This window comes from Trachypithecus francoisi, unplaced genomic scaffold (genome assembly GCF_009764315.1).
Source record: "Trachypithecus francoisi isolate TF-2019V2 unplaced genomic scaffold, Tfra_2.0 Lachesis_group11, whole genome shotgun sequence".
Taxonomy (NCBI): domain Eukaryota; kingdom Metazoa; phylum Chordata; class Mammalia; order Primates; family Cercopithecidae; genus Trachypithecus; species Trachypithecus francoisi.
Window position 1 is genome coordinate 80,430,031 of NW_022681456.1, and position 72,089 is coordinate 80,502,119.

The window sequence follows — 72,089 nt, forward strand, 5'->3', positions numbered from 1 at the left end:
GGCAAAATTATGCAGCACATACTGGAAATGGACAGACTGAAGCTGGATTTAGCTCTATTCTCCTTAACTACCATTTTGAGTACTCACTGTAAGCCAGGCACAGTGCTAGGAGGTGTTCTATATACCTTCTTTTCTTTTAATCCTCACAAACTGTGTGATAGGTATTGTTAGCACCATTTCAGACATAAGATTAAGTAATTTTTTTAAGTAAACAGGAGAATGCGTTGAAACTGTCCTGGGTTAAAACCCAAACCTATATGACTTGAAGTAAGTGTCCATAACACCCACCCCATATTGACTCCTTCTTTAGAAGAATTTTCTACCTTGAAAGAAGTTATGAACTGTTTTTGCTTGAGAAGAGTTTGTACAACTTACAGGCGGTGTTGTGAAAGCAAAGGAATGAATAATATGGATTGCTATCCTTCAGTTTCCTGACTGGGCCCTCTGGTTCTAGGCTGAGGAAAATAATACAAACCACAAGCTCAAAAGATGCTAATGTTGCATAAGCTCCCAGGGGCCTTGGGCTGAAACACACTTGGAGAGATCATTCTGCTGCGTCCACATGTAAGCCTTTTTTATTTTTTATTTTTTTGAGATGGAGTCTCGCTCTGTCGCCCAGGCTGGAGTGCAATGGCATAATCTTGGCTCACTGCAACCTCCACCTCCCAGGTTCAAGCCGTTCTCCTGCCTTAGCCTCCCAAGTAATTGGGACTACAGGCGCACACCACCAGGCCAGGCTAATTTTTGTATTTTTAGTAGAGACGGGGTTTCACTATGTTGGCCAGGTTGGTCTCGAACTCCTGACCTCCTGATCCGCCCGCCTCAGCCTCCCAAAGTGCTAGGATTACAGGCATGAACCACCGTGCCTGGCCACATATAAGACTCTTTAGACTCCACAGGATTCACGTTAGGAAGGTGAGTGAACTACATTTTCACACAGAGTAAGCTCCCCTGACACAGATCATATAATACATTTTGGGAAACTCCAGATTGATTAGTTCCCTCCCAATTTAGCTTTTACTATTTTACTGGACTCTAAAATTAATAGAAAAGGGTATTCTGGGGAACTTTGGCATTGACTTTCTGGCATGGCAACTTTTCCATATGTCTAGTTTCAATCCTTGCTGCTGCAAAATATACATTAGAGCTTTACACCCAACATACACTCTGTGGAATATAAAAGTATATAAAATGGTCATATCCCTCCAAGAACTTATGCCCTCATATACAGGTAATTACAACAAAGGCAAGATTCAGTATGCGAAGAGTGTGAAAAGAGCTTAAAGTCCTTAGTACCAAGATCCTCTTCAGTCAATCATATTTACCCAGATGCTCATGAAGCCACAATCTTTTTGAGAATGTCTTAAGCAAGAAGGTGGGACATTTGGGTCTTAGGCTCAATGTGTACTTCTAACCCACCCTCTCCTGGCATTCATGGAACACTTATTGGGCACTTATGATGTGCCAGGCACTGGGAATGCAGAGATGACTATGATGTAACTCTGCCAACAAGGAGCTCACATACATGCCTTTATCAGAGCTGGAAGCCATGTCCCACCTAACACATCCAACCAACTTCAGCAAGGTGTTTAACTTGAGAGTATGGGGGAGAGTGCAGGGACTAACGCTAATAGTGCTGAGTCAACAATTTATCCACCCACCCCCTCCCCAACACTTCCTCAGAAAGTGAGAGAGTTGCAGGAAACCACATGAGTTTCACTAATCCCTCACCAATGGCACCCACTGCATTACTGGCCTCATTATTTCTTAATGGGACTTTGTTGATTACAGACTGCTTAATTACAATGACAGAATCCCTCTCAGTTGGGGGGCCCTGGGGCAAGAAAATGAGGGTAAGAAGATTGGTGGGGGGGGGACTATGACTATAGGCACTCCCCTACCTCCCACCCACTGCCCTGCTACCCAGGGCAGGAGCTAGTGTGAGAAAGGGATCTCTGACCAGCCATATTATTCCTCCTTTCCTGCCCGCCTCGCACTAATAAAAGCCTTCAGAGACAAGAAAAAAAATCAGCTTCATCTTATAACTGTTTTCCTAATATGGCTTTCTTCATTCAGCTTTGAAAATATCTGTTAATCAGAAAGAAACAGCAATACCATGTCACTATTAAAACACAGGAATAGTATAATTCTTAGCACATAGTAGGCATATAACAGATATTTGTTGAATAGATGAATGATTACAGAGAGACAGAATAATAGGAGCAAATGTATGCAGAGAGAATAAGCTGATAGTATGTCTATGCTGGGCTACCTGATCAAGTGGCCCTTTCATGGAAGCACTGCCTCACCCAACTCTCCACTAAAATGACCAATTGCATGACCGAGTTGACAACATCAGAAGGCACCTTCAGTACCATACATATGCATCTAGTGACCAAAAGAGAGGAAAAAAGGAAGGGAAGGAGGAAAGGAGGTTTTTTGTTTGTTTGTTTTTCCTGTGTGTGTACATATAGCAGTCCTGAAAAGGTACAGGTGGGAAAACCAGAGAATAGAAAAGGTGAAGTAAAAAAGATTGAACCATGAGGTATAGGGCAGAATGGGCATTTCAGGCAGCAAATAGAGTAGGTATAGAGATGATCCAGACAGCCACATCCACTTCAAGTAACACAATTAGTTCTTGCAATGTCTTGCATTGACCTCACCTTGCCACCTCTATCATACCTATCCCAGGCACTCAATAGTCTTGGTTTAAACCCAGGCAACCATTGGTCCTGGCCAATAAAATTAAAGTGGACAATAAAAAAAAACAGAGATCATCAGACTAGTTTTCAAATTTGTTTTTTGCTCAAGGAGTTGCCTTAGCAATTATGATTTACATAAGCATTCATTGGAAAGGGTTTGCAGTGTCAACTTGGGAATGACTAGGATAGGGAAGCCAAGGTGTATGCTGAAGGGCAGAAAATGGTCAAATCAGGATTTAAAATGTCCTGGAAGTAATATACATGCCCCAACATTTGGAGGTTGACTATCTGTACCTTCATTCTGAACTATACAATTTTTAAGGAAAAATTTCTAATGTCCCCATCTTTCATTTGTCATATTCATCATCAGAGGTAGATATATCTCAGGGTTCTTTCTCTCTTCTTTTGTATAAACTGGCTTATTCCTTATGTTGGGAGAGTATTAAACTGTCTATAAAATTCTCTAAATTAATCACTGGATAGTTTAAACATAATCAGCATGTTAACTGTCTCAGTTAATTGGCCCAAGAAATTGTGTTCATCCACAGAATCATATTTTTTTCCTCTCTTACACTTTCCCTGTCATCCTGAGCTAATGCCATAAGCACGAAAAATTGTTCTTGACTAAAGCTGAATTCACATCCAAAATAGACAAAGGCCTTAAATAGGAATTTAAGAAATACCTCCAAAATAGGTAGAAGAGAGGGGTTTGGATGTTTTCACCACAAAGACATGATAAATGTTTGAGGTGAAAGATCTGCTAATTACCCTGATTTGGTTATTACATGATGTATCCATGTATGGAAACATCATACTGTACCCCATGAATATGTACAATTATTACGTGACAATTAAAAACAAAATAAAACTTGTAAAAAAAAAATCCACTGACCTGGAGGATCATCACATCTTGTGTAAGTCAGTCACTTCTGAGATGGCCACTGTGTTTTCAGGGAACAGAGGGAAAATTCAAAAGAAGGAGGAGATATAGTCTCTTCCCACTGGGAGAGTTCAGTACCATGGGGGAGATTGAAAAGCACTTGTGAAGCAGAGACCATGGCAAAGACAGACAAGGACAGAACCAGGAGGCAGTTTGCTGAGCTCCAGAGGTAAGGCTAGAAAGATGTTTAGAAACTAAATAGAGAAAAACCAAGTCAGGGAGTAAAGGACCAAAGTGATGGGCCATGGACAAGATTCCATGTGTGTGCCTCTGTGTGTGTACTTTACAAGGAGTGGCAGGAAAGAGTGGGGAAAAGCGGTAAACTTCGATCTGTGGAGAGAAGCAAGGAAAGTCTGGGGGAGAAGGTGAGGGTGTGAAAGGCATGGAGGCATGCTATAAAAAAGGATGCTGAAAACTGGGTCCCAAGCCTTCTGTCCTCCATGACTGTTTATACAAATCCACACTCAACATTGGTGGGCAGGTCAGTATATTTTTGTCAGGTTATCTGGCTTGTGTGAAACATGTGTTTGGGTCCAGATAATGAAAAAGAAGGCTGTTTTTTACATTATGGCTTTGAGCCTCTACTGAGGAATACTTAATTATTAAGTCCACTCTAACATTAAGTGATGGGAACTGGGAGATGCCTGTTTTCAACAGTATAACAGGCTTCAAATCTCTGAAGAGTTATTCAGAGGACAACTGGCAGCTGTGCTTCATTCTTTCTGAGGAAGTAAAAGCCACAAAGAAATAGAATGAAGCTACAGAGGCTGGGACTCAGCTGGAGGAAAAAAAATCCTGATGGAAAAGACTCTCCTCTTTGGTACTCCTTAGGACAGCCCTTACAATACCCATCTGGGATGACTTAAATGCCAATTTGCTGAACTTGTGAGAAAATAGGGGTCTGTGCAATGTTTCTTGATATAGTTCAAAAGCTACCTCATCTGTAAGATGGGTAAAATGATATTTCATAGAGATGATATGTGCAAAAATGCACAGCCCTGTGAGCAGGCCCAGGTTGTGTGTGTGTGTATATGTGTGTGTGTGTATGTGTGTGTTCACGCATGCGTGCTGTAGTCATTTCCTCAGTAAATACGGATCTTTCTCTTTCTCTCTCTTTGTTTTTGCTCATCCTCAGTTTCCTTAAATAGAAAATGGGTATAGACTGCCTTAGAGAATTTGGTAGGAAGATTAAAGGAGTTCAATGGATGGGAAAACATTTAGAAATTGCAAATCACCACACACAAAGAAATAAAAGTTATCATTAGGCCCTCTGCGAAAGTGTTTTACTAACTGCCACTATATGCGCACGTGTGAGTGTGTGTAGTCATGTTTGTTCTATGTGCATCTACATGCACATGCATTAGAAAATGCATCCAGGCCAGGTGTTGTGACTCACACCTGTAATTCCAGTACTTTGGGAGGTTCAGGCAGGAGGATGGCCTGAGGCCAGGAGTTAGAGGCCAGCCTGGGCAAAATGGCCAGATCCTGTCTCTATGAAAATTAAAAAATTAGCCAGGTGTGGTGGCACAAAACCTGTGGTCCCAGCTACTCAGGAGGCTGCTGAAGTGGGAGGATCACTTGAGCCCAGGAGGTGAGGCTGCAGTGAGCCATGTTTGTGCCACTGCACGGTAGCCTGGGCAACAGAGTGAGATGAAAGAAAGAAGACAGAAAGAGAGAAAGAGAGAGAGAGAGAGAAAGAAGGAAGGAAGGAAGGAAGGAAGGAAGGAAGGAAGGAAGGAAGGAAGGAAGGAAGGAAATGCATCAGAATGGATGTGTATTAGTGGAGGGGAAGGTGGCGTACCTTATACCTTGGGAGGTTTGATATTTGGGTGAATGGATGATCAGTGAGTGTATACATTGTATAGCTGTTGAATGTAGTGTATATATGTATATATGTGTCTATCTATAACATGGCATAGGTGCTAGGGACAAGTGTGGCCATGGTATATGTTGTTTTTTTTTTTTTTTTCTGGAAATATGATAACAGAAAGACACATGCAGATAGGACTCAATTACCAAACTCAAGCGGAAAAATGAAGATTTATATAGCTTTGAACTGAATTGATCAGACAATGTAGGCAAAAAGCTTTGTTTTCCATTTTTAATCTGTCCATCAGCTCACTCTCCAAACTAAACCATTAAAATATAAGCATCAGGAGGATGGGGACTTTGACTATCTTATTAACTGGTATATCAACAGCATGTAAAACAAACTGCACCTGGCACAGGATAGACATGAAATAAATATTGAGACAAATACTGGAATAGATATCTTATAAATGAACAAATGGTTTATTTAAAGCACCTCGGGGCCCCATTCGGCCTCTGTCAATTAATGGAAGAGTTTGGATGACAGCAGGGACAGACTGGGACCAGCAGGACACTGATTCTTGAGGCAGAGAAGGCGTATGAAGAATGAAGCTGGAAGAATTCATCCTGGCAGGCTCCTTGGAGGGATGGGAATATAGAACAGAGAATTATCAACATTCCACACAAGAACTTATCCCCTGAATATTTATTCTCCAACATTTTATGAGTGTCTATTGTGTGACAGCTGCAGTATTTGGTGATGTGGTTATAAAAATGAACAAGCTGCGGTCTTGAAGTATGCATTTTGGTGAAGACCAATGTGAAAACAAAATAAACAAAAAAACCTTTATAAAATGGGCATGGGCCTCAGAAAATGTTTGTAAAAAGTATTCTGGGAGCAGATGAGATGAGTGAATATTTGCCTGGGAGAGGAGCTAGGTTCTCAACCCTCTGAGCTAGGGTTTGAAGCATGAGTTTCTTGCTCACTTCCCAAGTGCAGAAGGGGAAAGGGGTTTCCAAGCAGAGTAGGGCAAAGTCCATGCTGTTGTGTGGGAACAGGAAGGGGCTCAGCTTGTTGTGCGTCATGGACAATGACACAAAGTGTGCACAAGGAATCCAGGCTTTTAAATGCAGAGTTGCTCGAGTTGTTGTCTTAAAGGAGATCATTGTAAAGCAGAAACCTAATAGCGTGTGTACTATATCTTGAATGCACATGCAGCATCGCTTTCATACTTTTACTCAACAGCAGAAGGAGGGCAAAGTATAGATAAAAGTATTAAGAAGTTACATGGAGGTCTTTATGAGACAACATCAAATGAACAGAGCTGTAAAATGCAAATGAGAGGAAAAGTGGGAAATGACTATTGAAGAGACTACATCAAAGAACATAAATCCACTTCAGAAAACATGGCACACATATAGAAAAAGGGCTTAAAAACATTTACAAAGCAGCATATGAATAAGTGCAAATATGTGACACAGACAGTCCCCTGGTGCTATGTGAGCAGAGAATAAACAAGAAACTAACACTGGGTGAGGGTTACTTGGGAATGAATTGACCAAAGTTTAAAAAATAGACAAGGATGAGGAAATTGTCAGACACCAACCAAAATTTACTCCCGACTTACTCCCAGCCTGGGCTGATTTTCTACCTGTTACAATGAACACGTTACTCATTTGCCACTTTGAACAGTCTTTTCATTTCCTACTCTGCAGACACCCCCTCAGACACTCTATCTAGTTTCTCACAGGCATTTATGACTCTCAGATTTCCTATGGCTCCAGGAGTATGGGGGGTCAGGTTGCCCTAGACCACAAGGAGGCAATTATCCAGATAATTTGGGTATCAAATCATTTGTTTGAATAATCAAGCCCATGTGTCCAATTCTCTGCTTCCCAAAGTTCTGGCTGCTGACTTTCCCAAGATTAGCATATGCAGTACCAAGTCATAGGAAGACTTAAGATTGTCCAGTAAAATGTGTTTGTGTTGACATCGTGGAGGGTCCTTTGGGTCCTCAACCAGCTTTTATCTTATTTTATTTTATTTTAAGTTCTGGGATGTATGTGCAGAACATGCAGGCTTGTTGCATAGGTATACATGTGACATGGTGGTTTGCTGCACCTATCAACCCATCATCTAGGTTTTAAGCCCCACATGCATTAGGTATTTGTCCTAATGTTCTCCCTCCCCTTGTCCCCACCCCCCAATAGGTCCCAGTGTATCAACCACTTTTTCTATCCTCCATTTGGTTTGACATGCACAGCAATCTTTAGAAGCCCATGTCAATTTCCCATAGATGGAAGGGTGCAGACAAGTTCCTGATTTTGTTAGGTTTGAAAGTCATTGTATTTCATTCACTTAGAAAAGAAATGTGAGTCTAAAAGATTCCTCCCTATAGATATCTAAGCTGGAATAATGTTGGCCAACACCGCTGTTTACCCAGGCTGCCTCTCCTAGAGGCAGATTTGAAAAATATTTGGGTTAAAGCCGATAGTATTTGGTCATTTAAATAATGATAGGGAGGGGAAGGGAGAAGAAGGAGTCAGGAATGATAACCAGGTTTCTGGCACAAGCAACTGGATACCTCCAACTGAAATAGGAACTACAAAAGGAAGAGCAGGTGAGTTCTACTTCTGAGCATGTTAGATTTGAGCTACTTTGGGTGGAGAGTAGCTGTATATTTCAGTCTGTACTGGACTTGATAGATCTGTGTAAGTATCCTGATTTGGTTTATTCTCATGAGACCTATACCTCCTACCACATTTCATGTTCTGTGAGAATATGTCTGATGCCTAGGGTTTCTTTAGTATCAACCTGCAGAGAACCTCATATGGGGGTTCATTCACAATGGGGGATAATATTTATTGACTGGTAGGCTTGGAAATAAAGGTTTTCAAATGTTTTCCCAGAGAAACCTTCTCCTTCACACTCCAATCCTTGCTTTTGTTTTTGTATCTGCTTTAGAAGGGAGGGGCTCTTTGGTCTCATTACAGTCAATTTAGACAAATGACTTTGCTACTTCAGTCTGCTCTTTTTTTTCTCTCTCTCTCTCTAAAAAAAAAAAAATGGTAGTGCTATGTTTAGGTTTTTCTGTTGTTAAACTATATATTAAAATAAAGATTGGGAAAATGATTTCATAAGTCTGTCATCCTAACTGGATTCCTTTTTATTAAACCTTATGCCATAAAATAGTTAAGGGTCAAACTCAGATTGTCCCAACCTCATATTAAATGTTGACCTATCAAAGAGCGATAAAGGGATACAGGGCGAGGACTCTGACCCTGGAGATCCAGAGACTTTTAAATCACATATTTGGGATATAGACAAGTTCCTCTGATACCATAAGGAGCACTAGGGCTGATTCTTAACTTCCCCCTTTCCTCACCACTATGAAAATTACCTTCACTCCACGTTCATCCCTAGGTCCCCAGGCCCACAAACTTGGAGCTAATCTTTAAACTTCCCCCAATCTTTGCCATACACAGTTACACCATTACCAAGTCCTCATTCCTCCATCATAGTATTTCGTAGAGTTTATTCTTTCTTGGCCCAGTTTCTCTAAAAATTAGAGCCAGAAGTAAAAATGTATGTGATAATACTTTATTGAGGAATGCAGTCCCAGGGAATCTGTGAAAGCTGCTTTCACGGGATCCCCTTGTTATGCGGTAGCTACTGTTGTTCATCATATCAAATTAAAGCTCTTCCACTTGGCCTTACTTCATCCTTTGTACAGCTCCCCCTCCTCACCACTCCCACCCACCACCACACCTCCATCTAACGGCTTTCTAAATGGAATCTCTTCTCTGGTTTAAGTACTCTAGTTCCTCTCTTTCATACATGACATCCTCATGCAAAACCTCAGGCCTTCATGCAAAAAATGTTCACCTCCTCTGCAGTAACTCGATTTCTCTCCTTATAAAAATAATAATAGCTGAGATTTCCTGAATACTTATTACGTGCCGTGCATTGTGCTAAGAGTTTTGCATGTGTCATCGCAGTTAACTTAAAAAATCTCTTTGAGGCAGATACTATTTTACGACAGAGTTAACTGGTTTTTGGAAAGACCAGTCATTTTGCTGAAGATTATATAGTTAATAAATTGCCCAGCAAGGACTTAAACTATCGTTTGTCTAAACTCCACGTGAAACTTCCTCTTTGCAGGGCGACTTCCCTTAACCCAACAGTGACAATGCTACTGCTCTGTGACTCCACAGCAGTTAGAAATATAGTTTCGTTTTGCTACTTTACCACTTTTTACATATTATTAAGTGTTCTTAAGTCTTTTATTGTTGTTGGTGATGGTGGTGGTTGTGTGTGCGTGTGTGTGTCAGAGAGAGAGAGAGAACTTTCCTAAACTAGACTCTAGAATGGGAGATTCCAGAAGGCAAGGAATGACTTTCATTGATTTATTTTATTTATTTATTTTTATTATACTTTAAGTTCTAGGGTACATGTGTATAACATGCAGGTTTGTTACATATGTATACTTGTGCCATGTTGGTGTGCTGCACCCATCAACTCGTCAGCACCCATCAACTCATCACTTACATCAGGTATAACTCCCAGTGCAATCCCTCCCCCCTCCCACCTCCCCATAATAGGCCCTGGTGTGTGATGTTCCCCTTCCCGAGACCAAGTGATCTCATTGTTCAGTTCCCACCTATGAGTGAGAACATGCGGTGTTTGGTTTTCTGTTCTTGCGATAGTTTGCTGAGAATGATGGTTTCCAGCTGTATCCATGTCCCTACAAAGGACTCAAACTCATCCTTTTTTATGGCTGCATAGTATTCCATGGTGTATATGTGCCACATTTTCTTAATCCAGTCTGTCACTGATGGACATTTGGGTTGATTCCAAGTCTTTGCTATTGTGAATAGTGCCGCAATGAACATACGTGTGCATGTGTCTTTATAACAGCATGATTTATAATCCTTTGGGTATATCCCCAGTAATGGGATGGCTGGGTCATATGGTACTTCTAATTCTAGATCCTTCAGGAATCGTTATACTGTTTTCCATAATGGTTGAACTAGTTTACAATCCCACCAAGAGTGTAAAAGTGTTCCTATTTCTCCACATCCTCTCCAGCACCTGTTGTTTCTTGACTTTTTAATGATTGCCATTCTAACTGGTGTGAGATGGTATCTCATTGTGGTTTTGATTTGCATTTCTCTGATGGTCAGTGATGACGAGCATTTTTTCATGTGTCTGTTGGCTGTATGCATGTCTTCTTTTGAGAAATGTCTGTTCATATCCTTTGCCCACTTTTTGATGGGGTTGTTTGTTTTTTTCTTGTAAATTTGTTTGAGTTCTTTGTAGGTTCTGGATATTAGCCCTTTGTCAGATGAGTAGATTGCAAAAATTTTCTCCCATTCTGTAGGTTGCCTGTTCACTCTGATGGTAGTCTCTTTTGCTGTGCAGAAGCACTTTAGTTTAATTAGATCCCATTTGTCAATTTTGGCTTTTGTTGCCATTGCTTTGGGTGTTTTGGACATGAAGTCCTTGCCCATGCCTATGTCCTGAATGGTATTACCTAGGTTTTCTTCTAGGGTTTTTATGGTATTAGGTCTAACATTTAAGTCTCTAATCCATCTTGAATTAATTTTCATATAAGGAGTAAGGAAAGGATCCAGTTTCAGCTTTCTACTTATGGCTACCCAATTTTCCCAGTACCATTTATTAAATAGGGAATCCTTTCCCCATTTCTTGTTTTTCTCAGGTTTGTCAAAGATCAGATGGCTGTAAATGTGTGGTATTATTTCTGAAGACTCTGCTCTGTTACATTGGTCTATATCTCTGTTTTGGTACCAGTACCATGCTGTTTTGGTTACTGTAGCCTTGTAGTATAGTTTGAAATCAGGTAGTGTGATGCCTCCAGCTTTGTTCTTTTGACTTAGGATTGTCTTGGCAATGCGGGCTCTTTTTTGGTTCCATATGATCTTTAAAGTAGTTTTTTCCAATTCTGTGAAGAAAGTCATTGGTAGCTTAATGGGGATGGCATTGAATCTATAAATTACCTTGGGCAGTATGGCCATTTTCAAGATATTGATTCTTCCTATCCTTGAGCATGGTATGTTCTTCCATTTGTTTGTGTCCTCTTTTATTTCACTGAGCAGTGGTTTGTAGTTCTCCTTGAAGAGGTCCTTTACTTCCCTTGTAAGTTGGATTCCTAGGTATTTTATTCTCTTTGAAGCGATTGTGAATGGAAGTTCATTCATGATTTGGCTCTCTGTTTGTCTGTTACTGGTGTATAAGAATGCTTGTGATTTTTGCACACTGATTTTGTATCCTGAGACCTTGCTGAAGTTGCTTATCAGCTTAAGGAGATTTTGGGCTGAGATGATGGGGTTTTTTAAATATACAATCATGTCATCTGTGAACAGGGACAATTTGACTTCTTCTTTTCCTAACTGAATACCCTTGATTTCTTTCTCTTGCCTGATTGCCCTAGCCAGAACTTCTAACACTATGTTGAATAGGAGTGGTGAGAGTGGGCATCCCTGTCTTGTGCCAGTTTTCAAAGGGAATGCTTCCAGTTTTTGCCCATTCAGTATGATATTGGCTGTGGGTTTGTCATAAATAGCTCTTATTATTTTGAGATACGTTCTATCAATATCGAATTTATTGAGAGTTTTTAGCATGAAGGGCTGTTGAATTTTGTCAAAGGCCTTTTCTGCATCTATTGAGATAATCATGTGGTTTTTGTCTTTGGTTCTGTTTATATGCTGGATTACGTTTATTGATTTGTGTATGTTGAACTGGCTTTGCATCCCAGGGATGAAGCCCACTTGATCATGGTGGATAAGCTTTTTGATGTGCTGCTGGATTCGGTTTGCCAGTATTTTATTGAGGATTTTTGCATCGATGTTCATCAGGGATATTGGTCTAAAATTCTCTTTTCTTGTTGTGTCTCTGCCAGGCTTTGGTATCAGGATGATGTTGGCCTCATAAAATGAGTTAGGGAGGATTCCCTCTTTTTCTATTGATTGGAATAGTTTCAGAAGGAATGGTACCAGCTCCTCCTTGTACCTCTGGTAGAATTCGGCTGTGAATCTGTCTGGTCCTGGACTTTTTTTGGTTGGTAGGCTATTAATTATTGCCTCCATTTCTGAGCCTGCTATTGGTCTATTCAGGGATTCAACTTCTTCCAGGTTTAGTCTTGGGAGAGTGTTAAGTGTCCAGGAAATTATCCATTTCTTCTAGATTTTCTAGTTTATTTGCGTAGAAGTGTTTATAGTATTCTCTGATGGTAGTTTGTATTTCTGTGGGGTCAGTGGTGATATCCCCTTTATCATTTTTTATTGCATCTATTTGATTCTTCTCTCTTTTCTTCTTTATTAGTCTTGCTAGCGGTCTATCAATTTTGTTGATCTTTTCAAAAAACCAACTCCTGGATTCACTGATTTTTTGGAGGGATTTTTGTGTCTCCATCTCCTTCAGTTCTGCTCTGATCTTAGTTATTTCTTGCCTTCTGCTAGCTTTTGAATGTGTTTGCTCTTGCTTCTCTAGTTCTTTTAATTGTGCTGTTAGAGTGTCAATTTTAGATCTTTCCAGCTTTCTCTTGTGGGCATTTAGTGCTATCAATTTCCCTCTACACAGTACTTTATTTGTGTCCCAGAGATTCTGGTATGTTGTTGTCAGATTTACCAAAGTTGAAATGAAGGAAAAACTGTTAAGGGCAGCCAGAGAGAAAGGTAGGGTTACCCACAAAGGGAAGCCCATCAGACTAACAGCGGATCTCTCAGCACAAACTCTACAAGCCAGAAGAGAGTAGGGGCCAATATTCAACATTCTTAAAGAAAAGAATTTTCAACCCAGAATTTCATATCCAGCTAGACTAAGTTTCATAAGTGAAGGAGAAATAAAATCCTTTACAGATAAGCAAATGCTTAGAGATTTTGTCACCACCAGGCCTGCCTTACAAGAGACCCTGAAGGAAGCACTAAACATGGAAAGGAACAACCGGCACCAGCCACTGCAAAAACATGCCAAAATGTAAAGACCATCGATGCTAGGAAGAAACTGCATCAGCTAACAAGCAAAATAACCAGTTAATATCATAATGAGAGGATCAAGTTCACACATAATAATATTGTCATTGATTTATTTTTTAAAGATCACTGTCATCTGTCATTGGAGGGCACAGCCCTGCTCTGTGGCATTGGCAGCACAGGAATACTAGAATGCTCACAAACCAATATTCAGGGGTGACTTTGTACAAAAGAATGGTGTGGCCACACATAGGATAATGAAGTCACTTTTAGATTCTTCTCTAAGACACATAATAAAGTTAGAGATGGTCCATGGAAGAGGATGAGAGGCTGGCTTATGACAATAGTGATCTTTATGTAAAAAGATAAAATTTGGAGGGTAGGACATAGTGAAAATATTTAAATTCAAGATGGCTATCCTTGGGTAAATATAATATTTGCCAATCCTGAAATAATGGAACAAGAGAAGCACATTTTGAAACAAATGAATAAAACTGTTTTATGTTCAGTTGGCAGACTAATAGAACTTACTTCCCTGAAAGAATTGCTACAAGCTGAAAATACAAGAATGTCTAAGATGGCTTAGACTTCCTGTTCAAAGACGGCAATGTGAAGATGACAGTATAAAAATGACATATTCCTTTTCTCCTCTTGCAAATCGCCAAAAATTAAAAAAATGACAAGGGTAATGAGAAATCTTCAATGAAGCTACAAGAAAGATGAACCAAGAAATAGATAGAAAGGCATCAAAAGGAGTAGCCATGAACAGGACTGGTGAGAAGAGAGGATGCACCTAGCTGCAGATGTAAAGAATCAGTATGTACACTGCTTCTAGGAGCACACCTTCAACACAACCAAAATCTCTCACAGCAGGGTGTACAGGCTGGCAGCAAGAGCTTTCCGAGACCTACTTTGCTTCAGAGAAACAAAAGAAGTGGGGCTGAAGGAATTACACAAACAAGCCTATTTTCAGAAAGCAGTGTGATGGAGGGAGAAGATAAACCTTGCCTCCCGACTAGTCCTACAGCAACCTATATCCATTGGGTGGGGAAATATAAAGGAAAAAATTCATACATAAACCTGAGATATAAGAAAAATATATCTTAGCCTGGAACTCTGAGCTCTCAATCACTCAGTCTTCCTATAAATAGTGATACAGGGAAAACTTACCTCATTCAAAGATGAGTAGTTATAAAGAACAGGCTTCCACAGTAGGTAGCAGGAAAGAATAGAGAGTTTTTTTTTTTCTTTAATTTAAAGAAAATCTAAAGACTATAAAGGTTAGAAATAGCAGGTCCAACAATCTAACAATAGAAGCCCCAGAAGGAGAGAAAAGTGGAGGAGAAAATATTTAAAGAAACAAAGATGAAAGATGAAAGACCTTAGATTGGAAAATTGAAGACCAAAATTGAAGATGAAAGACCTTAGATTGGAAGGGCTCATACAAGGTCAAATAAAACAGGCATTGTAAGTCTTTTTATTTTGAGCCATTCTAGTGGTGTGTAGTGGTATCTTAGTGTGACTTTAATTTGCATTTCCTTGATGACTAAAGATAGTGAGCAACTTTTTATGCATTTATTGAGCATTTACGTATCTTTTTTGTGAAGCCTGTTCACAGTCTCTGTCCATCTTTAAATTAGTTTGCCTTGTTATTGTTGACTTGTAAGAAGATTTCTTTGTCTGTACAAAGGACTACACATGACCCTTGTCAGAGACATATGTATATATAGCTGGGTGTGGCAGGTGCCTGTAATTCCAGCTACTTGGGAGGCTGAGCAGGAGAATCGCATATATATACATATCGTGCATATACATATATGTGTATATATATAAACATCACCCTTTGTATAATCAACACAAGACCATGAGAAAAGATCCATATATATTTTCATTTGCTTAAAAGTCTCTTTCAAGGGGCAGAAGTTCGTAATTTCAAAATCAAATTCATACTTAAAAAATTTTATGGATCTTGCTTTTTGTGTCCTATCTGAGAAATTTTTAACCTATCCCAATGTTGTGAAGATTCCTTCTTATGTTTTATTCTCGAAAAGACTTTGCTCCATCTCAAACTAATTTCTGACTATGATGTGAGGTAAGGGTCAAAGTTGTTGTGATGGATATCCAGTTGTTCTAGCATAATTTGTTATAATACTATCCTTTCCTTCATTGAAATACCTTGGCACCTTTATCCAAAACTGACCAACAAAATAATAGAAACAGAGAGTAGAATGGTAGTTTCTAGGGACTGGAGAAGAAAAATGGGAAGTTATTGTTTAATGGATATAGAGTTTCAGTTTTACAAGATGAAAGCAGTTACGGAGATGGATGATGGAGATGGTGGTAAAACAAACATTATGAATGTATCTAAAACCAATGAATTGTACATTTAAATAGTTATGATGGTAAATTCTATGTTATATGTATTTTACACAATAAAAAATTGGAAAATAATTTTGACTAAATGTATGGCTCTATTTTTGGGCTCTCTATTCTATCCCATTAGCTATCTTTATGTCAGTATCACAGTGTTTTGATTACCACAGCTTTATAGTAAATCTTGAATTCAGGTAAGTCCTCCAACCATTCTTTTTCAAAATTGTTTTGGTTATTCTAGGTCATTTACATTTCCATATGAATTTTAGAACCAGTTTGTAGATATCTACAAAAAAATATCTGCTGGGCCGGGCGCGGTGGCTCAAGCCTGTAATCCCAGCACTTTGGGAGGCCGAGACGGGCGGATCACGAGGTCAGGAGATCGAGACCATCCTGGCTAACACGGTGAAACCCCGTCTCTACTAAAAAATATAAAAAAAAAATTAGCCGGGCGAGGTGGCGGGCGCCTGTAGTCCCAGCTACTCGGGAGGCTGAGGCAGGAGAATGGCGTGAACCCGGGAGGCGGAGCTTGCAGTGAGCCGAGATCCGGCCACAGCACTCTAGCCTGGGCGACAGAGCGAGACTCCGTCTCAAAAAAAAAAAAAAAAAAATCTGCTGGGATTTTTATTGAAATTGCACTGAATCTTTCTAAATTTCGTTTCTTTAATAACCATATTAGGGAGAAATAACACTTTAAAAATACTGAATCTTCCAATTTACACACACAGTATATCTCACTTTATTTATGTCTTCTTTAATTTCTTCAGCAGTGTTTTGTTGTTTTCAGTGTTCAGGTCCTGCACATATTTTGTCAAATTAATCCTTAAATATTTCATGAATTTTGGGATGTTATTATAGATAATAGTTTTAAACTTTTTATTTTCTAATTGTTCATAGCTAATATGAGAATACAATCGATTTTTTTCACATGCTGACTTTATATCCTGCAACATATCTAAATTCATTAGTTCTAACAGATTTTTTCTAGATTCCTTTGGATTTTATATATATATGCAATCATGTTACCTGCAAATAAAACCAGTTTTACTTTTTTCTTTTCAGTGTGTATGCTTTTTATGTCCTTTTCTTGCCTTAGTGTACAGGCTAGGATCTCTGGCACAACACTGAACAGAACTCATAAGAATGAGCATATTTGCCTTGTTCTTGATCTTAGGGGGAAAGTGTTCACCATTAAATATAATGTTAACTGTAGATTTTCTGTAGATGCTCCTTATCAGACTGAGAAAAGTTTTTTCTATTTCTAGTCTGGAGAATTATTAGTGTTGAATTTTGTCAAGTACTTATTCTGAATCTGCTGAGGTGATCACATGGTGTCTCCATTTTTTTTGTTTATATGGTGAAATATATTGATTGATAGTCAAATGTTAAACTGACTTTGCTGGATTCAATTTGTTAATATTTTATTAATAATTCTTATATCTGTGTTTATCAGATATATTAAGCTATATGTTTATTTTCTTATGATCTCTTTGTATGGTTTTGCTGTCAGGTTAATTTTGGCACCATAAAATGAGTTATGGAGTGTTTCCTCCTCTCCTATTTTCTGAAATTTGCAGGATTGGTATTATTTCTTCATTCAGTGCCTGATAGAATTCACCAGTGAAGACATCTTGGTTTGGTGTTTTTCTATAAGGGAAGGTTTTAAAATTATAAATTCAGTTTTTTCAATAGAGCTAGAGTTGTTCACATTTTCAACCTACGTGTCAGTTTTGATAACTCGTGTTTATCAGAAATTTGTCCATTTCATCTGCCAAATTTATTAACATAAGGTTGTTCATAATATTTACTTATTAGCCTTTAAAGTCTGTTGAATCGGCCAAGCACGGTGGCTCATGCTTGTAATCCCAGCACTTTGGGAGGCCAATGCGGGGGGATCATTTGAGGCCAGGAGTTCGAGACCAGCCTGGCCAACATAGCAAAACCCCATCACTACTAAAAATACAAAAACTTAGCTGAGCATGGTGGCGCACACCTGCAACCCCAGTTGTTTGGGAGGCTGAGGCATAAGAATTGCTTGAACCCGGGAAGCAGAAGTTGCAGTGAGCAGAGATCGCACCATGGCACTCCAGCCTGGGCGACAGAGCAAGACTCTGTCTCAAAAAATAAATAAATAAATAAAAATAAAATAAAATAAAATAAAATAAAGCCTATTGATTTACAGTATCTCCTTTTTCATTCCTAGATTTTGTAAGCTGTATCTTCTTTGTTTTTCATAATCTTTCTAGCTACAGGCTTATCAATTTTGTTAATTTATTCAGTGATACTGCTCTTGACATCATTGACTTTATCTATTATTTTTCTGTTCTTTATCTCAATGATTTCCACTCTAATTTTTATTATTTCATTCTTCTACTTTTGCTTCATTTTTGTGCTTCTTTTTATAGGTCTTGAAAATGGAATCTTAGATAATTGATTTGAGATCTTTCTTCTTTTCTAATAAAAACATTTACAGATATAGGTTTCCTTTTAGATACTTCTGTAGCTACATTCACAAATTTTAATATATTGTGTTTCATTTTTTAATAGTCAAAGTATTTTCTATTTTACCTTGTGATTTCTGTTTCATGGACTATTTAGGAATATGTTTAATATTCTAAAATATGGGAAAATTTCAGATATACTTTCAGTTAGCTTTTTAATCCAATTCTGATGTGATCAGAGTATACTGTATATGATTTCAATTCTTTTAAATTTAGTAATGGTTGTTTTATGGTACAGCAAAATGGTTTACCTTGGTGACTGTTCCATATATACTTGAAAATAACATGCATTCTGCAATCACTGCAGGTAATGTTCTATGAAGGACAACTCGATCAAGTTGGTTAGTTATGTTGTTCAAGTCTTCTAAATCCTTAGTGATATTATGACAAATTGTTCTATCAATTCCCGAGAGAACAGAATTTAAAATCTATTCTAATTGTGGGTTTGTCTATTTCTCTTTATAGTTATGGCACTTTTGCTTCATGTATTTTGATGTTCTGTAATTTGCCAACTGTTTACTATTATTATTGTTATTTCCTTTTGATCACCTGAACCTTTTATCGTTATGAAAAGTCCCTCTTTATCTGTCTTACTATTTCATGTACTGAAGTCTCCTTTGCCCGAGATTGATATAGCACCTTCAGTTTTCTTCTTCTTCTTCTTCTTCTTATTATTATTATTATTGAGACGGAGTCTCGCTCTGCCACCCAGGCTGGAGTGCAGTGGCCGGATCTCAGCTCACTGCAAGCTCCGCCTCCTGGGTTTACGCCATTCTCTTGCCTCAGCCTCCCGAGTAGCTGGGACTACAGGCGCCCGCCACCGTGCCCGGCTAGTTTTTTGTATTATTTAGTAGATACGGGGTTTCACCGTGTTAGCCAGGATGGTCTCGATCTCCTGACCTCATGATCCACCCGTCTCGGCCTCCCAAAGTGCTGGGATTACAGGCTTGAGCCACCGCACCCGGCCAGTTTTCTTATTATTTATGTTTGCATGCTACCTCTTTTCCCACCCTTTACTTTTAATCTATCTGTCTCTATATTTAAAATGCATTTCCTGTAGACAGCATATTGTTTGATCATGCTTATTTATTCTATTTGCAATTTCTAGCTTTTAATTGGAAGGTTTACACCATTTATATTTAATGTAATTATCGATATAGTTGACATTAAATCTAATCATCTCTTGTTTCCTTTTTCCTCTTTTGGATTAATTGAGTAAGTTTTAAGATTCCTCTTTTGGGCCGGGCGCGGTGGCTCAAGCCTGTAATCCCAGCACTTTGGGAGGCCGAGACGGGCGGATCACGAGGTCAGGAGATCGAGACCATCCTGGCTAACACGGTGAAACCTCGTCTTTACTAAAAATACAAAAACTAGCTGGGCGAGGTGGCGGGTGCCTGTAGTCCCAGCTACTCGGGAGGCTAAGGCAGGAGAATGGCGTAAATCCGGGAGGCGGAGCTTGCAGTGAGCTGAGATCTGGCCACTGCACTCCAGTCCGGGCGACAGAGTGAGACTCCGCCTCAAAAAAAAAAAAAAAAGATTCCTCTTTTGGATTCAATAAGTTTCAGGATAGCTATACTTTTTCATTTGGTTATTTTATTGATTATTTTACAGGATTTATATTAAGCAACTTTAACTATCAATGCCTATATTCAAATAATATACCCTTTCACATACAAAGTAGGGACAATAGTTTGCTTCCATTTCCTTTGTGCTATTATCATCATACATTTTACTGCTATGTATGTTATAAACCCCAAAATACATTGTTTTCTCTTTTGTTTTAAATAACTTGTTATCCTTTTTTAAAACTTTCTTTCATTTAAAATTTATGTATTTATGTATGTATTTATTTATTTATTGAGATAGGGTCTCACTCTGTCACCCAGGCTGGAGTGCAGTGGCATCATCTCAGCTCATTGCAACCTCCACCTTGCAGGTTCAAGCAATTCTCCCACCTCAGCCTCCTGAGTAGCTGGGACTGTAGGCATGTGCCACTGTGTGTGGCTAATTTGTACATTTTTTGCAGAAACAGGGTTTTGCCATGTTGCCCAGGCTGGCCTCAAACTCCTGGGTTCAAAGTGATCTGCCCTAAATAGCCTGTTAACTTTTAAAGAAAATTTAAAAACAAGAAAAAGTCTTAATATTTACCCATATACTTACCACTTCTGAAACTCTTGTAAGTCCAAGTTTCTATTCGATATCATTTTCATTCAACCTAATAATCTTCCTTTAACACTCAGTATTCATTTGGATTCTATTTGTGTGGAAACAAGTCTTTATTAACCTTTATTTTGAAAAACATTTTAACTAGACATGGAATTTCAGGTTGGCACATATTTTTCATTCAGTACTTTAAATATGTTCTTCCAATGTCTCCTGGCTTACATTGATTCTGACAAAGTATCTCTAATAATTCTTATCTTTGTTCCCTTATATTTAATATATCTTCCCTAGCCACTCTTAAAATTTTTCAGCAATTTGATTATGATGTGCCTTGGTGTAGTTGTCTTTATGTTTAGCCAGCTTAGGGTCACTGAGCTTCTTAAATTTATAGGTTTATAGTTTTTATTAAATTGAGAGGAAGCTATCCATTATTCCATCAAAATTTTCTTAATCCTATTACATAAATGTTAAACTACTTGATATTGTCCCTGCAGTCATTAATGCCTTCTTTTTGTTTTTCAGTATTTTTTCTATCTATGCCTCAGTTTGAATGGTTTCTTTCTACGTCTTCAAGTTTGTTTATCTTTTCTTCTGTAGTGTCAAATCTGTTATTAAACCCATTCAGTAAATATATATACATATATATACACACACACATATATATATTTTCATATATATAGCACTTGTTTAGGATGGAAGGACGAGTTCCATGTCAGTTACTTCTTTGTGACCAGAAGCAGAAGTTTCTTATCTCCTTATTTTTCTTATTTTTATCTTTTTTCTTATCTCATTTTTCTCTTCATATATCATGTTCTGTAGTTTCACTAACATATGTTAGGGTTGGATTTTTTTTTTTTTTTTATCTTCCTTGGAATTCACTGGGCCTCTTAGTGACTTTAATCAGTTTAAGAAAATCCTGTCATTATTTCTTCAAACATTGCCTCTGTTCTATTCTTGCTCTTGTTTAATTTTGAAGTCTTAATTATTGGTTGATATGGGTCTTCTCCCTCTATTTTCCATATATCTCAACTCTCTTTGATATTTTCATACTTTCACCACATTGTGCTTCATTCTGGATTTCTTTTGACCTGTCTTCTAGTTTTCTAATTATCTCTTCAATTGGGTCAAATTTGCTGTTAGAATCTTTCTACTTGGTTCTGTTTTAAATCCACTAGATCATTTTTTACATTCCCTGAAACTATTTTCAGGCTTGTTTTTTAACATGTGCCAGACAGTTAGTTTCAATCTCTGAAGTCTTTGTGCATCTGTTTCTGCTGTCTGTTGTTTTTGCTGATTCTCACTCATGGTGCCTTCTCTCCCTATGTGCTTATTTGCTCATTGCCTTTGAAGAATTACTTGTGGAGATTTTTGAGGCTTAGGATGAAGAGGTCTTCACTGAAGGAGGATTTGCCTTTGCTTTTGCCAGGTGCCCAAAGGAAATACTAATCTGGAATCATTTAAAATTAAATTCAAGGTTTGAGGTTTTCTTTTACTACCTAGGTGATATAAATTTGGGCTGCAAATCAGGCTGGCTTGGACTTTTTCCTTCAGCTCTGCTCAGCACCAAGGAAACTTTCTTATAGTCCCTTGGAGATGTGGCAGCGAGGGTAGGTTTACTTTTTTTTTCTTGGAGACAGGGTCTCATTCTGTCACCCAGACTGGAGTGCAGTGGCACAATCATGGCTCACTGCAGCCTCAGCCTCCCAAGTACCTGGAACTATAGGTGTGTGCCACTGCACCCAGCTAATTTTGTTATTTGTAGAGACTGGGTCTTCCTATATTGCCAGGCTGGTCTCAAACTCCTGGGCTCAAGAAATCATCCTACCTTGGTCTCCCAAAGCTGGGATTACAAGCATAACCCACCATGCCCAGCCTAGACTTACTTCTATTTCACCCTTACACTAAGGGTATAACTCTTCGATTTTTCAGTTTTATATGGGGACAGTCTCCTATTAGATTCCTAACTTCAGGCCAGCCATGAGTTTGACGTTCTGAGACCAACCATCAAAACCAGAGTGCAAGTTTGCTTCTATCAGCAAATACCTTCTGGTTAAAAGTAGCCTTTTTGCTTCACTTATCACTTTGAGTTTTCACTTTCAACTAGATTTTGACCTGATATTTCCTTACTATTTTGTTGGCTCTTTCATGCTTTTAAGATGTCTTAACTATTTTATCCAGCATTTTAAAGCTATTTTCAGCAGGAAAGTTGATTCAAATAACCCAGCCCAAGCCTTTCACATTCCCAGAAACTGAAGTCCACTTAAAAAAAAAAAAACCCCATCAAATGGCCTCTATAGGTAATCCTAACCCTCATTGATTGTTTTTTGTTTGTTTTGGGGTGAAGAGGTTGGTTGTTTTTTTTGCTTTTACAGACTAATGTGTCTTCCTTAAAAAGCAATTGAGAAAGTAGCCTATAATATGAGACTTTGTAAGAATTCAAATATAAAGTAACTTCCTCTTTTCTGAGAAAGTAGTTTGGGAAGATAAAATCTCACCTTATGTTGAGTATATATGATATATAAAGTCTTTCACAATACCTAACATACAGTAGGTATTTAATAAATGCTCTATACCTACTTTCCCTCCTCTCTCTCCTCTAGCTCTTAAGCTTTGAATAAAATCTAAGTTGTCCTGCTGCTTAAGATAATGTAATTCAAAATAAATAACACGTGAGTCTATCCCTGATTAGAGTAAGTGGCATGGTCAGTATGACATTTCTCTAAGACTCCTCTAGTCCACAGTGACAATCACATGAGTTTCTGTCTCTCTCTCTCTCTCTCTGTCTCAACACACACACACACACACACACACACACACAAGACCATATAACCTTATAAATTACTGCTTTTACAGTCTTGATTTTCAGAGATTGTTGTGAAGCATAATGACCAACATATCATAGAACAAACTTAAGTTCTATTTAGAAAAGGAAGACCTTTGGACTCCAGATAGAAATGCCTCCTGAGTAGCCGAGACTACAGGCATGTGCCACTATGCCCAGCTAACTTTTGTACTTTTAATAGAGATGAGGTTTTACCAAGTTGGCCAGGCTGTTCTCGAACACCTGACTTCAAGTGATTGGCCCACTTTGGCCTCCCAAAGTGCTCGGATCACAGGCGTGAGCCATTGCGCCTGGCCTCCCTACCCTTTAAAACACATCACAGCAATGTTTGTGAGATTGCAAGAGGATAAAGAGGTGCAGCAGCCTGCCCCCATTCTCACGACAAATTTCCAATTATTATGACCAGCACTACCTCCATATTAAAATGAAGTTTTTTCCCTATCAACTATGACTTTTAGTTCATATTCTCCTATTCTGTGATTTCCCTGCTTGTAGAGTTCTGTCCATGATATTGAAAGAGACCAAGAGAGGAAAGCACAAATTCACAACATTTTTAAAGTTAAAGAATTCTTCAAGATGGCCTAATTCAATGCTTCCTTGTCCATACATAATTAAGTGGAAAGGCCAGAGAGGTTATGAGATGCACAAGGTTATAGATCCACACTAGAACTCCCAAGTTCTTGACTTGCTATACACATCTCACTACACTGTGCTACTGGCTCCCTGCAAGTTCTTAGAACTCTTCTCATCCGTGCTTCATGCTTGGAGAGAGTGAGGCAAGGGCAGACGTTGAGGCCAGCTGAATGAAACTCTTTACATTGCTGCTAGTGGAATTCAGAAGAATCATGAATACAGAGAGAATGCAGAGTTAGGCAACATTGTCTAGAGAGGGAGAATGGAACAGGATTTGAAAGTCATGGAAGGTCAGGACTGATGAGAGAGGGAAAGGCATTCCAGGTAGATGAAACTGATATTTGAAGTCTCAGTGCAAAGAAAGGATGAGATATGTTGGTGAGGAGCACAATAACAAAAGTGATAAAAAATATGGAATACTAGCTCAGGCCAACAATACTCAGATAATGGGGCATATTTCATATAACACTAATTTTCCTCCTCTAGCACAAGGAAGATATGGGATCAAATTAATATCTGAGAAACATTATTAAAAAGTGAGATAATTTTAGCTGGAAAGGTATGAGGGAGATACGGATCTTCCTTTCCACAATGAAAAGAAATGAGCTAGAATTGCCATTAGGAAATTAAGATTGGGCATCAGGAATCAGCCGTGCGCTTTTAACTGAAAGAGGCCAAAGAGTCAGGAAATCTTGAAACAAGGTCTGAAGGAGACACCCTTCAGCCTAGGATGAGTTAAGTTCAGTCCTGCCTGGAGGCAGAGGGAGGGATGAAATGTCCTGTCATAGAGTCTAGAAATCTGGATCAGAGCCAATTCATGGAAACAAAGCATCTCATTATGGAGAAACGTGGAGAACAGCAGGAAAAACCTCCAGCCTATTTGCCTGGGACTTCAGAGCAGTGTAGAAGTTTTCTAGCTTGATCAATTTTAGACTCTGATGATTATAACAAAAACAGATTTCACTTAAACCAAAATGAAAGAATTTCCCATGATACTTCCATGAAGCTTGGATCTCACTCATAGGAGAGGTTAGCACCTGAGAACAACCAGCATGAACAACTTAGGCACTGCTGATAATGAAAACAGAGAGGGATAAAAATTGTTGCTAAGTTGGATGCAGCCATAAAAAAGAATGAAATCATGTCCTTTGCAGCAACATGGATGTGGCTGGAGGCCATTATCCTAAGTGAACTAACACAGGAATAGAAAACGAAATACCTCATCTTCTCACTTATAAGTGAGAGCTAAACCTTGAGCACACATGGACATAAAGATGGCAACAACAGACACTGGGGACTACTAGAGAGGGGAGGGAGGGAGATGAGTAAGGAATGAAAAACTATCTACTGAGTACTACGCTCATCACCTGGATGATGGGATCATCCATACCCCAAGCCTCGGCATCATGCAATTTTTAAAAAATTATTGCTAAGTTGGAAATTTAGAATTCAACTCTTAGGCCTTGGAGCTTGTCAGGGAGGGTTGGTTAAGTGAGGGTCCTCCCAGCCTAGTGGCTATGCAAGAACTTGCTTCTGGGAACCCATGGTGAAGGCTGGGTGTGTCTGAGCGTGTGCTGAATTCCTGCCTTCAATTACAGACTACCAGGCGGCTGAAGAGTCTGTCTTGCAGATGTCATCATATTTACAAGATTCATAGGTCCCCTCTCCAGAATAAGCACCTCTCTGCCCCTGCTGCCATTTTCCACCACTGTGTGCACTGTATGAAGAAGCAGAGCATCGTGGGAGGCAGGGTGAGGGTCTCCCAGGTGTGTCTGCCCACTCCCACCCAAGGAATGAGGAAATGATTGCTTGGATAATTCACACTGCACTTCCACTGTCCTGGTCATGGCTTCCATGTTGCAGGCTAGATTCGGCTAGATTTAACAGTGGAATGCTCTCATAAGTATGCTGTGGTGTAGTGGTTACCATGGTCACCTAACAGCGGAACCCCCTCACTTTAGAAAATCTTCAAAGAGAGAGTTTGTACTTATCTGGGATGGAGGCAGAAGTATGGATAAGAGGATATCTTAAATTTTCCTTTCTTCTTTTTTTCTTTGTGTGTGTGTGTGTGTGTGTGTGTGTTCTGTTTTGTTTTGTTTCGTTGAGACAGGGTCTCACTCTGTCACCTAGGCTGGAGTGCAGTGGCGTGAACAGGGCTCACTGCAGCTTCAACGTCCTGGGCTCAAGCAATCCTCTCACCTCAGTCTCCTGAATAGCTGGGACTACAGACATGTGCTCTCACACCTGGCTAACATTTTATTTTTTGTAGATATGGGGTCTCACTATACTGCCCTGGCTGGTCTTGAACTCCTGGGCTAAAGTGATCCTCCCACTTTGGCCTCCCAAAGTGCTGGGATTACATGCATGAGCCATTGTACCCAGCCTCAGATTTCTATTGAAATACTCTACAATACTTTTCTGTCCTGTGCCTGGTAAAATCTGTATAAATTATCTTGCTGCCAACATCCTAGGGGTCCATAAAAGTGTGGGTGCTTCATCTGACTCCTTCAAGTAATTGTTTCTAGGCTCTGCCTCTGGAGATGCCATTAGAAAACTGATAGGCATGGGGAAACAGCTTCTCCCCACAGAGTGAAACTCCCAAACAACCAGTCCCACATTCTTCTCTGACTCATGCTCCCAACCCCCAACTGTGCCCTAAAGGTCAGTGGGCTGGGAAACAGGCCACATCTAGGACAACTGCAGCTGGAATAAGATGTCTATCCTGATAGCCAGGACTCACTCCTCCCATCCTCAGACCTGGGTAACTCCCTGGCCCGTGCCCCAAGTATTGTGATAAGATGCTGCCAGTGATGAGAAAAGGATAGTCAACAAGGAATCTACCCTAGGGCTGACAACCTCACTGGGGAGATCAGATCACAGGCTCCATGGCTCATCTCTGATTCCTCCACTTGCCATAGCAGAGCATCCTCCTGGTCCCTGAGGAGGAGACACTTCTCATTACCTAAGTCAGTGGATGAAAGCAGAGGCCACATGATTTTGTCATTTGCTGAGTGTCTGCCATGTGCCAAGTCCTATGCTAAGTGATAAATATACAATGGTGCATAAGTCTTGTATGTAGCTTACGATCTAGTAGTAGAGGCCACCATTAAACAGGTTCACAAATGTAATTAGTGTTACAAAGAGAAAAGAGAAGTGAAATAAATCCTCATTGCTTTATCTTTGGATACCTGCACTCATATTCATACATACAAACACACCCTTTGTGTCTATCCTTGATGCTTGCTCTGACTCAGTGTTTCTGTCAAACCCAAGGCAGTGGAATGGAAGTATGAAGTTTGCAAAAATCCACAAAGTGGATAATGCACAAATCAGGAGTAAAGAGTTGACCCTATTCCAGTATGAAAATTCACCCCTGGGCCGGGCGCGGTGGCTCAAGCCTGTAATCCCAGCACTTTGGGAGGCCGAGACGGGCGGATCACGAGGTCAGGAGATCGAGACCATCCTGGCTAACACGGTGAAACCCCGTCTCTACTAAAAAAAATACAAAAAATTAGCCGGGCGAGATGGCGGGCGCCTGTAGTCCCAGCTACTCGGGAGGCTGAGGCGAGAGAATGGCGTAAACCCGGGAGGCGGAGCTTGCAGTGAGCTGAGATCCGGCCACTGCACTCCAGCCTGGGCGACAGAGCGAGACTCCGTCTCAACAAAAAAAAAAAAAAAAAGAAAGAAATTCACCCCTGGCTATAAGTCTAGGTATAAAAGTCATGTCAAAATTGGTCACAAAATTCTATTTACACATCTAGGTTAATAAATTTTATCTTCACTTCCTCAAAGCCACCCATCTCTGAAGCAGACAAGGCAAAAAAAAAAATTTTTTTTGAGAAACCAGAGGTGCACGCAACCATAGGGAAGAGAGGCCTCAAAAGATGGGTTTGAGTCACCCTTGCTTCCTTTCTCTATGTCCCATTATGAAATCACTGAGTCTTAGGCCTGCACACAGAGCTTTGGGGAGTCTTCTTGTTCATTTCACTGCCTTCAAAATCTGCAGACAAATGCTAATTGACCCCATTCTTCTAGAACCTCAGATAGAGGGACTGCCCAGTTACCTTCAGTAAACCACGCTGTTGGAAAGTTCTTCTTTGCTAGCTCTTCTTTGCTAATTCTATTCATTCTTTCTCTACAAAATTAATTCCTTTCTTGATATTTTGTCTTTTAAACCTAAATATGCCAAGGGAAGAGGTAGACACATTATAATATTTCTCCTCATCCCTGCATAAACAGTCTGAAAAGTGACCACCTCTTGTTTTGCTTCAGAGGAAATTCCAGCAGAGGTTCCAGGTGGAAATATCATAAAAATTTAGGAAGCTGGGCACGGTGACTCACGCCTGTAATCCTCTGGGAGGCCGAGGTGGGTGGATCACAAGGTCAGGAGATCAAAACCATCCTGGCTAACATGGTGAGACCCTGTCTCTACTAAAAAATACAAAAAATTAGCCAGGCGTGGTGGCGGGTGCCTGTAGTCCCAGCTGCTCGGGAGGCTGAGGCAGAAGAATGGCGTGAATCTGGGAGGGAGAACTTGCAGTGAGCTGAGATTGCGCCACTGCACTCCAGCCTGAGTGACAGAGCGAGACTCTGTCTCAAAAAAAAAAAAAAAAAAATGTTGGGAAGCTAGGACTGGGACTCTTCTCCTCTGCCATCAGTTAGCATAAGCCAGGTTTGGAAGATCTCTGCGCAGCAGGCTGGGAAAAATCCAGGGGCAGTTTCTAGGTGGTATTTCCTTCCCTCAAGTATGGTCACTCCAGAAAGTTAAAGGTCAAGGGACAGATGCCAGGTGTAAAAGTTTCTTTGCTTTACTGTGAAACCTTTTCATACAGAAAAAATGGGTAGGCTGAATGATGCAAGGAGCATGTGGTTGGTTAAGTTAAATTCCGCAGGCCATTATATGATTACAGAATAGAACCAGGCAAAACAAAGTGTGGAGTTCATTAGAACAGATAACTACAGCTGAAATTAAAACAATATTATAGAAAAATCTAGATACTGGGTTTACATTATACTTGGTCTTTATGCTTTACTTAATGTAAGAGGAGCACCTTAGTCATATAAAGTCAGAGTCCCAGAAATCTTAGTCTTTTGTTCTCAAAAGCTAAGGGGAAGAATAAATATTTTAGCCCTCCTCAATTTTATGGCCCTGCCTTCAGCTAGGAAGACACATCCTAGGTTGGTCATTTAGGTCCTCTAGCAATTTCATCCTAATTTCTAACTAAACCCATTTCTTTGGACTTTTCCAACTTAGAGCTATGCTTCAGTCAAGATAACCCTTTCACCAACCCCCACAGCCTGACTCTTCTCACATTTAAGTCTCAGATTGAACAATGAATGTCTCCCATCACCTAGAGTGTTGTCTTCACAGACTACTTCCCACAATCTCCCATCAAAACCCAGTTCAAATCCTCTTCTTGCAGTCTTCCCTTATTAACTGCAACTAATTGAGATTACTTCTTCACTCCAGTTTAACTTTGCCATTTAATTTCAACAACATGCAATTACATAAGCCTGCAGGTGAGTGCATATGTGTGTGTTTCTATGGAACAGTGGGAGATTAGACTATCTAGTTTCCTCACTCCACTCCTTGGGGTTCTTCAGTAAATGCTAAAATTATTTCTGAGATGGACTAACTGCTCATCACAGAATGAGACACAAAAACTCTTCTGTATCAAGTTCTGAAAGATGGTCCAATGATGAACAGCAATTTCAAGAATGGAGAGAATGACTTACAGAGAAGAGATATCCTAATTCTGTACTCCATCAGAATTCACACTTATGACATCTTTGGGAGCATTTGATTAAGTATTTCAAGTATCAGACCAATATCTAAACTCCCATTCAGAAAGAGCATCGAGTATAAGCTTTATACAGGGGAGAAGCATGGTAACCTACAGCAGCATCTAGCACATAACAGAGACTCAGCCAGCATTTGTGGAAGGAAGGAAAGGTTGAAAGGGGGGCCTGAGAGGGGAAGGAAGGGATTGAGAGGGTCAGTAGGTTCTAAATCTCTCTTTATTGTCATTTCCTAAAGTTGGTTGACTTTCCAAGCAAGAGAAAGCCAGTCAACGATTTCTCTGACTGGAGGAACTGGAAGCCATGGGGATGAATATGAACTCTGGTTAATAGGAAAAGGAATATCAGTATGGGGAAGCTTCCTGTACAATGGAAAACAAGATACAGATAAACGAGATACAGAGAATTAATGCTGGAGTGCCATCATCGCTATCAATGTTGGGAGAATTAGGGGTAAGGACATTTCTGGAAGCTAGTTAAAGAAGACTTTCCAGAGGAGGAAGAGGAGATAATAGACCAGAGCTTGGCAAGAAGGAAGCTACAGGATTAAGCACACAGGAGTAGGATTGATCAGAACAGCTGTGTAGATCATCAGAAATGAGACAGGGTAACTATGGAAGGGGAAGCAGTTAAATAGCTTATCTTAGCATGAAAAGGCTTTGTTGAAATTCAGGAGAACTGAAATGGTGGGAGCATGAGTAGTTGATGGGAGAAATTGGTAAGAGACCTAGGAGACTTAGATTTGTCTTTTCTTAAGCATATGAAACAAAAGCGCTCAAAAAAACATTCCTTTCTTCACATTTTACCAACAAGCAAACAGGAGCAAAATGTGAGCCCTTCCTCAGGCACCTGACAAGAAAACTGCTGTCGGTGACATTATTGTAGCATAAAACAATCAGCTTGGTGCCAAAAGTGAAATGAATACTTTTATGCAAATACATTGCCCTTTTTGCTGACACACAAAATCCTCAAACTGACCTTGTTCCCAGAAACCAGTTTATTTTCATCTTCAACTGTCTCTCCCTTGATCCTGGTTTCTCCCTGAGTGGACCTGCACAGACAACCCTTCAAATGCCCTTTGTCAAGCAGGAAAGCTAATCTCAAACCAGTCCAAAAAGTTTCCAAGGATGAATCTGTGTTCAAGTTTGTTGAACTGATTCTCAAGCCTGTCAGTTCCATCTGCAGTCTTATTTTAGATGCCCTTGGATTTTACCATGAATAGAGCTAGAGAATATCCAAAGACAGCAAAATGGTGACATGGTTAGAGAAGCAACTGTAAGAGCAAAATAAACATAAAAAGCTTGGCTCTGTAGTTTGGAGACTTCACAAAGAACTAAGAATTGAACTACCATTCAACCCAGCAATCCCATTACTGGGTATATAGTCAAAGGAAAGTAAATTATTCTACCAAAAATACACATGCACCCCTATATTCATTGCAGCACTGTTTGCAATAGCAAAGACATGGGAATCAACCCAGGTGCCCATCAATGGTGGATTAAATAAAGAAAATGTGGTACATATGCACCATGGAATACTATGCAGCCATAAAAGAACGAAATCATGCCCTTTACAACAACATGGATGCATCTGGAAGCCATCATTCTAAGCAAAGTGACACAGAAACAGAAAACCAAATACCACATATTCTCACTTTATAAGTGGGAGTTAAATATTGGGTATACATGGACATAAAAATGAAAACAATAGATACTGAGGAATGAAGACGAGCTTGATAAAGCTATACAACTCTGCTACCATGGACATAAAAATGGGTGACCAAGGAAGAGTGTAAATTCTGTCTCTTTACAGGTGGGAGGGGCTTAAGAGCTGAAAAACTCCCTGCTGGGTATTATGCTCACTTCCTGGGTGAAGGGTTCATTTGTGCTCCAAACCACAGCATCACATAATATACCTTTTTTTTTTTTTTTTTTTGAGGCGGAGTCTCGCTCTGTCGCCCGGACTGGAGTGCAGTGGCCAGATCTCAGCTCACTGCAAGCTCTGCCTCCCGGGTTTACGCCATTCTCCTGCCTCAGCCTCCCGAGTAGCTGCGACTACAGGCGCCCGCCACCTCGCCCGGCTAGTTTTTGTATTTTTTTTTTTAGTAGAGACGGGGTTTCACCGTGTTAGCCAGGATGGTCTCGATCTCCTGACCTCGTGATCCGCCCGTCTCGGCCTCCCAAAGTGCTGGGATTACAGGCTTGAGCCACCGCGCCCGGCCCACATAATATACCTTTGTAACAAACCTGCATGTGTAGCCCTGAAATCTAAATAAAAGTTGAAAACAAGAAAAAAAAAACCTGGATCTATTATCCAAATTAATTTATATTTCTTGAGCATTGCCTATGCAAAGCATTACGTTAAGCCCAGAAATGTAAAGGGATATACAGTTAAAAAATAAACAATCTTGGGGGAGTTAGTTTGAAATTGATACAAGATGGCAGAGAATAAGGAGGCAAAAAAAGAAGAGAAAAAATATATACAATTTCCACCTTCCCATAACCTACAAAATAGTAAAAGAGATAAATAAATATGTAAATATTATTCTAGTACAAAACAGTAGTATAATAGAGACTCAAACAATGTGACACTATAGTTGCAGGAGGGTCAGAAATGATTCTTGCTAGAGAGATCTAGGATGTAATCTTGGAGAAGATTTTAAGCTAGGCTTTAAATGAAGGATCAGATCTTGGCAAGCTGATGAGGAAAGGATGGCATTCCAGACAGAAAGAACAGCATATGCAAAGGTCCAGAGGTACAGAACAAGTTGAAGAAACTCAAGTAGACCCATGAGATTGCAGTCTAGGTTATATAAAAGAATATTGATCCCAATATTATTGTCGCCATGGAGGGCTCTGAAGATCAAGCAACAGAATTCTAATTGTATTATCTGTATATTGGAAAACCAGGAATTAAGAAAGATGCACCATATTTCTTTGAAATTTCCAGATAACTGACTCATTTTCTGAAGTTTGAGAACCAGTAATGTCCTAGTTATTATAGGAAAATGAGATTTCACATGGACTCCATCATGGAAGCTGCTGTCTTTCTCAAGCTCATTTGCTCCTATACAACTTCACTGCCATGGACACCAAGGAAGAGTGTAAAGTCTCTCAGAAGAGAGAGGCCTTTAACAGAAGAGATTTTAATCCACTAAAGAAGGTGACGGTAATAGCTCTGCTTTCAGTCAGGAGGCTAATTGAGACAGATACACAACATCCCTCCATGGACACAGGCAGACAGTAGATCACAGAAATAAGTGCAAATAACACAATGTTGAGGAACTATAGAATAGTGCAGTCCTCGGAGCCAGGTAAGGCCAATTAAGAAGGTTTTCTGGTGGAAGTGAGCTCAGGCAGGACCGAGTAGCTACAAAGAAAATGGACAAAGTTGGACAGAGAGGATGGAGAAACAGTATCTGGAGTAGGTAAGGAGGAAACTGGCCTGTATACATGTTTGGAGGCAAGTATGAACAAGCACATGCAATGAGCGTCATGTGTGAGAGACAGAAGAATGAACTCAGCTGGAACGGAGAGTCCGTAGCAAGAGCTAACATGGATCCAGTCTGTAGGTAGACCGGTTTCCAGCACAGCAGCCTGGGTTAATATTGGATACTACCCCTGGCCTCTCCAGAGGGAATGATAGGAATTTCAGTCTTTCTTTTCTCCTTATATTTTCATGAGACATGGGTTACATTTCTAGTTGTTCTGGAACACTGACTCATCCTTCTGTAATGAATGTGAGTGTGCTAGGGTATGATGCTGTCTACTGCACTGAGGGACAAAGTGAGGCCACAGCAAAGGAGACTATTAGGCCTAAACTCAAATTATAATTAAAAACTAAGCTCTGGCCAGGTATGGTGGCTCACACTTGTAATCCCAGCACTTTGAGAGGCTGAGGTGGGAGGACTGCTTGAGCCCAAGAGTTTAAGACCAGCCTGGGCAACATAGTGAGACTCTGTCTTTGCCAAAAAAAAATTAGCCAGGCATGGTGGCACATGCCTATAGTCCAAGCTACTCAGGAGGCTTGAGCCTGGGAGGGCGAGACTTCAGTGAACTGAGACTGTGCCACTGCACTCTGCCCTGGGTGACAGAGTGAGACCCTGTCTCAAAAATAAAACAAAACCAAACAAAACAAAACCACTAAGTTCTGTTGGGCTTTGGTATTCTTTGGTATTCCTCTATTCCCCTGTACACAGGAATGTTGAATTCTACGTAAGCCAAGGGAGGAAGTGGTCAGATGTGGAGGTAGAGGTTATTACAGGAGATTGCGGAAGGCCTGATATGCTACTTCTCATAGCCCAGGTTCCCTTGGTTAATGCCAACATTCTCATTTCTAATCCCATCTACAGTCACAGATACAAGTGGCCACAATGGAAATTTCCCCAAAAGTCTGAATGCTGGAGTAGAAACTGCCCATTGACCATTCTGAGCAACCAGTGAAGTCATGTTGACCCTATACCATGAGGGAAAAACTGAGTCTAAATTTTGTTGAGTAGAGCAGAACTTTCATACAGCCCAGCTACAATTAGAAGCTGGGGACCAAGGCATCCCTGAAACCCAGCTAGGGAATCTTTCCCTCATGTTCTCTTTAAGCTTCACATTCCACCATAGAACACAGTAAAAAAGAGATTGCCCCACACCCTTCTGTAGGAAAAAGGTACATTTTGGGATGGTTTGGAGGCATCAAAATGGTAAGCAATTTTAGGGTACAATTAAGACCTGGCTGCTCAACCCTACAATAAATTACCATCAAAGGCACTCACACGTCAACAGGGGAAAAAAACACATGTGCTTGCAAGACGATGTGTGTTTGATGCTCATAAAAAAGATAAAAATATAGGTCATCATCATGTAACGAGCTTGTAGGTGTCAGAACGTGTGCTGTTGGGGGAGGTAAGGGAGGGGAAATGGAGAGGGATCAGCAAACCAAGAAGAAGCTGAAGTCAGACTCCTATCCCCAAGTTCTTCCCTTCTGCTGAAGACAGTGGACTGGCAGTAAGGGGGTGAAGGACCCCTCCCCCATTTTCTTTTCCTTGGGACATCCCCTTTCCTGCTCCCCCCAGCTGGATTTCCGACATATTAATCATGTCTCTCATTTTGAAATCAGCCAGGCTATTATTCAAGCATCGTTAATGACACCATCGGCCAAGGTATCAATTAGGCAAGTTGGGATAAGAAGAGCAAAGAATAGGGCTGGCCAGAGAGCAGAACACAAATCTGTTTTGGTGTAGGTAACCCACACGCCAGCAAGGGCTCCTAATGCTCTCACTTCTACTCCTCTTAAAGGCAACTTCAAAGGCACTGAATTCTCCAGTCAAGACCCAAGCCAAACTGTTACTTCATAGGATCCCCTCACTTGCTCCGTCAGTTGACCCTTAACTGGACTTCAGATAGTCACATCAAATCACTCAGGATATGCAGGAACAGGGTCACAGCTAACTAGCTCTGGGCAGCACTTATTCCTGTGACTGAGACCCAACATCATGGGAGAAAATTCTTCCTCCACCATGCTTACGCTGGCTGCCTTGGGTGGAGTTTCTTCTCCTTTGCCACAATATGCGTTCTAAAGGTCCTTTAAAACCTAGCTCAACGTTTTTTTCATCAAGGAAGCTTTTGTTCTAATGAAGAAAGTCTTTATATTTGTTGATTCTTAGTTCTTAAATCTGATTATTGTTTTTCCCATCAGGCTGAGAGTTTCCCAATGACTACAGCTATTAATAATTCTTTTTTTTTTTTTCTTTTTTGCTAGATCTCCCTGCCTCCCACACCTACCAATACTCCTTTTCTCTGTCAAGAAAGGCTCTGTTCAAAGGGGCTATTCAGAACAAATAGGTGTGATAGGTACTCAGGTCACTGAAGTTTGGATCCTGGAGAAAGGACATAAATAAAGATTAGAATAGAAACTGCAGGATAGTAGTTCAAGCAGTCATCAAGACATCCAAGTTGCTTCCCATTATATACCCAGGGAAGTCTTCAGAGCACTGTGTTTCTAGACTCCAGTCTTCCTGAGTCACTCCCTGGTTTCCTGTCACCCTTCCATTCTCAAGACAGACACAAGGTTCTCCCTGGCTTTCTTCCACACCCACCAATTATCCAGATCTTCAGAAAGATGAAGGAGACTAAGGACAAGAGGTCGATGTTTCACATTTTTAGTGTCTCTGGACCCAAAGAAGGTGGCTGGGTTAATTAAGTTTCAAACACCACAACCAAAACTAGAAAGCTCAATAAAAAACAGTCACATTTGGAGTCTTGACACAAAACTTACCTAATTACATTGGCTAGGAAAGTGAACACGCTTCTCAGCTTTTCCCAAAAAACTCAGCAAATTGAATTCCCTTTCATCCTTGTTCCACCTCTTGTTTCTCCTTTAAGATCCACCCTACTGGCCGGGCACACGGGCTCACACCTGTAATCCCAGCACTTAGGGAGGCTGAAGCTGGCAGATCACTTGAGCTGAGAAGTTTGAGGCCAGCCTGGGCAACATGGCAAAACCCAGTCTCTACTAAAAATACAAAAATTAGCTGAACATGACGGCACATGCCTGTAATCCCAGGTACTCAGGGAGGCTGAAGGAAGAGAATCGCTCGAACCCGGAAGGCAGAGGTTGCAGTAAGCCGAGATCGTGCCACTGCACTCCAGCCTGGGCCACAGAGCAAAATCCTGTCTCAAAAAAAGAAAAGAAAAATCTGCCTACAACTTTCATTCTATGCTCCAAAGCACTGAGCTGATAGAAAAACGAAGACATAGGCCGGGTGTGGTGGCTCACGCCTGTAATCCCAGCACTTTGGGAGGCGAAGGTAGGCAGATTAAGAGGTCAGGAGTTTGAGACCAATCAGCCTGACCAACGTGGTGAAACCCCGTCTCTACTAAAAATACAAAAATTAGCTGGGTGTGGTGGCAGGCACCTGTAATCCCAGCTACTTGGGAGGCTGAGGCAGGAGAATCGCTTGAACCCGGGAGGCAGAAGTTGCAGTGAGCCAAGATCGTGCCACTACAGCCTGGGCAATAGAACTAGATTCCATATCAAAAAAAAATTATATATATATATATATATATAGGTATATACCTATACCTTTACCTATGCCCTGAATACCTCTACCCCAAATATAGAGCATACCTATACACTGAATAATTCATATAAACGAAATTATACAATATGTAGTCTTCTATGACTGGCTACTTTCAGTTGGCATAATGTTTTCAAGGTTCATCCATGTCATAACATGTATCAATACTTCATTTCATTTTTATTGCCACATTTCTTTTTTATTATATGGATGTCCCACATTTTATTTATCCATTATCAATTGATGGACATTTGGGTTTTCTGCTACTATGAACAATGCTGCCATGAACATTCATATAGAAGTTTTTATGTAGATACATGTTTTCATTTCTCTTAGGTATATACCTACAAGTGGAACTACCGGGCCATGTGATAACTCTAGGTTTAACATTTTGAGGAAATGCTGTTTTCCAAGATGGCTGCATCATTTTATATTCCCACCAGCAATGTATGAGGATTCCAATTTTTCCACATCCTCACCAACACTTATTATTACCTTGTTTTTATTATTGTTGTAATCATCCTAGTGGTATCACATAGTGGTTTTGATTTGCATTTTCTTGGTAGCTAATAATGTTAGGAATATGTAGGAAACATTTTCATATGCTTACTGGCCATTTGTATATCTTCTTTGAAGAAATTTCTATTCAGATCTTTTTTTTTTTCTAAGACGGAATCTTGCTCTGTCGCCCAGGCTGGAGTGCAGTGGCACGATCTTGGCTCACTGCAAGCTCTGCCTCCCAGGTTCACGCCATTCTCCTGCCTCAGCCTCCCAAGCAGCTGGGACTGCAGGCGCCCGCCACCACACCCAGATAATCTTTTTTTTTTTTTTTGGGTATCTTTTTAGTAGAGACGGTGTTTCACCGTGTTAGCCAGGATGGTCTCAATCTCCTGACCTTGTGATCCACCCACCTCAGCCTCCCAAAGTGCTGGGATTACAGGTGTGAGCCACCGCACCCAGCCAATACAATTCTCTTATCAGATATATGAATTGCAAATATTTCCTCCCACTCTGTGAGTTGTCTTTTCACTTCCTCAATGGTGTGCTTTGAAGCAAAAGTTTTTAATTTTGATGAAGTCCTCTTGATCTATTTTTTAAATTATGCCTTTATCTAAGGAATCATTGCATTACCCAAGGTCACAAAGACTTACACCTATGTTTCCTTCTAAGAGTTTTACCATTTTAATTAGCTCTTGGATTTAGGTCTTTGACCCATTTTGAGTTAATTTTTGTATGTAGTGTGAAATAGAAATCTAATTTAATTATTTTGCATGTGGCTATGCAGTTGTCCCAGCACTACTTGAAAAGACTATTTTTCCCCCACTGAATTGTCTTGGCACTTATGTCAAAAAGCAATTGACTGAAAAGGTGAGGGTTTATTCTTGGACTTTTAACTCTATTCCACTGGATAACTATATCTCTATCCTTATGCCAGTACCATGCTGTCTTGATTATAGTAGCTTTGTAGTAAGTTTTAAAATAAGGAATGTGAGTTCTCCTATCTTGTTCCTCTTTTTCAAGATTGTTTTGGGTATTTTGGGTCCCTTGGGTTTCTATATAGATCCTGGGATCTGTTCGTCAATTTCTGCAAAGAAGTCAGTTGGGATTTGACAGTGATTGTGTTTAATCTTTTGATCAACTTGGAAAATATTGCCATGAACATGGGATGTTTTTATATTTATTTAGGTCTTCTCTAACTTCTTTCAACAGTGTTTTGTAGTTTTCAGAGTATAAGTTTCGTGCTTCTTTGTTAAGTGCTTTTTTGTTAAATTCATCCCTAAGGATTTTATTATTTTTGATGGTATTATAAATGGGATTTTTTTCTTAAATTCATTTTCAGGTTGTTTGCTGCAAGTATTATAATACTCTTTTAAACACTATAGTGATAAGCATAATTATTTACAGAGTACCTAGTAGGTGAAAATGCTAGATTGATGGGAAATAAAAAGTATAAGACTCAGTTCCTAAAATGAAGAAACTTACAATCCAGTTGAGAAGAAACAATGCTTTACATGTTTCTCCTTTACAATTTTTCAAAGTGATTTGAAATACTTCATAATACTCGACTTTGAAAACACCATTCATCCATTTACTCAAAAGTGTGTATGAGGCTGGGCATAGTGACCAAAAGTATGTATGAGGCTGAGCACAGGCAAGGCCTGTAATCCCAACACTTTTGGAAGCTGAGGCAGGAGAATCGCTTGAGGCCAGGAGTTTAAGACCAGCCTAGGAAACATGGTGAGACACCTCCCATCTCTATAAAAAATAAAAAATTAGCCCAGCATGGTGGTATACCCCTGTAGTCCCAGCTACATGGGAGGCTGAGGCGAGAGCATCCCTTATGCCCAGGAGTTTGAGGTTAAAGTGAGCTATGATCATGCACCTGCACTCTAGCCTGGGTGACAGAGCATGATCCCATGTCTAAAAAAATAAAAAATAAAGTATTTATTGAGTGACTACCATCTGGAAACACCATACTAGATGCTGGAAATTAAATGGAGAAGAAAACAAATACAATCCCTGCATTCATGAATCTTACCATCCAGTTAGAAAGACATATTAATCAAATATAAATTATAAATTTTGGTAAGTACTATAAAAGAAACACACATTAAATAGTAGGGCAGGAATTGTGAATAAAATAAAGTTCCAGTGCTTGCCATCTGCTTCTCAAGAGGCCACCCTCAACACAGCCCCCATATTACAGAAAAGAAGATGAAGGTAAACAAGAGTTTTGGTGTTCTGGAGGTAAACAGCAAAGGATACTATGAGAAGGATCAGGCCCTCCAGCTATAATACTGAGTTGTTTGATTAGATGTACAACATTTGGGTTTTATTTCCCTTCCTTCAAGAAAAAGAAAGCGGAAGCATGATCATGAGGGATGCAAGCCCTCCTGTTGCAATCAGGTCAGCACACTTTGGCCACCAGCCTCGCTCTCTGCTGGGCTCAAGCAGAGAAGCAAACAGTAGTTTTATGGAGGACACAGTGAGGACCCCAGGCTCTGCTGCCCCACTGCCCTAAGTGCAGGCTGGGTTTAAACTGTTTTTCAGCACTGGCAGAACTAAGCCAAATGGGCTTTTTAATATGATCTCACTTTCTCCCAGGTTCCAGCTTCCTTAGTACTAGTCAATCTGCCCTAACTTTTTAAAGTGCCACATGAAACTAGAAAAGGACAAAATTATGGAGAGCTGACAACTACTTTATGAATGGATTATAGAAAGAAAACTTTGATTTTATTTCTTATACATTACAGACATATTGGAAGGAGGGGCAGTATATTTTATTTAAAGAGGGAAGTGGTGGCCTGGTATTGGTCCAGAATCTCCCCCTAATTTCATCTTGGCAAGCAGTGACATGGCCAAGCCACCAATTGCAATAGCAGAGCCTAGACCAGAACCCAGACCTCCTGACTCCTATTACAGTGCTTTTGCCACTGCATTTAAAGAGACTTAAATCCTTGGTCAATTCATGGAGCAAACACGGCACCATCATTAGGACTAGGAGATACAAAGGTGAATAAAATAAAGTTCCAGTGCTTGCCATCTGCTGCTCGAGAGGCCACCCTCTGTGCAGTCCCCACTCCAAAGACTGGATTAGATTCTGCTCCTTTGTGCATTCATAATACCTTGTGCATTATTTCTACCAGTACACTTAAAACACTATATTATAATTATCTGTTGATATGTTGATTTCTTCTGCTAATTCAGTGAGTACCTTGTAGGCAAGGATCTTGTTCTTTGCCATCCCAGAACATAGCACGGCACCTGGTACATCGTACAGGCTCAATAAACCTTCATTGAATGAATACATGAGGAGCCGGTTCAATCCTCCTCACCCCACTTCATTCTGCTGGCACAAACCCATATAATATGTGACTGTATATCTCACAGGTGAAAGCCGGAAAGCTGATATGTGCCCACTGTAACTAGTGGATCACCAGTAGTATGGGTGAAACAGCAACTCTATGAAACTCACAGAGCAGTCCTACTCCCTTTTCCTACACAGCCCTGCCAAAAGGGAGATTTGGATTCAAGAAAACAACAAAGTTGATTTCATGTTGTACATATTTAATGAAATGGGATATCTAAGACTGAACAATCTAGAAAACTCTCTTTTTAGTTCATCCATGGGTAGCCAATCTTGGCTTTGGAGAGGGTTGTCTTTTTCCAAGGCCAGGTTTGTTTTTGTCTCCCCACATGCCTCAGTTTGGTCTTGCCAACAAGTTAAGAGAAGCAGTTAGGAGAATGAGATGCATATTTAAAGCTAAGTTGTTGCAGAGCCAGCTCAGAGAGAGAAGAGTCTTATTAAAACTCATCTATATTCTTTTTCATAAAATATCACCATAAATGGACTTGTTAAGCAGAGTTTCGAGAGCCTCTGTAGTTGGCTGAGCTCCAACTACCCACAGGGGACAGGAAGATGGTAGTGGATGGCTTCCTTCCCACCCTCCACTGTCCACTGTGTGACCCTGAGCCCCAGCTCTGGGAGGTGATCTGGGGAGACACAATTCCAATATCTGTTCCATTTTGGATGCAGAATTAAACTATGTTAATCAGACAAGCAGAAATGGCATAGAAATCAGATAAGGATTTTATAGTGGTTTGTAGACAATTTCTTAAGGCCTTTGGGGACAAAAGCATATCTCTACATATGTTAGCACATATCGACATATATGGATACTGTGTGCTAGTCTATCATTGTCTCTGGAGATCAGTTAGGTTCACTTCCTCCCCTTCATGGGCCATCAAGCTGCAGTCATTCAAGCCCAGAAATATATTAGGGATAGTTTGACAAAAGAGCGAGTGTGTGTGTGTGCGTGTGGGTGGGTGTGGGTGTATTCAATTATTTGGCACCTGTATGTGAGAGCAGGCTAAAGAGAGAGAGATTGAGATTCTGACTTCATTACAAAGCCAAATTAAAATTATTTTTCTTAGCTATTTCTTGGGTGGTTTTCTACTCCCTCCCTCCAAGAGTGCAGATAAGTAAAAGTTGACCCAAAGGTCCTAGCAGCTATTCACACACATGTATCCTCAAAAGTAAAATGAAGTGCATTCATCTGGTTCAAATTACAGAGGCTATGTCTATATAGCACCAAATAAGTGAAGAGTTTAGAACCGGATTCATACAACTAGTAAACTCAGATTACCTAAACCCCAAAGTAGATTATTTGTGTCTGAATTGCCCACTTTGGCTATCTACACACAGATTCAGTACCATCTCTTTGAAAAAGTTAAGATAGATAACAACGAACATCTGTACACAAAATAGAAAATGTATACATACTTTATAAATCTAAATAACTTGGAAGCATCAGAATATTGATAAAATTTTCAGTCAAAACATTAAAATGGCTACAATTCTCAAAAAATATGCCTGAAATAGCTTCATAATTATTTCCATGCCCCATAAGGCTATTGTCATTACATACATAAATGTATATAGCAGTCTATTTAAATCTACGCACATGCATACACAATATGTAAGCTACTAATATATATAAACCTATATGTTTATAGGCTGAGATATATGGGGATTCATAGGCACATTTGTGTTATTTACTTTATTGATTCATTTATTAGATTTCCATTAAACATGTCTATTTTGGTTTATTATATGGTAAGAATCTGGCCTGACACAGCTCTACTCACACTGTTTCCATAGTTCTGGCTGCCAGGAGGGCTTGTGTCCTGCAGCCTGGGGGGCAGTTTTTAGCTATTTTCTTTAAACTGTGGGAGAGGTCAGCCATGGCTTAAGTGAACTCATAAATACATCCCCATGTCCTGGAATGTCCTAGGTGTGCCAACCTGCCCATACAGCACCTGTCACCTATGGAAGGTCCACTGTCCTCCCTAAATAATCTTTATGTCCTTCTGTATGTAAACAGGGATAGAGCTTCAATAGAACTGTCACCTTTCCTGGAAAGGGGAAAGAGGTGGTAGGGGGAAAATTATGGAATCCTTTCTGTTCCCATCTAGGTTTAAATATAACTCAGAGTCTGGATAAACAGGTAACGCTCTGCCCTTATGCTTACATGACCTAAAATAACTATACAGTGAGCTGAACAATGCAGAGAGTCAAACTGAGTCTCATGACCCTGTTTGGGTGTCTTTACTAATCAACCAAATCTCACACCATTTGTGTGATCCAAATACAGCTGCCATCTCTCCAGTAGTTCTCATCCCTGGTTACACGTTAGAATCACCCAAGGAGCTTTTTAAAAATATGGATGCCTGGGTCTCATGGCACACCAGGTGACTCTATACATCTAGGAGTGGGACCCAGCCATCTTCATGGTTTAAAAGTTCCCCAGGTGATTCAGATCCACAGTGAAGATTGACAGCCACTAATTTACACTGACCTAATTCAGTATAAGGCAGAGAAGTATACCAGGAACTGGGGACTGGTAGACAATTGGGGTGATTCTAGCCAAAAATTAAGCCAACAAACAAAAACCAAAGTAAGCTTCCTTTTGCAGAAGATTTTTCACCATGTTAATATCTACTCACATAGATATAGCCAAAGAAATTGGGCTGAGAATGTGAAGACGATTGTCACATTTGAGAACCCATTCCCAGAATAGTTACAAGGAAAACTGGGGCATACACATGCACACACACACACACGCACACATGCACACACACATACACACCATGTGACTGCTAGCAACTTAAAACAAAAAAATTTTAATTGAATTTCGGGGCCTGGGGAAGATCTGAACCTATAATTATTTCTTAGCAAACTTGCTGAACACAGGGTTTTCCTCCTCTGGGACGAGATGAGACGGGTAGCATAATGAACCCTCTTTAATTAAAAAATAAAATGGTTTAGGAGAATCATATTCTTCTAAGTTACATTTTTTTAAAGGAAAGGACAGATGGTGAGAAAACGTCAATTTTCAAGTGCCCCGTGTTAGGCTGCCTCAAATGGACTAGTTTCTCATTCAACCCTGTAGATTCAAAAGTAGATCCTTAGGGAGACACTTGAGTCCTTGCATTTTCCTAACAAGAAGCTAACTTTTTAAAAACCCTATCTCTACTTCCACTTCTCTTAAATGCAATAGGCAGGTTCAATGTCAATTGATTCCAGCCAAGCAAAGCAGTGGGGAGAGAGCAAAAGTCAGGGTACTGAGAAACAGAGGCTCCTGGTCCAGCAGCTCTCTGACCTAATTTTGTGGGATTCTCTAATAGAGAAGTGGAATGTTCATGTTCCCCATTAGAGAGCTCTTCCCCAGTTTCTTTGGAGATATTTGGGATGTGAGTAGATAGACAGAGGTGGGAAAACACTCATCTAGATCTTAAGTTGGAGGGAGGCGCAAGCTCTGATGAACTGAAAATGTCTCTCTTCCGGCAGGAAAACTAGACTAAGACAGAAGTGGGGGAGAAGTTTTGCCTGAGTTCTATCTCTCAATGGGATCTGTGTGGGTTGGTGGCCTTGGAGGACAGACAATGACCAACCACCAAGAAAAATATGAGAAATCCCATTCAGGAGGTTTCTTTTCAGTGTCACCATTCTCATTTGCTTTGATTCCTATTTCCTCTTCTACTACTTTTGGGTGCAGCCCCCCTAAAGTGAAAATTTCCGAATCCTAATGAAGATACCTTTATTCAAGGGAAAAGGTAATATATTGGAAAATTTAAACGGAAATCTGTTTTCCCCCACCAAGCTTTTCTTACACTACTTTTCTGAAAAGAAAGAGCAAAGATACAAAGCAGCCTAAAATCTATTACTATAGTTTACACCAAAAATGATCTCTGATAGAATCTACATATTAGCATGTGTCTATATTCCCCCCAGAGTAGGTATTGTGGCCTCTTGTAGGCAGCTTCTTTCACCTCTTAAGATACATTACAGCCTTTCCCTAGGCAGTATAAATCTGTGTTCTCATAGTTCTATGAGACTGTAGTGTCTAGCCACTTGCAGAAACATCTACACTTCCAGCTACATTTAGACAAACACACATGCACACACCCACACACACCCCCTCCCTATATCCAAATCAGACACCTGTGGTGCATTCACTGGTCTCAGATGCACTTACACCAGCTACCTGGGATTCCTCTAAATTCCTACTTATGAATTTAGAAAAGGCAAAAATAATGTAGGCAAGCATTTGCTCCCAACAGGAGTCTAGATGTGGATAAGAAAAGGTAGTGGGAGTGGGAAACCCATTTTCTGAGATTTTATAAGACAAAATAGGGTAAGGACATACACACATACATACACACACACACACTCCACATGCACCAGAAACACTCACCTGCTGTGGCTGAATGCAAAACTGAAGAGGCCTGGAAATCTACTGGTGGGGAGGGGCCTCACAGTCAACAGCCCAGAGAACTTTGCCCTGCCCAGGTCTACACCTGCCCAGAGAGAATTTCGGTAATTTTAATAAAACCAAATTAAATCCTAAAGTAAGCCTAGTTGGTGATTCAGGAAGGGTAGCCCCAGACCATTATAGGGTAGCTATAAAATAAAAAATAATATATAGATGGATAAGAATAGGAGCAAAGCAAATAAAATCATTTTAATGGTGGAGAGAGGGAACATGGCAGAGAAGAGGGAAACTGCCAAGTGTAAAGAGGGAGTTACAGGATTCTCCAGGATAAGAGAAGCTCTCTGACCACCTTTTCTTTTTGTAGCTTTTGAGATGGGAGCCTGCAGAAGACAGAAAAGATTGGCACAAATCCTGTGATTTGTGCATTTGTAAGGAAAGTGGAGCATGCTTCAGTAAAAAATGCCTCTCTACATAAAACAGAGGCAAAGAGGTCTGTGGTGTTGGAAAAAGTGGAGGGGTGTGGAGGGCAGCAAGGCATTGACATCCCTGCTGTCAATAAATGTTATCTTTTAATTAGAGGGACAAGTTTGGACGCAAGACACTTGATGGATGTTGACGCTTTATGTAAGCATGTTTTAGTTAGTTTTTCATGACATCCTATGAAATTAATAGTATATTACTTAATTTAGATGAGGAAACTGAAGCTCAAGGGGTTAAGAAACTTGCCCAAGGTCAAAAAGCTAGAATGTTGAAGTTCTAGGATTTGAACCCAGGTCTGGCTTGCTCAAAGTCTAAGCATGTTCTTTCTATTGCCATGAAAGAGACCAAATGTAGTGCCCACATTTTCCAAATAGATACAGATCTGGAAGGATGGTCAGTGTGTCAGCTTGTCCAACTTACTGCTCTTTGTGCAAAATCCCTGCCCTACTCCCTGGAGCCCCTTCCCTCACCCGACAACTATTGTGGGCAGGGCCTCTTTGGCTAAGGTTGGCTTCTTTCTCCCCCACCACCCTTCACAAGAAGAAGACATCAAAGATTGCGCAGGGTCATAAAGACAAGGAGGGTGTTAGAAGGGAGGAGCCACCCCGGGCTCATAAACTGGGCGGGGTGGGGGGGATCCACCCATTTGTCAGGCAACGCTGCATCTCACTTTCCCCAAAAACTGACATCTCAGCTCTTGCTTCAGGGCAGGGTGCTTAAGCAAAGCGAGGGTGGCGGGAGTGAGAGGAGGCACATTGGAGCGATTGGAGCACCAGGTCATTCTGACAGAAATGGCGCCTCCTCTCCACCTGCACCCTGTGAGGCTGAGACATTTAGGTGGATTCATTTGGTTCTCATTTCAGTTCTGCTGGCCTTGAGGAGCTTCTTCCTGTCCTCTCATCTCTTCACCTTGTTCTGGGGGTAAATCATTTCTGTGGCCTTAAGGAGCTTCTTCCTGTCCTCTCATCTCTTCACCTTGTTCTGGGGGTAAATCATTACTAGCCCACCTTACCTGCTGAGCAGCTCACTGGAGACCACACAGTGGAGGCATACCACACAGAACAGCCAAGATCCCTGGGCCACAATCAGGCTACACCTCCTGAAAGACAACTGGGGAACCAAAGAGCATCAGTCTTTGTGACCTCCCTGTACCATCTCCTCCTACCATCAGAGCAAACCAGAGCCTACAAACTCTTGGGTACTGTCAGAACCTGCAACGGTCACATTAACTTAGTAAAAACGTCTGTGTCTTAGATCTGAGTGCAGTTGCCTCCGTTGGCTTGTGAGCTCTCTAAGGACAGAAATCAGGTCTTAGCCCTAGAGGTTCCTCCACTGAATGGAGAGCTCTGCACATAGTAGGGGCTCTTGAAATGGCATCACCAAAGTCCATAAGAATCAAGAAGTTTGTTCTCCTAGGCAAATTGGATAGTCAAAATTAAGATTCCCCTTCCTCCTAATTATTCTGGCCATAGAACTGTTCTTTTCCTCATCAACATAGTCATCAGCAAGCATTTATTGACCATTACTAAATAGAGGGCTATGCTTGGTGTTTGGTACAACAGATGTCAAGTCCTGCCACCAGGAGACATGAAATATACATTTTAATATATACAGAGTTTCTCAGCTCCACCACTTTCTGGTCATGAGATGCCAGACAAATTATTTAGCTATTCTGTGTTCCTTATGTTAAAATGGAGAAAGAAAAAGCCCCTACCTCACAGGGTTGCTTTAGCAATCGAATTAGATCGTGCGTATAAAGCACCAGTGTGTGACACATAGTAAGCACTCAACAAGGTGGTTGTGGGAAGCCAGCAAAAGTTTCTAAGCAGAAAAGTGGCAGAGAGAGAGAGAGAGAGGTGGAGATTGGAAAGCTTTACTCTACTCCCACTAACACAGAACTAGTGGGATAACAGCAAAAGATGTTTAGATTGGGTCTAAGATAAAGTTAATAATAGGTGAGTCAAATAGTACATGAGCTCTTGTTCCCCTGACATCTTTAAAAACCGGGCATCCCATTAAAAAAAAAAAAAAAAAAAGAATGAAATTATGTCCTTTGCAGCAACATGGATGCAGCTGGAGGCCATTATCCTAACCAAATTAACACAGGGGAAGAAAACCAAATACCACATGTTCTCATGTATAAGTGGGAGCTAAACACTGAGTACTTATGGACATAAAGATGGAAACAATAGACACAGGGGAATACTAAATGGGAAAGGAAGGCGGGGGTGACGGTTGAAAAACTATCTGTTGGGCACTACGCTTACTACCTGGGTGATGGAATCATTCCTATCCCAAACCTCAGCATCACACAATTCCCCATGCAAGAAACTTTCACGTGTACTCCCTGAACCTAAAATAAAAGTGGAAAATTTAAAAATTAAATAAATAAATAAATAAATAAAAGAACAGAGCATCCAACCACATGTTAACAGTATGGCCTAGAGATGGGACCCTGGACAGATTAGCCTCCGGGGATTCCTTCTAAGTAAGACTGCTTAGAATGCTCAAAACTTCAGCAATAAAATACTATCTGCACATAAATGACGGCATTTTTTTCTCAGTTTTCTTAATATTTACCTGACCTTACAGTTAGATTTACTTTATATTTTACACCTAGTATCTTTTGGGCCCCAGGCCGAGGTCATCTTATCCTGATTCTATGAGTTAGGAACATTTCTGTGAATTAGAAACTCTGTATTCCCCATCCTGAAACGTTCTTCAGAAAGGGCTCCCTAACTCCTTCTTCCATAGTTGCACAATAAAAAGACCTTCAGCCTCCTTGCAACAGTCACTACATTTTGATCAAGTGCCAGCTGGGTCACTTACTAGTTTTGTAACCTTGAGGAACTCACTAAACACTCTGTTCCTCAGTTTTCTCATCTGTAAAATGTGGGCAAGAATTCCAAGCACACAGGGTTATTATCGAATGATGATAAATGAAAACACTTTGGAACTGTAAAATGCTCTTTAAATGTTAGTTATTATTGTTACTCCCATGTTTCAGTGTTATGAAGAGAGAGAGAAAAGGAGGCAGTTGGCAGGAATTCTGACACCAAACCTCTTTTGATTTACATAGTTTGATTTATACATTTGGCTTTTTTTCTAAATCGAACAGTATTTTTGAAATCCTCAACAAACTGAAACACTGGTGTTTGCCAAGTGGGTAGCACCTGGGAGTTGAGAAGACTTCGTTTAAGGGACTACCGTGTGGCATTCAAAGGATGAAGCATTGGGGGTCTCTTATAACATACTGCAGGTTAGGTCCTGCAACTGTCAGTTCCTACCTGGCTTTAAAGAACTTCTAACTTCCAAACCCGGCAAAGGATGCTGGGACAGGAGCTAAATCTGTAATGGGAGCGCTGTATAAATTCTGCTCCAGGGTGTGAAAATGAGGCCTACAGGGAAGACATCAAGCAACCAGGCACCCTCCTTCCCCAAAGTCCTGTTTACAGTATAAACAGTAATAGTAGGATTGGCAGATATGGGCTAAGGATAGGGAAACAAGGAGCAGAGCTTCTCTGAGCCCCAAAGACAGCAATTGCAATGAACTACATATGTTTAGAGTCAGGATGATGGCTGTCTTGCATCCTCAAGGAATAAACAATAATAACCCTAATCATCATCCCTCAATGTCAGAAAATAGTCATTAGTGTCTTGCTCCTTCTAAACCTTCCCCAAGAGTAAGGCTCAGAGTTGGTCCCATTTTGTAGATAGAAAACTGATGCATCATGACTGATGTTAGATGGGATAGGTACCAAGGTCAGAAAAAAGGTCCAGGTGTTTCCAGTTGCTATTTTATCCACAAGCACAGGTTTACCCCCATAAAGATCTCTATCCAGCCTATCTGAATTTTGGCAGTGACTGCCGTGGGAGGGAGGTGGAGTAGCATGGACATTGCCATGAGAGGGCACAGGGCAGAATGGGGCAACCCAGCGTCCCCCAGGGGGATGACACTTGGGGGGATGATGCTTAGGGGGCTGGACTAGGGCACCTCTCACATTTGGAAGCTTAAAGACTCCGCATTCTCAATGATTTTGTCTCTCTATAATTTCCTTGCAACTGGAGACAAAGAATTTCTAAGGACCAAGTATTTCCTCTTGCTTTGATTGAGTCTTGTGAAATCTAAAAGAATAGAGGAAAGAAGGACCCTCAGGACAGAAGACTTTCTCCCTTCTCCCCCAAATTATGGAGAGGGGTGGGGGGGCACACTTTATTCTAAGCAAGACTGTTTACCAGCTGCCAGCCCAGACACCCTCCAACAAAATGCCATGGAGAATGATGTTGTGACTCATGGCTTGGCAAGTACCAGGATTATGCCCCAGGCTCCCAGATACCACACTGGCTCCTCCAGGTCGCTCTGGCTGGATCTCCTCCTCCGTTTCCCCAGAGGCATTCCTCATCTTGCCCTCTCCTCCCCCGCCCCTCCCACCCTCAAATCATTCTAGGTAGTAGGTGTCGGGGAGGGGAGAGGTAAGCAGGGTTAGAATTGGGATTTGGGTTAAGGTTAATTTCAGGATCAGGATTAAAGATAAGGTTAGGGATAGAGCTACTTTGTAGGATTTGGTTTAGTCAGGGGACTTTTAGCTGGTAGAATCAGTAGAACTCTACTAACTTACAAGTATTCAAGTCCTAGGGTTAGCCTCCAACATGTCTTGGTGACAGGTCCACTTTTCTCGGGCTCAGATTAGAAGGGTTAGAATCCAATTTAGAAAATAGGAAATATCAACACTTAAAGATGTAATCAAGAATCACCTCTAGGAATCTAAGCAGAGGCTTTCTGGAATCAACAACATTTCTAAGGGTTGTTGATACTATAGAACCATTAAATCCATTCCCCAGGCATTGTGCAGTATTTTGTGACTTTACCTTGACCTCAATCTTAGAACTTTCTAGTACACTCAAGAGTCTTTCTTGGATTTTTTTCCCTAGTCCTTTCCTTGTCTTATTGAATGAATTGTTTCTTTATCCCATCAGCATTGAGAAATGACTGGGGGAGTAACTGAAGAACCAAGGCCCTGATATTTGGGTACCTTGGGCGCCACCTTGGCGGAGAGGTACTCAGCAAAGCATGCTGGGGCTTCCCAGACTGAGACATCTGTCAGCACGGCTCAAGAGGTTCTCCCTCAGGCAAAGGACGAGACACATAGCAAGTTCTGAGCTCAATTTCTGAGGGCAGGAAGAAAATAAAACTAGGAAAACTGCAAGGGCAGCGGGGAGGTACGGAGCACGAGGCTTCCCAGGAAGTCATGGGAGACATTCAGGAGAAGGTGGAAGATAAACCAGAGTGGTACTATGGCGTTGAGTTCCTAGAAACTCATACTTAGAGACTGTCCACACACACACACACACATACATGCACATGCACATGCACATGCACACGCACATGCACACATATCAACATCTCCTTACATGAGGAGCCCAACCTAGTAAGGTGAACTAGCTGGCAGCCCACCCACTACTGGGCCACTCAAATCTCTTCCATTTGAAATGGGGCCTCAGTGTCTCTTCCTTCTTTCCTCACTCTCCTTCCCCACATGTGGCTCCTTTAGTGCTTGGAGACCCTTCTGTGGAGGGACTAGGAGGGTACGAAGCTGGTATAAGCCCAACCTCAGCTGCCCTCCCCATAAGTGGCAGCAAGATGGTGATGAGCTGCCCCCCTGAAGACTCAGAAATGAGGGTTTTTTTTTTCAAACACGTCACATCTGGCACATCTGCTTTCTTAGCAATGATGCATCCCAAGGGGTATAATCAACAGTTGGGGCGGGGTTCGGATGCAGGTCTGTACTGACAGAAGCCTGAGCCAGAGACGCCGAGAGCAACACTTAAGAGCACCAACTCCCCCGACTCCCCATCCACCGCAGGGGCTGAAGATGAGCTCCATCCCTGTGCACCTTTCTGCCTTAGAGCAGATGCCCTCCTTACAGGCCACACGTATTTTAAGGCACAGAAGACAGCGTAATGGTGCATTTGCTTTGGGCAATTCTATAATCCTTTCTTTTCATCCAACCCTAAACTCTCCTACTGGAATTAGAAGGGAACTGGAAAAGAACCAACTGCTCTTTCCTCTTCACAAGCTCAGAAGCAGGAGTCAGAAAGGCCCTGCAGTGCCTTCTCCAGTCTTTGTATCCTCTTCCCTCCTAGCTGCCCTCATCTCTTCCTTGCCCTGGTCACGCCCCATCCCTTGCAACAGGTGGGAGCCTTCTCTCTGTGGACCTGGCATTTCAAAGGCACTACCTAAATGCCTCGTAGCAGCTGTTTGACAAAACACCACCAACAAACACTTTGACCCCTCTTCCCACTGGGACGCTCCTCTTCCCATGCTTCCACTTTCCTTTGACTCCATCATTCAGACATTCTGCCTCAGCTAGGAAAAATGGCTTCCTTCCATGCAAATTTCCCTCTTTCTACCTTAAAGCTCACTATTCTCTCTCATCAAAGACACCCTCCTTGGCCCTAAACCTTCTCTAACAAACACTGCCTGACAAACCTCCTGAAGGATGGCTTCTGTGGACAAGCCACCACATCCCGTTCAGTAGTCCCTCTCCATTCCCTATCACTGCCCGGATCTCTGCCTTTGTCTTCATGTCTGCGTCTGCTGTGTGTCACATCATCCCCATCACACCAGGAGTCTCCTGAGGGTAGGGACTCCCCCTCCAGCGCTCTGTATACTCCACTGATTCTTGATTCAGTAAAGGAAGGTAACTGAGTGAGAGAAAGACATAGGGGCTAATACCCACTTTCCTTCTACAAAAAGACATAACCAATATACACACACGTACACAGACACACACACACAAACACCAAGTCATCCCAAAGATGACTGAGCTTGTCAGAAATAAATCATGTTTGGCTTTCAAACTCAACAGTAATTACACGGTATCTTAACTATCTGTGCAAACTGTCAGAGAAAATATATTGGCAATTCAGTGAAAGAGGAGGGGGAGGCTGCAGCATCCATCGAACACCACCCTCATCTCCTCTGAAGTCATCCGGAGAGAGGACAGCACGGAAGGGCAAAGGCGTGCCAGGGCCAGTCCCAACACTTTCGGAGTCTAATGGTTTTTCAGGTGAGATGTGCTGTCACAAGCTCCCAGGGAGGAGGGGACATTCAAGATGAATTGTATGCATCACCGGTCTTGAAAGATGTTGCAAAGAGCAGCAGGAGGGATTTAGGCTAAATTTTCCAAGGACATCCTGACCAGGTAGGTTCTAGAGACAGGGGCCCCAGAGAGATTGAGTCCTCTTCTTTGAGAGGTTCAGTCTAACCTTCTGTCCCCAGATAGAACTAGATCTAGACTATTCCAGAAGGTGGGAAGAATGATGTTTTAAAGATCCTTTTTTTTTTCCTGTTGAGACAGAGTCTCGCTCTGTGGCCCAGGCTGGAGTGCAGTGGGGTGATCTTGGCTCACTGCAACCTCCACCTCCTGGATTCAAATGATTCTCCTGCCTCAGCTTCCCGAGTAGCTGGAATTATAGGTGTGTGCCACCACACCTGGCTAGTTTTTTTGTATTTTTGGTAGAGACAGGGTTTCACCATGTTAGCCAGGCTGATCTCGAACTCCTAACCTCAGGTGATCCACCCGCCTCAGCCTCCCAAAGTGCTGGGATTACAGGTGTGAGCCCCTGCACCCAGCCTAAAGGTCCCATTTTTAATGTTTAATATATTAATTTATTGAAATAAGACCGTGTGTCTGAGACTTGGGTTACTATGTTTTTATTAGTTCTAGTTATAATTTAGGGTGCTCCTCCCCTGATTTCTACTATCTCTAACATTTTTCCCAATCCCAGACTTACATTTGCCTCAACAATGTCCCTTTTCCTAGAAGTACTGCTCACCCCTTTCCAGTCCACTTTGCATCCATATCTTTCTACTAAGGTTTTAGAGAAATCAGAGTGATGAGTTTCAGGACCCCAAAAAATATGTGGAACAGAGGGACAGCCCAAGGAAGAAGATGCGAAAGATGGGAAGTAAGAGTGAGCAGGGGGAGAAGAACGGATAGAAGACAGGAGCCAGGGCCTAAGGTTTAGGATCTCAACTCTGAAGGAGGGTTGGGGGTGAGCAGAAGAAGCAGAGATTTCTCATGGCTTCTTTAGCCCATCTGTTGGCTCAGTGCTGATTTCACAGGCTTGGTTACTCACAGTACGAAGCCAAAGAAATGTGTTGTCTAAAGCTGAGAAAATAATCATGTATTTATCAAGGAACTGCTTGCAGACATTTCTAATGTGTGCCTGTGTAGGTATACTAGTTACCTTGGGGGCAAAGGGAGAAGGAAAGCTGCTATGGCAAAAGGTTGCCACACATGGCAGCTGGGGCAGAGTCTCATTCACTAGAGATGTTAGAAAACCAGATGGAACTCATCTGTCCAGGATGCTTCTGGATAATTTATTATTATTATTATTATTATTATTGAGACAAGGTCTCGCTCTATTGCTCAGTCTGGAGCACAGTGGTGTGATCATAGTTTAACTGTAACCTCAAACTCCTGAGTGCAAGCGATCCTCCTGCCTCAGCCTCCCACGTAGCTGGGACCACAGGCATGTACCATCACACTTGGCTAACTTTTTATTTTTTTGGTAGAGATGAGGTCTTGCTATGTTGCCCAGCTAGTCTCAAACTCCCAGCCTCAAGCAGTTCTTCTGCCTTGGCCTCCCAAAGTGCTGGGATTATGAGCATGAGCCACCATGCCTCACCCAATAATTCATTCTTACATTTTCCTAGAATTTCCTGACCTAACCAACTAATGAAACAACAACAAACAAAACCAAAAAACAAACAAACAAACTCCAAAATACATTGTATTCCTAATATAAACCAAGTAGTCCTAAATAATACGTAGTAACCCCCATTTCCCTAATCCTGTTTGGTTCAACACCCCAATTGTCTCTCTTGACTCACAAATCCCTCTGTGAATGGAATGAAATTCTCTCTGTTTTTCTCACAAGCCCTATTTTAATGTATGCCCTACAATATCAGTATTTTATTCTCCTAGAGTTGATGTTTAGGAAGTTTATAACCATCCTATAATAACAGCCACTCTACCTAGGGGCTAAAAGTAGTATGTATGAGAGTCACATGAGCAAAAGAGATTCAAGACAGGTATCCCTGGCCCCTAATGTTTGGCAAAACTTTCCCACTTTCCCAGAGGGGTTATTCACCTGCTGTGGGATGGGGAGCTAGAGAAGTGAGAGGTGACTCTTTTCCAGTTTGTGGAAGATAGAGCTTTAAGGCCATCCCCAAAGTGCCTAGGTTCCTAAAGATCCAGCATTCCCAAACTTCAAACACTGATAGGCTGAGATTTCCTGACCTGTCCCCACAGAGCCATGAAATCCAGTTATAAGGCAAATAAGGCCGTGTTTGTCCCATAAAGCCACCATGTGCGAGCTAATTAAATGACATCATAAAACAGGGAGATAAACGCAGGCGGCGGGGAGCCCGCCTAGGGATGAGGATGGGATCAGATGGGTGGCAGAAATGAAGACATGCCAGGAGAAAAGGTGGGAGTGAGTATCCTCAGGCTCAAGATTCCTTAGGAGCTTCCCCAGCAGTAGAGACAGGGTTTCACCTTACTGGCCAGGCTGGTCCCAGCAACAAGTGAGGAGTAGGGGGAGGAGGATCTGAAGATGGAGAAAAGCTCCCCCAGGCCCAAAGGAAGCAAAGGGACCCTCACAAATGTGGACCTCCCCACAGCCACTCCCCATAGAAGTGAATCCTGGTTCATTCCCTCATAGATTCTTACATATAACAGTTAAACCAATATGCATTTATAGTCCTATGTGGGGATATACACGCCTCAGTCTCCTATACACAAACATTCTAAACAAGGTAATTCTCCCCCAACTCATCTCATAACTGAGTTAGGTGTCTTCTACTCAAACACAGGAATTTGTAAACCATGACCTTAGGGATTTTCTGTAGCTCTAAAAACAACTCTGGTTTTGTGATCTCTGCACACACTGAGAGCATTTTAAAGTGATATATGGTAAGTGATCCCCCAAAACAGGGGCACATTAAGAATGTCACCAAGATGATGGACACGGAGAAAATAAAGTTTCTATTCTTATCTGGCCACATGACCCAGAGCTCTGCTGCTTGCAGTGGAATGGATGAAGGCTACAACTGGTGAAGTTGCCTGTCCCAGATGAATACTCCAGCAAGTGAGGAATAGGAATTCACAGAATTCCTGAGACAAGCTTACATTTTAGTTTTATTTGCAGATCTTCACAGGCAAACTGAGGGTGAGTCTCAGGAAGTCCTAAGACTTCACCCTCTTCCATCCCCGGCCCATCCACCCATGGCATCTCTTCTCACTCCTCCACCCAGGCTCACATCCCATCCAGAGAAGTTCAACCAGCAGTTCAATCTCTCATCCCCATTCCCCTTCCCAAAGATGTTAGTGTTAGAAGGAAAAGTTGGGGCTATGGAAGAGTCCCAGATCCATAAGACAAATTTAGCCAGCCTGCCATTTGTTCATGGATTCATTCATTCATTCACACATTAATTCAGCAAACAGTTCTTAAGGGCCTTCTATGTACCAAACACAGATCTAGGAACCAAAGATACGAAAATGAATGACCCTAGCCCTGGTCTTGAGGAACACAGATCTCCTTGGGCAAGGCCATTTTCCCCAGCAATCCTAGAAGAAACCTGATCTCCTTTACCACCAGCCTCAACTTTCACCATTCTCCAGTGAGTTTTTTTTTTTCTGCTGAATGTGCAGAAAATTGGAGCCCTGAATCATCGGCAATAGAGGAGGTAATCTCCCTGGACACCTAGGTTCCTTGCCTGGCTCCACCCTGACTCCTTGGGCAGTTCTGGACAAGTCATAGACTCAGTTTCTCTACCTGGGAAGCGGGGGAGGCTCCCACTGATTAGTTCTCAACTTCAAGAGCAGCTTGGTGATTAATGGGTTAATATCCGTGGGAGGCTTTGAGCTCTTGGGATGAAAGACACTCTAAAGCCCTGACTCTATTGGAAACTCTGTCCAGCCAACAAGGTACCCTGAAACCAGAAAGGGGGCCTTTGATCATACATTAAGGGTTGTCTTTGGAAGAATGAACTGGAGGGAATGAGTTAAAACAGCAGCAGGAATTAAGGTAGCCTGAATAAAGGACTTTCTAGCTCCTGAGTGGAGTCTCTTCCTCTGGAGTTGTTTACAGACCTTTCACCTGCCTATGGAGAGGGGGCTCTGGATCATTTCAGAAGCTCTTTTTGGAAATCTTACAATCAACTGCATGTTAGATACCTTCCCACAAATATTTCTTCCTGAAACGGTTTCCCCCCACTGCCAGCATGAATCAAGCCACCTCCCCCACTGCACGAACTGGTAGTAAGCATAAAGAAGGACAGTCTATCAAATATTTAACACAATTTTAAAAAAATTATTTAACAAAGTTAAATGCACTTTAAATTTTGTTATACAATTTACCTAAAATCTATCAAGTATTCATTATCAAGGTAAAGTGTAAATATCAAGATTAAAACTGGGCTTATGAAGTCAGGCTGAAGTTCAAATACTGGCTCTGCCATTTACCAGTTACATAACTTCCAGCAAGTTGCTTAAATTTAAACACCCTGGGCCTCGGTTTAATCATCTAAAAAATAGGCGTAATAATAATTCAAACATCATATGATACTGTAAAAATTAAATTGAAAAACTCTGATACTACCAAGAGTTGGCAAAAATGGTAGAGCAACAGAAATGTTCAGATACTGTGGTCAGAGTGAGAAGCAGTACAACTACTTTGGAAAACAATTTGGTCTTACCGAGTAAACGTGAATGTTCACATACCCCATAACCTGGAAATCCCACTACCAGGTATATACCCTACAAAATGTGGGCACATGTGCACTAAGATATATATTCAACAATGTTCAGAGCAGTGTTGTTTTCAACTGATAAAAACTGGAAAGGATACAGATGTCCATCACCAGTAGAAAGGATACATTATGATATATTCATACAATAAAATACATATAGCAATGAAAATAAATCGCAACTACATGCAACAACATGGATGAACATCACAAATAAAACATGGAGTAAGAAGTGCAAGGCACAAAATAATATACACAGTGTGAGTTCATTCATATAAAATTCAAAAATAGCCAAACTACATTGTTCGAGGTAATAAAATCATGATGAAAAGCCAGAGAATTACTATCACAAAATACAGAATAGTTACTTCTGGGAAGGAGAAAGGACTGTGATCAGAAAGAGACATACAGGGGGCTTCTAAGGTGCTGGCCAAAAAAAAAAAATTTAATCTGAGTGGCGATTACATGATTGTTTCTATTTGCCACATTATTCATTAAAATGCATATATATTCTTTATGCACTCTTATGAATATGTGTCATATTTCACAATCTAAACATATAAAGCATTTAATTAAGTTATCTATGTAAAGTGCATAATGAAATGCCTACTACATACTAAGATCTCAGTAAATGTTATCTATTATACCTATCACTCATCCACCACTAGTTCAGGAAGTATCTGCACCATTTCTTCCCTCTGCCAATCATGGTATGCATGTGGATGTGTGTTTCTTATTTCTAACAGACATTTATTGATGCCCCACTATGTGCTACACACTGTGCTAGAAGGAGATGAACTGGACAGCATTCCCATCAAAGGAACTCATTACAGTGACCTGAATGTACCAAGACAGCTCCTGCTTCTCCTCAGACACGAGGAGCCATCCAAACCATCCACATCTCTTTCCATATACCTGGGTTAAATGTTAACTTCTCAAAAATGACAAAATCACAAACCAGGATTTGCACCCAGGAGAAAACTCCCAACTCAAGCCCTGCTCCATTTTTACCAACCACATGGCTGCCCCAGACCATAAGTACTATTCACCCAGCTGCACACACACCCCATGCAGCCCAAATCACATCTGCCACACCCTCAACCACAGTAGAGAAAAAAGGACCGTGAAGAAAAATCCCCCCAGTGTCTGCACTAGCCCCCGCTCATCCCTCTCCACCCCAATCCCACCATCCCAGCTTAAGGGCATGAAATACATTATGACCCTGGGCCTTCGTTTACATGTAACAAACAGAGGTCAATTTATTTCTAAATCACTTTTTTTATGGCTCTATTGAACTATTTGCCACATTATTTATACGTTAATGGGCCAGGCCCCTCTGGGAAGCTCCCCATCTAATAAATAATGTGCCAAATCATTAAGCAAGGTGATAAAATCAAAGCCATTTAAAAATACATCAACCTGCGTTCCCTTCCAGTGAAATAAGCTCCAGGGGACCAGGGAAGGGAAAGGGGAAAAAGAAAACCACTTTCTATTACTGAGTTTGGTCAGGTGTAGGGTTGTTTTTTGTGTGTTTGTGTGTGTGTGTGTGTGTGTGTGTGTGTTTTCCTGGGCTTGAGATAAAAATCAGAGCTGGGAGATGTAGATAACCTGGCTGCTTACCCATATCCCCAGCAGCTAGGGGAGAGGAAGCAAATTGGTATTACACTAAGGATGGTTCCAAGTCAGCTTCAGGCAAGAGGAAACAGGGGCATCAGATTCTACCCCGCTCCTGCCACTTAGGAGTATCTGGGGCAGACACAGAAGCCCAACTGGGCAAATAAAGTTATGTCCTCTGGCTGGGCGTTCGGGAGTTCAAAAGAAAATACACTAGAGGCCTTCACCTTCCTACCTGTATTCCATCACTATAATTCTCTCTTATGAATTTCAATATTTATAATTAATCTGAGTCACAGAGAAGAACATTAGTAATGATGATTACTCCGGCTTCCCTCCATTCCCCACCCCTCACCCCAAAGGGCTTACCACACCTTTTTTCACCATCAACCCACTCAGAAAACCCATGCAAAGCTAGCACAGCAGTGTTGAGAGCAAGTGGGATGGAAGACCTGCTTTTGAGGTCCCTACAGAATATAACCCTCCAGTGATTGTGATAGAAGGGAACGGGAGCCCATCAGTCCATCCCTATCCTGAGCTCCCTGTGGGTAGATGCCAGCCTTAGATGCTAGAAGGAATGACCCAAATAGATCGCACCCTGGTTGATGGGAAAGGCAAAACCCACTCCTCAGGACTCTAAGCAGCAATACAAATGAAGAAGTACAAACTGAGTGTCTAAGCAGAGAGGGTACACAGAGCAAATATATTATCTGTAGGCTTAGATAAATATGTAAGCCTTGGGCTGGGTTTGGAGGCTCATGCCTGGAATCCCAGAACTTTGGGATCACTTGAGCCTAGGAATTTGAGACTAGCCTAGGCAACATAGAGAGACCCTGTCTCTACAAAAAGTTTTCAAATTAGCTGGATGTGGTGGCACACACATGTGTTCTCAGCTCCTAAGGAGGCTGAGATGAGAGGATCGCTTGATCCTCAGGTCAAGGCTGCAGTGAGTGGAGATCACACCACTGCACTCCAGCCTGGGCAACAGAGCCAGACCCTGTCCCAAAAACAAAAACAAAACCAAAAACAATGTAAGTCTTAAGCAAATAAACCAACTGTTGTTTAATTCAATCCTAATAGGAGCCTTGAAAGGTAATTTACAGATTCAGAGAAACAGAAAGATTGAATGAAGACCGCACACATGCAAGTAGAGGGCCAGGGTTTGACTCTAGGTCTTTTTGTTGATAAAAAGCTATATTATTTTATTAAATTATCATGTCAAGGAGCAGAGATGAGCTTTAAGCTGAGTTCTAAAGAAAGAGACACACATGGATAAACTAAGAGAGGAGGGGAAGTGTCGTTTGCCAAATAAAATACAGGATACCCATGCCCAAATATTTCATGGGACATACACTAAAAATTACTTGTTTATCTGAAATTCAAATTTAACTGGCACCCTGTATTCTTATTTCCTAAATCTGTCAGCATTTAAAGCAAGCAACTCTTAAACTTTAAAAGCAAGGCAAATGGCCTGGGTAAAAGCTCAAAAGAATAGGAAAACAAGGCTTGTGGGGAGGATGAAAAGTATGTTTACCTGGTTGGTGCAGACAGTTCCAGAGTGGGAAGTCAAAAGATAGGAAGATGGGCTGGGTACAGTGGCACATGCCTATAATCCCAGTTACTCAGGAGGCTGAGGCAGGAGAATCACTTAAACTCGGGAGGCGGAGGTGCAGTGAGATTGCACCTCTGCACTCCAGCCTGGGCAATAGAGAGAGACTCTGTCTCAAAAAAAAAAAAAAAGCATAGGAAGATGAGGTTGACCATAGTCAGCTGCTAGAAAGGTCTTCCAGAATGGACAGTTTAGACCTGACGGGCAATAGAAATGCTTTGATTCTAAGTTGTAAACTTAGGGAAGAGAACAATCATGGTTTCATATGACCATAGAATTTAGAATTACTTTAGTTTACAACAACATCATGCCTTTTATTAGTATAGTACTTTATAGTTTGCAAAGCACTTTCACATGCATTATTTAATTGGAGACTCAAGTACCTTGCATGGTAGGCAAAATGGATGCTTTCTGCCTCGGTTGACTCTGCTTCCACTCAGCCTATGAGCTGGTCTCCATCCTTCCCTTGACTACCAACATCCTGGAAGGCACTATCCTGCCCCTACTCCCAACTCTACCACTCTCCTGAAACTGTTGTCACAAGGTCACCAGTGACATATCCAAGGCTTCTTTTCATTCTTCATTCCACTTTCCCTCTCTTTGGCATTTAACATTGTTGACAACCTACTCTGTGATGCTGTTCGTCTCTTGTTCTCCTACTTCCCGGATCACTTTTTCTCAGTCTCTTTCACTCTTCTCTTGCTCTATTCTCCTTCCCTTAAAGTGGGCATGCCCAAGTTCCCATCTTTGGTCTTGTCCTTGGGTGCTTTCGTCCATTCTCTTTTCAAGCCCTGAATATGTGCTAATGATTCCCAAATTGACATCTCTCCTGGCTTTCTAGACTAGAATTTTAAATTGCCTCCTAGACATTTCTATGCCTGATTCCCATTCCAATTCATCCTTCTACTAGCAACAGACCTAGCCATCTTATCCACTTGATGAACACCATTAGTTACTGGATAAGGCCCAATTCCTTAGCCAGATTTGTCAATAGTCACACAGTTATGGCAAAATCTTGTCTAGATCAGGAGGTTGGCAAACTTTCTCTATAAAGGACCAGACAGTAAGTATTTTAGGCTTTGCAAGCAACATTCAGTCTCTGTTGCACAGTTCTCTTTCTTGTTGCTGTTATTGTTTAATACAACACTTTTAAAAATGTTACAACCATTCTTAGCTTGAGGGTTGTATAAAAACAAGTTTGGGCTTTAGTTTGCCAACCCCTGGTCTAGGGTCAGGCCTCCTGATTCCCAATCTCGTTCTCTTTTCCTTGCTTGAGGAAGTTAAAAATTTATATTCACAGAGTATTTACAGCTTTAAAAATTTTCTTTCATATACATTATTTTACTTGTTCTTGCTTCTTTGAATCCCCATAGGACTTTATCTGTACCTATCTCATAGAACATATTCCAGTTCATAACCTTTTACTCTATTAGGCTATTCTTTTTTTTTCTTTTTGCCTTTATACAGTTAGCATCTTTACTAATCTGCTAGAACTGCTGTAACAAGGTATCACAAATTAAGTAGCTTAAGCGACAGAAATTTATTGTCTCTCCATTCTGGAGGCTGGAAGTCCAAGATCACAGGAGGGTTGATTCCTTCTGAGGGCTGTGAGGGAAAACCCGCCTCACACTTCTCCCCTAGCTTCTGGTGCTCTGCTGGCAATCTTTGGTGTTCCTTGGCTTGTAGACACATTACCTGGGCCCTTCCCTTCATCTACGCACGCCATTTTCCCTGTCTTAAAAAATGTTACATCTTATTTATTTTTGTATATTCCACAGCAACTAGCCCAATGTGTTATTCATAATAGGTACTTTAAAATTAAAAACCTAGTTGTTTTGTTTTGCTTTTAACTTCAACAGGAGAAATGAGGAAGAGTCTGAAGATGCAACACTCACTCAGGTGGCTAGTGCTAGCTGGGCAGGTAATGACGCTGCTCTTGACTGTAAGGATAGCCGTGGGACAAGAAGAAATGGAAAGGAGGAGAGAAACCCCACAACACCAAGCTCTGTGCTTCCCCCACTGGGAGTTCCTTCTCTCTAAGAGTTGAACTGCCTAAAGTTTTTCCAAGAGAAAACCCAAGCTGTCTGGGAGCTATGACTGCCCCCAGGGGTCTCAGCAGCTTCACTTGAGTACCACAGCCCTAGACCTGATTGGAATGGAATCAGAGACTCTTAAAGTGAGAAAGGACCTTAGAGATGCAGCTTCCCATCAGAATGGCTGTGGTCAACTCCCAGTTTTCTGGGCTAACGTGGGAGGGCTGTGACACAGTTCTTGCCAAGTCAGTTTTTAAAAAGTGAAAATTATTTATTTGGGACTTTTTAATGTAACCTGTTTTTTAATGTTCCAAAAATGTGTGTCTGCCTTCAGAATTGTCTTAGAAATTATGTCTCATAAGTACATCTTGCTGGGGAATACAGGAGAAGGCAGTCTTGATTAGGAAAAGACATTGAATGAGAGTTGACTCCATTATTCCTGCAGCTTACCTGAGACCTGGGGGTTAAGATAAAATAATTTCATTTTAATATCAGGGCCTCAAATGTACTTGTTAGTAAATGTATCGATCTACTCTTTTCATGGAACTTTGCCCTCATATGTCTTCCTACCTTCTCTTACTAACTCTGCATTTGGAAGGAGCAAAGAATTCCAGACATTGAGCTTGGGAATTCCAGAGGCACGGCTAATCAATGGTCTACCGTGGAAGCCTTGAAGCAGGGACACCTTCACCCTAAATACCCAGGGCTAATTCAATTAGTGGTCTTAATGGAATAAAAGTAGAGGAGACTCCTCCAGTGGCCATCAACCAGTAGACATGATCAGGGCCTGCAGTATGAGGTGGGCTCAAAGCCATTAAGTCTAGAGCCAATCTCCCTTTGCTTAGGATCAGTTTTTTTCACCAAAGACATTCAATATAACTGGCCAGTTGGAACTCCCTTTTGTCTCCCCGGAAGAAACTGACCATAGGTGTCAGTTTCTTCTTTTAAACAAATGTCATAATAGGTGCCAGTTTCTTCTTTTAATCAAGTCAGGAAATAACTCTGATAGCTCATGACATCAGGAGTCAGAAAATGGTTGGTATAGAGAGGTTGCAAACACACTACGGAGCCTCACTGCACAAGATGTACTCATGGATGGACAGCACTGGCATCCCTTGGAGGCTTACCAAACATGCAGAATTTCAGACCCCACCATAGAGTCACTGAATCAGAATGTGCACTTTAACAAGGCTTCAGCTGATTTGCATGCTTATTACTGTTTCAATGCACTAATGAAGAGGATAAGGGTTTACTACTTAACAGCTGTGTGACCTTGAGCAAGTTATTTGACTTCTTCATAGCTCAGTTTCCTGATCGATAAAGTGGGAATGATAATAGTATCTCCTCATCCAATTGTTGTAACACCTTAGTTAACACATGAAAGGCTTAGAACAATGCCTGGCACTGGTAGGCATTCAGTGACTACTAGCCATTATTACTATTATCTTTGATGCCCTCCTCTATGGTGAAAAGACAGACCTCAAAGTGATAAGTGGGGAGAAGTAGGGGAATATATGTTTGTGTGTATGGTGGAGTGGAGAGAAGAGCACTAATAACAGGAGGAATTTTTTTTTTTTTTTTTTGAGACAAGAGTCTTGCTCTATCACTAAGCTGGAGTGCAGTGGCGCAATCTCAGCTCACTGCAACCTCTGCCTCCCAGGTTCAAGCGATTCTCCTGCCTCAGTCTCCCAAGTTGCTGGGACTACAGGCACATGCCACCACACCCAACTAATTTTTGTATTTTTAGTAGAGATGGGATTTCACCATGTTGGCCAGGATGGTCTCAATCTCTTGACCTCGTGATCCACCCACCTCGGCCTCCCAAAGTGCTGGGATTACAGGTGTGGGCCACCGTGCCTGGCCTACTTGTTTAATTAATAACGAAAGACTTAATTGTGGGAGCATTCAGCCAAGCTTGGGGTACCCAGAGCTCCAGGACAAATGACTGGTCGTTCATATCATAGATTTATTAACATGTGCCATTGGCAGCCCCTCTGCTGGTACTAGAGATATTGTGGTAAACAAGAAAGACAAGGCCGCAGCCCAGAAGTTAGAGAAGATCTGTGATGTCCATTAACACTAAAGGAAGTCAGGCCTATCAGCAAGATGTTGTTGTGCTTCATTTAGACACACTGATCATGGGGCCTTGGAAATGTGGTTTGGCCCTCTCCACAGAGTTTATTAACCCGAGAGTTGCTCCAATTCTCTTTCCTTCCACATCTCATAGGCAGCCAGCTAGAGCAGCTCTGCAGCTCAGTTGGCTGGATCAACCATGGAGCTGAATGTGGTATGACTAAGAGCTGTCTGTCTTAGAAGCTGAACCTTCAGCTTCACTTTGAGATGGGAAGATCCAGTAGGCCAATTGTCCACACAGTCCTAGTTTTTAGGAATTGCCTTTCTAAAATGTAGGTCTTATCTTGTTACTCCTCTGTTTAAAAACTTGTAATGGTATATAAGGTCTTTTACACTCTAATCCCAAACAATTTGGCAGTCTTATTATAAATTACCACCCCTCCCTAGCATGCACTCCATATCCTAACTACAAGAGTGGCTGAAAACTGGAGCTCTATTCAGAACTGGGATTCAAACCCAAGCTTGTTGCTTACTGTATATGTGAAACAGGGCAAGTTACTCAACCTAAGTCTCTGTTTTTGCATATGTTAAATGGTAATAACAAAACAATAATAAAAATAGCTTATTCATGTTAGGCACTGTTCTAAGCACTTTGCATCTATTGATCACTTAATTTTCACTACAGAGCGACTACATAGCATTGTTGTGACGATGAAGCGAATCAACACATGCAAGTTCCTAGAACAGTGTATGATATGAATATGAGCTATTTTTATTATTTTTAAATTATTATTAATATTAACAAAAACAAACAGTCTTTATCATGCCTCCATACCCTTAGTAATATAGTTCCTTCTCCCTGGACATGCTAACTCCCTTCTCTGTGCTGCAGACTCCTAGTGTTCCTCCAAAAGGTCCAGCTTTTCAGGCTTCTGTACCCAGAATAAGTTGCCTCTTCTACGCATATAGTCATAGCACTCTAAATACTCTATACCACCCTTATTCTAGTGCACTGAAAATCATGTTTGCATGTTTACAAATGCTTTCCACCACTAGACTGTGAACATCTCAGCGGTAAACATCCTATCTGATTTACTCTATATCACCAGGGCTGACTCTAACCTATGGAACACAGCAGGTACCAAATGAGTGTTTGTTGAGTTAATAAATGGAGGTCTGACTGAATGATTAAATGCTTTCAGGAAAGGCCCTAGAATGGAGTTGCAGAGAGAAGCAGGGCTGAGGAGTGAAACAGTCCAGATATCTTCTGCCCTGCACCGCTCACCTCCTCAGCAGCAAAGCCAGCCACCAGCACAAGCTCCCCACCTTCACTAGGCCTGACTGCACCTCCCCGCCAAGAACACCCTCCAGTCCCTGCTCTTGCTATAGACACTCCACTCACCTCTGCCTCTGGCGGTGACAGAAATGAAGAGGATTACATCATTTGTTACAACAAAATGGTTATTATAGTAATAAGTATAATTAGCATTAGACAATTACAATAATAACACATTTCCTTGCTGCAAAGGTACTTTTTTAACAAACAGGTTTATTTAATGCCCCCTACACTACCCCCTTAAAAAACAACTCTTTTCATGAAGAGCAGAGGCCTTTCATTCTGAGATGCTATCTTGATGAAGGAACATTATTGACAAACCCCATAAAATGAGAGCAGATTCCCTTGGAGTAAAATCTCTCTTCCTCTCCCTCTGCTTTCTCTGGGGAAAAGAAAAGCTGTGTCTCTCTTTCAAGGGATTAGGAGAACTGGTGGAAGGATAGACAAGATAGGGCCGGAGAGAGGCAAAAAGAAACATTTTCTTAGACAGTTAGAGCTTAATATCAGTTGTTAACTGTCTCTCATCCTTTCTTCCTGGGTTGGACAGACCAGGAAGAGAAAACAAGATATTCATTGATAGTGGTGAAGGAGTGTCTTAGGTATTTTTCCAAGCTGTATGGGAGCAAGAAGTGCTTAGAGTGAGATGGCACAAAGATCTAGGAGGAGATCGAAAATGAAAAGTAAATGAAAAAATAGAGGGCACAATCTTACATCACACAGACATACCTGCATTAGATGCACACACATGCTCATACTCAATCTTTTTAGTTATCTCCTGCTTCTTCCAAAAAATAATTAGGAAGCGATTACAGTGATGACATTTAATGGAGGATTTAAAAATTAGATAGGTGGCCAGGCGCGGTTGCTCACGCCTATAATCCCAGCACTTTGGGAGGCCAAGGTGGGCGGATCACGAGGTCAGGAGTTTAAGACCAGCCTGGCCAACATAGTGAAGCCCCGTCTCTATTGAAAATACAAAAACTTAGCCGGGTGTGGTGGCAGACGCCTGTAATCCCAGCTACTCGGGAGGCTGAGACAGGAGAATCTCTTGAACCCGGGAGGCGGAGGTTGCAGTGAGCCAAGATTGTGCCATTGCACTCCAGCCCAGGCGACAGTACAAGACTCCATCTCAAAAAAAAAAAAAAAAAAAATTAGGTGAGAATATCAGTATACACTTAAGCATTTCATGAACTTGATGGCATATACATAAGGGCATGTGTACCTTCCAAGCATGTTTATAGACTTAGGTATACCCCATATACATACATAGGAATATGCCCCGCACATAGTAGGCTCTCAATAAACACTTTTTTAATTCAGGAAATAATCCCACCCCTAAATACAAAGAAATATAAAAATAAGTAGTTCAAAAAGATACAACCTAAGATACAGACATATAAATATATATAAACATTTACACATAAATACGAATGTGCATATAATATTAATACATGCCTCACATATATAAACTAGACCACTATCCATAGGCAGATGTAGTATACACACCATTTTACACACATACATAAAATTAAACCTCACTTTTTTTTACAATAGGCACAGCATAGGTAGACATATAAGCACTTTGCAGACCCATATATACATATAAAACATGGTCACATTTCCACACACATGTCCAAGCACACACTTACATAAAAACACATTCATACACATAGGTGTATATAGACCCAACACACACACACACATACACACACACATAATATAAATCAAACCAGAACAGCTATAAAGATAAGCGTCTCTGCTCATAGTTCTTATCTTCTCTTAGTGACAGTGCTCACAGGCATGGATTTAATCTAGAGCTCTAGCCCATCACACCCAGTGCAAGAAGAGGCAAGAGGTTTGGGCTACTCACTAGGGAACCTGTCTGTCTCCAAGGCCATCCACATATGCACATGTCTTGTCCAAGCACCCTGGAGCCTTGACCTCACCACAAATGACTGGGAATGAAATATGCACTGACCCACCTTCCCAGGTGCTCCAGGTCAAGCTCCTTTACCATTATTGACTCCCAGGATCTGGGTCATTCCATCATAATTCCCACATGAACTTTCTTCAACTCTCTTTGAATTATCAACCAAATAGTTTGCCCCATAAACCAGGGATACCCCACCTCTCCACACCCACTCCTGTCAGCAGAGAGTATCCTCTCTTTCTTCTCTTGATACCAATGCTCCTCTTCCAAGTAGCCTTCTCAGATCTTTCCCTTAAGACATTCAGCTGCATATGAAACAACCATGTTTTCTTCCCACAAATATCTTTCCTTTCTTGTAAAATGCATTTACTCCAACTCTCTTTAGTCACAGATTGGTTTAATGTTTTACTGTATTATTTGTATATCCTTTATTGGTAGGTACGTCAAGATATCCACCTAAGATTGTGTTTCTGGTTCTTAGGAGATTGGGCCTTCCTGTGGATGCCTTTGTACAGAACTAGAAGAGGACTGAAGGATAATTTAATTCAGCCTCCTCATTTTCCAGGTAAAGAAATGGAGGTCCATAGGGAAGAAGTGATTTTTCCAGAGTCACAAAACTGAGTGTCGAAGAGGGATGCAAGTTCAGGTCCCTGTCTCTTAATATTCCTGCTACTACATCAGCATTTCTCAAATTGAATTTAATGGAATGCTAATGTCCCAAGAACGAATAAGAGGTTTTTCTTTAAAAGGGGCTTCCATGGTCTAATAATTTGGAAAATATTGCAAATTATGTCTCCCTCTTGAGATGTGAAATGAATATTAATATGTTAAAGGTTCTGAGAAGCCCTGCTGCTTAAGATTTTAATTTTGTCTCATCCATTGTCTCCTAAAATGACCTGATTCAAGCTTTTTCAAGAAACCCTTATTAACATCAGGTGAAACCTCAGTGCTTTGAGGATTACATAGTTTAGGAAACAGCACTCCCTTAAACACTAGGAGGAGGGGCTGAGTTGGATTCCTTCTTTTTAAAAACAGTGAGAAGGAATAAGCTGAGCACATATAGACGAGCACGAGGCTGCCTCCTCTTCTGTGGAGGAAACTGGAGAGCAGGGAGTGATGAAATCCCAAGAGGTAAAAATGATCCACCAAAGGCTTAATGAAAGGAGATGGTTTGGGTTCAGAACTAAGTTCTTCCAGTGGTGGTAAGGGAAAGAAAAGGTATTGTTATTCTTACAAGATATCAGGAAAGGGGCACTTCAAACCTTTTAGTTAAAAGATGGAAGCATTGGGCCGGGTGCAGCGGCTCACACCTATATTCCCAGCACTTTGGGAGGCCAAGGGGGTCAATCACCTAAGGTCAGGAGTTCAAGACCAGCTTGGCCAACATGGCAAAACCCTGTCTCCACTAAAAACACAAAAATTAACCAGGCATGGTGGTGCACACCTGTAGTCCCACCTATTTGGGAAGCTGAGGCAGGAGAATCACTTGAACCCAGGAGGTGGAGGTTACAGTGAGCCGAGATCGCGCCACTGCACTCCAGCCTGGTTGACAGAGCAAGGCCCTGTCTCAAAAAAAAAAAAAAAAAAGGAAGCATCAGCATTCTCCATAGCAAAAATCAGTAAGCTCCCATCCTAAGAGAGGAAAGCCTCACATATAGCAGGTGTTCAATAAATATTTGTCAAATGAATGAAACAGTGAAGCAAGCTGATTGGCCTCAAGCAATGGAGAGGGCCCAAGCCAAGTGAATTGTAAGTCACTGCTAGTCTTCTGCACCTCCAGGGAGGATTAACGTTCTATGGGAAGAAAGAGTAGGAATATATGACCAGAGAGCCCTAACCTTTGGCTCTCTAGTTTTCCACAGGGCCTGAGGGATTTTTCTGGCAAACCCCAGCAATGGACCACAGTATAGTTGGTGGAGGGAATGAGTCAGGTTGAGTTGCTTGTTTGTTCTCCAGGGCAGGGTCATGTAAGAGTCAATAAACACACTGGAGCCTCTTGACTGGAGCTTGGAGCAAGAGATCAGCTTGTTTGTTCTAGAGAATTTGAACTTGGGTCAAAATGGCTCTCAAGGCCTCCCTTCCCCGAGGTAGAGGCCTCCAGGCGGCAACTGAGGTTATCCACTGGGCAGCCAGGTGCTCCACCTAACAATGCATTACACATAGGAAGGTCCCTCCACCAAGCTCGTTTTTTATTTTATAACCTGCAGTGGACACACCAATCTGCCACTTACTAGTTATGGGATGTCTTATTATTTAATACAGGTCACAAAATTGGTAATAGCATCAAGATAAGGCAAGGGCATATCCAAGTTGGTTCATAGGGTTACAGAATCCCAGGACCAGAAATAACCATAAGAAGGAATTTCAAATAGGTGCTAACTTCCTCTAAATGGGATCAGCATTCCCACTACCCCTAAGTCGACGTTTCTTTCCCCAAATACAGAGGTCATTTGAACTTTCTCAGACTATCCCAGGTCTAGCTCTAGTCAGGCAGCAGTATAAGCTCCCCGTGTGTGTTCTGAGGGGCCTTCCCCTTAAGAAGCTCCTCGTTAAGTAAATTGACAGAACACAAATATCTGAAAAATGACTTCAGAGGCTAGGTGCGGTGGCTCATGCCTGTAATCCCAGCACTTTGAGAGGCCAAGACAGGCAGATCACCTGAGGTCAGGAATTCTGGAACAACCTGACCAACACGGAGAAACCCCGTCTCTACTAAAAATACAAAATTAGCTGGGCATGGTGGTACATGTGCCTGTAATCCTGGCTACTCAGGAGGCTGAGGCAGGAGAACTGCTTGAACCTGGGAGGCAGAGGTTGTGGTGAGCTGAGATTGCGCCATTGCACTCCAGCCTGGGCAACAAGAGTGAAACTCTGTCTCAAAAAAAAAAAAGACTTCAGAATGCTTATTAAGCAAAAAGCAGCAAGTATAAACCAACAATGGGGCTGAAAAGATGCAGTCAAGCAATATTCCAAGTAAGAAGGGGTTATTTTGGGAAGACTTCCTGCAAGAGGGAGTGTGGAACTGGGTTGGAGAGGAAGCAAGGAGCAGAAGGGAGAGAAAAGTAAAGGCAAACCAGCGTGAGGAGGGGAAGTGCTTACAGGAGGTTTCAGAGGCAGAGGACGTGTGGCACGGACAGGAGGGCAGGGAAGAGCTCAGTTTGCCAAAAATAGACAACAGGAAAGGACAGAAAAGAACCGAGGAGAAGGCAGTTAAGGGGAGCCTTGCAAGTGAGGCTAGAGTTTGTGACGCGCAGCAGCACAGTGCAGTCTCAAAAGTGCGAGTCAAGAGACGCGGGTTCCAGCCCTGGATCTGCCACCACCTCATGTATCATAAATCTCAGTCTCCTCATCTGTAAAATAAGGACATTGTATGAGAAGATTAATAAGGTCCCTTGCAGTTCCAAAGCTGCAATGCTGAGGTACAAGAGACAATAAGGACTACCACGGTGGGTCCTCAACAAATCCATTTAATACTTTTTCCCTTATACAAGACAAGTCTAAGTTCCCTTTATCCCTGCGACTGAATTACAACTTGAGCATATTTACTACGTCAAAGATTAATCCTCTAAACCCGGCAAGCTCGCTGGTTGAGCAGCAAGGAAATATCTCTATAAAAAGAATAGACTCTATAAATTATTGGTCACTTACCTAGGGTTGTTACTAAATTATTTTAAAAGGATATATATTCTGCTCCTACACTCTCACTTCTGTCTCTCGCAGACTAATTGCTTCCTGAACTAGGAAGGGTGTCCAGACAGAGACCCAGGAAGTTTGATATATTCCGGATCCTTCAACTACTGGGATTCCAGATGATAAATAAACTGTGCAACGGAATTTGAACCAACCTATTCACAGACTTGAAAGGAGTAAGAGGGTAAGTCGTTGAAACTACCCTGCTTTTTCTTCTTCCACATTCTGAGCAGCATAACATTTCAACTGGCTTTAATTGAGATAGTGTCAACTTCTACCCCAGCCTTTAGCATATTGTATTTTAATGTTTATTTTTCTGTCCACCACTCTAAATAGGAGCTAGCATAGTGACTGGTACATAGTTGGTACTTAGCGTGTGACGGTTCTGTGCATGAATGCATAGATTG

General features: G+C 41.3%; 1 long non-coding RNA gene across 1 annotated transcript; it reads right to left on the minus strand.

The window, feature by feature from the left end:
- Nucleotides 1-5,911: 5,911 nt before the first annotated feature.
- On the minus strand, nucleotides 5,912-46,697 carry LOC117091069. Its single transcript, XR_004440225.1, has 3 exons — nucleotides 46,592-46,697; nucleotides 45,082-45,184; nucleotides 5,912-6,089 (listed from the first exon to the last, which is right to left on the minus strand). It is a non-coding gene; the product is annotated as an uncharacterized LOC117091069 (long non-coding RNA).
- Between the last annotated feature and the right edge of the window lie 25,392 nt (nucleotides 46,698-72,089).